The sequence below is a fragment of the Erpetoichthys calabaricus genome, chromosome 2, assembly GCF_900747795.2.
Source record: "Erpetoichthys calabaricus chromosome 2, fErpCal1.3, whole genome shotgun sequence".
Taxonomy (NCBI): Eukaryota; Metazoa; Chordata; class Cladistia; order Polypteriformes; family Polypteridae; genus Erpetoichthys; species Erpetoichthys calabaricus.
Window position 1 is genome coordinate 67339267 of NC_041395.2, and position 72089 is coordinate 67411355.

At 36.8% G+C, this 72089-nt stretch overlaps 1 protein-coding gene across 2 annotated transcripts; it reads right to left on the minus strand.

The window, feature by feature from the left end:
- Positions 1–13199: 13199 nt before the first annotated feature.
- wt1b (WT1 transcription factor b) lies at positions 13200–51224 on the minus strand. Of its 2 annotated transcripts, none has more exons than XM_028793875.2 (9): positions 50537–51224; positions 46038–46160; positions 45458–45560; positions 38663–38743; positions 29333–29432; positions 27641–27791; positions 20787–20876; positions 18617–18700; positions 13200–14286 (listed from the first exon to the last, which is right to left on the minus strand). In XM_028793875.2, the coding sequence occupies exons 1-9, from the start codon at positions 50922–50924 to the stop codon at positions 14165–14167; spliced, it is 1242 nt and encodes a 413-aa protein (XP_028649708.1). In that variant the 5' UTR covers positions 50925–51224; the 3' UTR covers positions 13200–14164. The 2 variants fall into 2 exon arrangements, with proteins under 2 accessions (XP_028649708.1, XP_028649707.1); XM_028793874.2 differs by having other exon boundaries at positions 18608–18700.
- Positions 51225–72089: the final 20865 nt, after the last annotated feature.

Sequence of the window (72089 nt, forward strand, 5' to 3'; positions counted from 1 at the left end):
ATAGTCAGTAGTCAAATAAAATAAGTGATTTGTTTTCAACACAGTTCCCTTACACAAGCCCAGCTTTATAATAAATTCAGTTTGGATTATTTTTGTATAGCACTTTTCATTAAGTTCAGGTGCATAGCGCTGTGACAAATCCACAGGTAAATTCAAGTACAAACTTTACAAATTGCTAATTCAATACTGCATACACATTGTGAAGGACAGCCGGGTCCCATGCCCGGCAGGGACGCCCCTGCTGCATCTGTTCCAGGGGAGCAGCCATGGTCACCTCAGTACCTCCCCCGGGACGCTTGGTGGCAGCCTCCCTGGCAGCCAATGATTCCCCAACCTGGCGCATGGCTCCTTGGGAGATGGATTCCTCCACAGCCTGGTTGGGGGCTCGGATGGCTGCCAGGGGGAGCTGCATGGAGTCAGCAGCCTGGTTGGTCATATCTTCAGCCCCACCCGGAAGGGTAATTAGGACCAGGTGGCCAAGCACCTGGAACGCTTCTGGGTGGGGTATAAAAAGGGCCAGCCACCATCACTCGAGAGAGCCAGAGTCAGGAGGAGGAGGACTAAGCCTGAGGAGGAGTGGTGGTGAAGAAGAGAAGAGAAGAGTGTAGTGGTAATATTTGTGAGTGTTTTGGGACTTTGTTGGGCCTGTGGGACACGGGGAAGGCGTGCCCCACGGCTGAAGAAAAATAAAAGTGTGCTTTGTTTAAGTACGTGCCTCTGCGTCAGTCTGTGCCGGGTCAAGCGCTATATAGCGTCTATATTACAACATAAAGACACAGATTTGATAAAACAGAAAGGAAGACGAAACAGTTCCAAACTCACTAACATACAGTATATGGACCCTAACAACATCTGTCCATTAGCATTGCTGTTGATCTATGGCCAGTTGACAATGGATGAAAGGAAAAAAAGCAGTCAGCAGCATCTCTGGAGAAAATAAACCTCTAGGGGGTCGACTCTCAGGTAGAACAGAGAGTGAGACACAGCCACTGTCCTGGAGACCTCAGCTGACTGATCGGCCACCCTCTCCTGGGCATTCTACTGTATACTGTATATGTCTGGGCTGAGCTACCTCATATGATGACCTGTATAACCCAGCCAGCCAGTAAGATATATTCCAAAAAAAACATATTCCATTTCATGTTGACGTTCATGTTGTAATGATTCGGTGGCTCATTGGTTAACACAGCAGCCTCTCATTGCAAGGAGACTTGGTTCAAAACCTGTCATGGTCTCTAAATCCTTTGCATGTTCTGTCAGTTTTTCTCCATATATTTATATTCTTCATTTAAGAATAAAAAAATAATCATGGCATTAAATCTAATTATTGGCCCTCCTCTAGTCTGTTTCTTTTTTTAGCATGCTGCTGTGGCACTTGGTGCAGCTGCTATACTGCTAAGATGTTATCCCTGCCCAAGAAAAAGACCCCAGAGATAAACGGAGCTTTGAAATCAAAGGTTGAAAGATTTACTTTTGTTATTTAACTGCCCAGCATAAATACTGCGGAATGCCCAGAAGAATTGGTGGCCAGATAGATGAGGTCACCAGAATTATGACTTTGTCCAACTTTTTCATTTTATTTCTTATAACGAACTGTGGACCTCACGAAGGCTTTTTTCTCCAGGAATGACTGGAGTTTTTTTTTTTCTTGCTTTTGTTGTCAATCAACATTATATCAGTTATAACACTAATGAAATTATCTTGTCACAATTTGATTATGTTTATCTATTTGTTGTTTTATTCAGTGTTTAACCTAAGTTATGTATCTGCAATATATCGTGAAGTCTGCTTTATAGCTGTAAGCTTGCTGCAGTATTTTGGGCCTGTACTCAATGAAGAAACTACAATAAACAAAAATAAAGTGAATTGAATTGAATCTCTTACATATGCTGTATACTGTCTCTATATGAACAGGTATGTCTGCAGGCCTAAATGTGCTGTGCAGCACATTGCCAAATGCAAGTGGGATAAACTGTAAAAAAAAACAAAACTGTGCATTCAGAAAGTGAATAGATTACATGAATGAATACATATGGTACATATATACTGTATGTCTATGTTGTAAAAGATATGAGACAACACAGATGAAGAGCTGTAGTACCAGCCAGTGATCTCTGTCTATTGCATAAATAAACTGCACAAGTTAAAGAAATTTGCAAGTAAAATAGAGTTTGTCTTTCCAGTCTCATGGACTGTATTAGACTGCCTATTCAGGTAGAATGGTGGCCTTTATAGGTCTGCTCTGGCATTAGAGGAACTTGTGCTGAAGTGGGTGTGTCTTCGGTTGTCTTTGACTCTTGCATCCTCTGTTCTGTAGATAAAACAGGAGAAGGTTTAAATCACAGCACCCTCTCAAGTCCTGGGGTAGTATTACAATCGATGTACCATCCCTGATACTGCCCACCACTCACATGACTGTGACAAATTTGTGTGTAGCTGCAAAAATATAAGGTGTCATCAGGCACGGGTAAGACGCATGTCAAAAGAATTCACAGAGTCCAAGAGTTCGTTTTAAAGGTTTTTAGTGAAAGTTAAAAGCGAATGATCCAAACAAGAATAAAAGAAAAAATATTTACACATGTAGAATAAAAGGCAAAAAAAGGGAAAAATGAATCTTCTATAAACTTAGCTTTTCTTGAAAGACTTTAGTATTTTTATACTTAAAGGTTCTTAATTTCTTCTGTCCTACTTAAAGGTTCTTAATTTCTTCTTTCCTACTTAAAGGTTCTTAACCCCTTAACCGCCCTCTGCCGGATATATCCGGCACCGTTGTTTTATTGCTAACGCCATACTGCCGGAATTATCCGGCACATTTGCCTGTGGTTATATGAATGCCTGGCAAGTAGTATAACTGACGGTTTGGCGTGGGTATTATTACTACGTTGTATTTCGACAAGTCTGTGGTTGTTTTGGCCGGTCATGTGACGTGATTCGCATGTAACAGCTGTGAATATGGCGAAATGTAAACTGACTTCAAGTGAGGCTTTGCAGGCGATTTTGGACAGTTCTGATCATGATTGTAGCAGTTCTGAAGAAGATTTTAGCGACAGTGATGAGCAGCAACGTGCGCTGCATGATACTGTGAATGAAGATGCATCGGATGACGGCGCTGAGTGGGTGTATCCCCAGCATCTCAGCTGCGCTGCTGCCCGTGGTGAACTACCTTTTCTGCATTCGTTTGAGGGAACGTGTGGCTTTATTGTTGATGTAAACAATTACACTGCTGAGCAGTTTTATGAGCTGTTTGTGTCACCTGATTTGATCAGACATTTTGTTCATCAGACAAATCTGTATGCAGCACAGTTTATTGAGAAAAATCCCAATTTACCTCCACATTCCCGTGTTCGTGCTTGGTTTGACACTGATGAAAACGAAATGAAAAAATTCATTGGGATTTTGATGTTGATGGGAATAATCAGAAAACCAGATATTGAGATGTACTGGTCTACAGATCCTATGTATGCAACACCTATTTTTGCAGCTGTCATGACACGTAACCGATTCTCTTTGCTGCTGAAATTCTTTCATTTGAATGACAACAGAAACGAGCCAGATAAGAAAGATCCAAACCGCGACCACTTGTTCAAGCTACGTCCTTTGATTGATCATTTATTTGAAGCATTTCAGTTGCCCTACATGCCAGGACCGTCAGTTGCAGTTGATGAAAGTTTATTGTCGTGGAAGGGCCGCTTACAGTTTCGACAGTATCTACCATTGAAAAGGGCACGGTTTGGTATCAAGATGTTTTGCTTAGCTGAGAATTCAGGTTACATTTATAGATTTCGTGTATACACTGGCAACTTGCACAACATTTAGTGGTCAATACTGCTTGAATAAATGTAAAAAATGTAAAAAAAATGTAAAAAAGTAAAAAAACGAAAATTGTTCAGATTTCGCCTGGCTTGGGGAATATTTAGGGAGTTGGCGGTTAAAGGGTTAATTTCTTCTATCCTACTTAAAGGTTCTTAATTTCTTCTTTCCTACTTAAAGGTTCTTAATTTCTTCTTTCCTACTTAAAGGTTCTTAATTTGTACGCTTTACGTACGGCACAACACATAAATTAAGTGCTGTTAGGTGCATATTTACTTCACGCACTCTAAAGGCTCGTAAGCCGGTTGGTACATAGGCAAGTGCACAGGCACGGTGACGTGCAATCACGGTTAAAAACCGTATGCTTCTACATCTTATACAAGGCAAGGCTGACACTAACTCACTGTAGAATAGTGTTTACTCCAAGCTATTAGAAATGGCAAGAACATACCAAAACGATTCTGTTCACGGGGGTTATAGGAACCTTCCATAGTTTATGCATTGTCATCTAATAAACATTCATGAATCTTATAGAACAAGGAAAATGGCTCTTACATTGTGTGTGTGGACATATATATGGTAGTAAAAAATAGGCAGCAGAGAGAAAAAGGTTTGGGGATGGCCATCCCATATACAGAAAATCAGAAAAATAAAGAAAACATATGGTTAGGGTTAGGGTTAAAAACTGAACTAACCAACAGGATGAGTCTAGGCTATAAATATGGTGGATTAGAGGAAGAGATGGAGTCAGGGAGGCTGGAACAGGAACTGACGTGGCAGGCAGATGGATTCTGGGTATCGGAAGTGATGTCATCAGTGGGCAGACTGGTGGTGATGTCACCGAGAGGCATGGCCTTAAGCAGGTTTGCAGAGGGACAAGAGGAGAAAGGATCAGATGACTTGACTTGACTTTATTACCCTTCTTTCAGTTTACCTGTATGTCAAGATGCTCATGTAACCTGTATGTGTGTGTGCTAGACCATCAATTATGTTGTCTGTTAGGCTTTTTCTCTGAATTTACTGTCTTAATCTTCTTTATTTATTTATCTGGTTTGTACAATGCTATATACTGTATACCCTGCCGTTCTTTCTTAAAGTCTGTTGAAGTGCCTTGAGCATGGGAAAGGTGCTATATAAATAAAATGTAGTATTATTATTATTATTATGATAGTGCCAACCCCTGGTCTGCCTGAGAAATAACATTAGTTGAGCCTGTAAACCATCTCTCATGTACACATGTGTGGCAATATATATACTGTATATATAAATTGAAAGTGGCTATAAGGTGACTGCTATAAAGTGCAGTTGAATATTCTGTACAAATAAGTTTACTAATATGAAAATCTGTAGTTTATATAAAAGTACATACATACATACTCTGTGTGTAGATATACACACTATCTATAAAGAGATTTACCTTCCATGGACTTTTTCCCATTTTATTTTTATGCTATCATTCAATTTTGGATTTATTTTGGCTTTTTTTTTGCATTAATTAACTGAAAAAGATTAATTTTAATTATAAAAATAAAACCCAAAATAATTGATGGTATTAATAATTCACCTGCTCAAGTCAATATTTAGTAGATGCACCTTTGGCATCCATGACAGCACTATGCATAGGACTCTATCAGCTTTGCACATCTGAGCACTGCATTTGCTTAATTTTTCTTTTAAAAAATGCTTGCACTCTGTTGGTTGTGTCATGGGAATCATGAGTGAGCAGCCATTTTCAAGTATAACCACAAATTCTTATTTGGACTGAGATCTGCACTCTGACTCAGCCACTCCAGGACATTAACATTGTTTGTTCAAAGCCATTTCTGTGTAGCTTTGGCTTTCTGCTTGGGACTGTTGTCTTGGTGAAAAACAAATCATCTTCCATGATACAGGTTACTTATTGACTGCATCAGGCTTTCCCCACAGGGTTTCCCCATATTTTGCTGCATTCATTTTACCCTCCAACTTCACAAATTTCCAGGGCCTGTTGCCACCTGATTCTTCTACCTCCAAGCTTTACGGTGTTCCTCTCAAACTATACAATATTCCTTCTAGCTGACTTCAGAGTCTTCCATTTGTCTCTCCTGTCTCATTCATTGTAGCTTGCTATTCCTTCAGAGTTCTTTTAGGTCTTGTGTTGATCTCCCTCACTAGTCATCTTCCTGCACGACCACTCAGGTTTGTGGATGGCCTGCTCTAGGCAGATTTACAGCTGTGTCATACTCTTTTCATTTCTTAATGATTGATTTATTGTAAAAAGGATTAGAACCAAAAGATTATAAACGATTGGGGAACCCAAAGGTGATGCCTGTGTAACTGAAGTTGAAAATAAGCAAAAAATATGCAATGAATGTGGCGACATCTTCTTCACATACGAGCTGCCTATGGACTGATTCCAAGATGGCGGTGTAGCCAGTTTTCAGAGCTGAAAAGTGGAAGAGGAGGGTTTAGGAGGTCAGGAATCAGAAGTGACGTTGCCAATGCTCCATCCATCAATCATTCAGCACAAGTTGGACCTTCCAAATAGGGTGCATTTATGTGACAATCCACTGAAACCCCAGACAGGTATCTCCATTGAACTAAGTCTGTGACTTGTAAAATCTATTAGCTGCATTGCTGATAATTTACGGTGTCATATTAAAGGATTGAATAGTTAAGCAATCAATTAGGTGTGTTTAAATTTTATAATTCATTTAGAACACTTTGCAGAGTTCTGTTTTCACATTGACATTAAAGAGTCGTTTCTGCTGATTAATGTCAAAAAAGCCAAATTAAATCCACTGTGATTCAATGTTGAATAATGTAAAAAAAATAAAAATATATAAAAAAAACCTTCAAGTAGATGAATTTGTTTATAGTCAGTGTATATATCCACACATAGAGTATGTATGTACTTTTATATAAACTACAGATTTTCATATCAGTTCTCACATATAGATAAAGCTCCCTGTGTGTGTTGCTGTCACCTTTACAGTACATTACTCTGTTAAAAGAAACTTGTTTTCTTCTGACTTTGATGAATGTCTTAGCTAAAAGCAAAATAATCTGAAATAATGCAGATGGCCCAACTACTCGAGAACTTTATCAGTTCTAAAATTCATACAGTGGTAGCCAGAGAAAACTTGCCTTCTGTTTGAGTGCCATGGTGCATTGTCATAATGAACTTGTGCGGCTTGCTGGATCCTGAATTATTATTGTGCTTATATAAATAGTTTCTTGGCAGCCTTAGACTTGGTGATACATGGCAATTGTGTAAATCAATTAGACAGAGGTATTTATTCATTCATTCGTTTTAAGCCCACTTTTTTCTGGTCAAGGTCACATAGGGAGCATATCCTGGCAGTGTTGGTTGCAAGGCTGTAATGTCAATCCATCAGTGGGTCATTCATGTATACTCTGCCAATCAACATGCCTTTGGACGTTGGGAGGAAACTAAACTGCCTACAGCAAATGCACAACAACACTGGCAGGCTCCCCAGCTGAGACATGAACAAGGATCTAAGTACAGCAGAGCACCAACACTGAATCAATGTGTGGCCGCTGCTCCAATATAAAGTAGTGAAAGCACAAAGATGGCCAGTAGAAAATGATTTAATGAATATTAAATTTCCTTTTTTGGGGGGCCTCAGTAGTTAGGATTGCAGCCTCACAACTTCAGAGTCCTCGTTCCAAATCCCAGCCTGATTACTGTCTGGGCTGATGTTGTATATTCTCTCTGTGTCTGCTGGATTTCCTCCCATATCCCAAAGACATACTGTATATGCTGAGTTAATTGGAGATTCTGAGATGGCAATGTTTGGATGAGCATAGGCATGTATTGCACATGAGATTTGTGGCAGATGACATTTAGTGTGAGTAATTGTAAGGTACTATGCATAGGAACATGATTATCCTTTCTCCTTTTCTGTACTTCTTTGTCATGTTGATAATTATGTGAGATTCATTTAAGCAACCACATTAATTCATTTGTACCATGGAGCTAAATGAATATGAATTACTCAGCAATCAATCCATTGTCTGAGCCCACATATATAAAGAGCTAGTTTACAGCAGCTAATAAATCAATCCACAGAAAACCAAACTTAAACACAATGGAGAAAATGCACACACTACACAGTGAGTATGCAAACTGAGATTGTAACTCAGGTCCTAGTAGTGAGAGGCTGTATTGACCAAACTAATGGGCTAAATAAAGTAGTTACCTTAAATCGGATCACTACTTCTAAGGCTCAAGAGGACAAGCCACAATCAATCAATCAAGTACCTGTACTTAATCCCTTTTTCATTTTCCTTTGTGGTAGCCACCCTAGGATACCAGAGAGGGCCTTAGCCTTTATCCAACCTGTCTTCATAAGCCAAGAGGGTTTTCCAGTATCTTTAAAGTTTAACCTCTCCTTTCACACTCAAACCAGTATAGGGTGTCACACACGTGCGATTGGGTGGCAGCTAAAGGACCTAAATAATGGTAGTTCCACACCGGACCAGGGGATGGCGAGGTGCACTGATTTTCTCTCTCAATCCTCTGCAGACCACCCACGGGGAATCCCACATAGTTTTGGCGCCAACGATAACATCACTTCCGTTTCCGGTGCCAGTGATGATGTCACCTCCAGTCCCAATGGCGCCACTTCCAGTTCTGACGCACGCTATGATGTCAATTCCGGTCCAGACGACATCACTTCCAGTTCTGGTCCAAATGACGTCATTTCCTGTCCCGGCCTTTAAAGCTGCCATCTTTACAGCCTTAAATCAGTTCTATTTTGGACTTGAACCTGAACACAACTCCTCTTAAAACAAACCCATTTTGCACCCAGGGCATAATATACGGGTGGCTGCCCCAAACCTTTATATGTCTTCTGTCTATTCTTGTGACAAGGGTTTTCTGAAATATTGAATCAAAATGTTTTTGTTTATGGCTCTTGTCAAATAGACACTTTTAGAGTACACAACATTCTACATGATCCACAATTTTTCTCTTTCATGAAAACCCTAACTTCGCCAAATGGTTTCAAAACAGACCAATGGAAGACATTTTCCATACTTTAAACAAAAATCAACATTTTTAAATAAAACTATATACTATGCAATCTGTCCTTTCTTTAGAAATCTTAAATAAGAGAACTTTAGAAATCTTACAGCTTTAGTACTTTAATCGAAATGGTGTATCCATTCTGTACTTGTAAAATAATTCAGCTTAAGCAAGAGAACGTGTACTGCACTTCAATAGCATTACGGGGTGTGTGTAGGGTGGTCTCTTTAATGAGTAAGCCCCAGTTCTCCTAATGCATACATCCCAGTGAACTGACATGGACTCTTCTTTGTGGGTGGATGACTCATGGCAGTGAGAGGAGCAATGGGTCAGCAAAGCAGTCAAGACCACTTGGTTAATAAAGCAAGTTGTGGAAAATTTCAACATAGCTGCACTGAAAATGTGCTCTTTTTCCAAAATGGTGCCTCATACAGTGTGTGTGTGGGGGTTAGGGGATGGCTGGTCTAGCAAGTGCAGCTTAACTTAGGGAGGAGAAATGCTGCGTGGAGTTCACTGATGCCTCCATCAGCTGCAGCACAGCTGGTCTGGGATTCTGTCAGGTTACTTGCTCAAGTTCACACAGTCAGTGATGAGGTGGGGACAAAACTGACACGTTTTTTGGGGGTGACAACACATGACCACTCGTAAATGTACACTATATGCCAGAAATATGTGCACACCCCTCCAAATTATTGATTTTAAGTGTTTCATTGTTAAAAGATGCAATAAAAGCAAAAACACAGCTGTATATTCTCCACTAGCAGTAGAATGGGTCATAAACAAGAGCTCAGTGACTTTAAACGTGGCACTGTCATGCCTTTGTGGCATGTGAAATTTCTGCTCTGCTAGATCAGCCCTGATCAACTATAAGTGTTATTATTATGAAGTTGAGGCATCAAGGAGTTACAACAGTTGAGCCATGAAATGGTTGTCACGTAATCTCACAAAGTGGGGCCACCAAGTGCTGAAGTGCATAGTGTGTTAAAATCACCTGTCCTCTGCATGTCTGCATCACTCACAATATTTCTGGAAGCAACATCAGCACAGGAACCATGTGTCTGGAGCTTCATTAAATGGTTTTCCTTGACCAAGCAGCTGCACGTAAGTGTAAAGTCACTACGCACAATGTCAAACTTTGGCTGGAGTGATGTAAAGCATGCCACCATTGGTTTCTGGACCAGTGGAAACATGTTCTCTGGAGTAATGACTCACGTTCCATTATCTGGCAATGTGATAGATGAATCTAGGTTGGGTGGATGCCAGGAGAATGTTATTTTCGGGATGTCATCGTATCTACTATAACATTTGGTGCAGGAGAGATAATGGGCTGGGGCTGTTTTTCAAGGTTTGGGCTAGACCCTTGTTCTGATGAAGGGCACAGTTAAAGCTTTAGCCTGTAAAGAAATTTCAGACAACTGTGCACTTCCAATTTTGTGAAAACAGTTTGGGAAAGGTCCTCTTCTGTTCCAGCATGACTGTACCCCTGTGCACAAAGACAAGTCCATAAATATATGGAGCAACTCTACTGTCCTGCACAGAACTCTGACCTCAACCCTATTAAATACCTTTGCAATGAATTGGAGCACCAACTACAAGCCAAGTGCCTTGTTTATAAAGGTTGCATACATTCAAAAAGAGGTTTGAAATGTGCTTATGCAACTGCCCACACAAACATCAGGATTTATAAAAGAAAACCTGACAGGGGAACGTGCACATATTTATGGTAACTCTGACCCATCTGTACACAGCATTTCGGAGAAGCTGGGAAATGGTAACACCTGTGATTAAGTAGTCAAATGGAGGCAAACTAACTAAATGACAAACTACATGTTTAATAATTCATATCACTGAGTCCTTATTATAATGTTCATTGATGTGGCAAACATATTAATATTTAAAAGTGATGAATATGATGTACAGACTATATTTTTGTTCCCTGTTAAAAAGGCCAGTGCTGTGTATTTGCACTGCAGAACATTTGCTTTTTGTCAGTTAATATTAGAAACCTATTGTCACAAGGAACTTACTCACAGATTAGGACTATCTCAGCCAAGCTTCACTCCTTCATGCCAGGCTGGAAGCCATTAACTGACCAGCAAGGCATTATGTCCAGTTTTCGTTTGGCATGGATTGACAAACATAAAACATAACATGTTTATGCCAACCTAAAAAGGTAATTTCTGCGGTGGGTTGGCACCCTGCCTGGGATTGGTTCCTGCCTTGTGCCCTGTGTTGGCTGGGATTGGCTCCAGCAGACCCCCGTGACCCTGTGTTTGGATTCAGCAGGTTGGAAAATGGATGGATGGAAAAAGGTAATTTGCAGCAGTGTCTGGTTCTCCAAACTTAATTGTAGCACTTTACTTCACTTGTATTGCAATAAGGACACCTAGCGAGAATGATGCTGCTTTTGTTAACCACGAGTACTGACATTCCATTAACACATAAGTCATCTGTGATGCATTTATTTTGAAGCAAAGTTGCTTTGGCGGACGTGATGCTGTTATACGAGGTCTCTGGCTTCTTGATTAGGTTGCTGGTTGCACCATCAGTTTTTCATTTGGCCTGTACCATTCATTATAACAGTAATCACGTCATTACACGTGCCATCTGCTACCTGCTCAGACGCTGACTCCTCACGCCTTTCCTTGTCATCCAGAAGGCAGAGGAGATGCGCTATAATGATGGTGTCTCTGTGCATTAGGTAGAAGACTGTTTTACCAGCCAATGAATTTCAGCAGTATCCTGATTGCATATGTATGAGGTTGATTTGCATGTTCCACATTCAAGTATAAATCTTTACAAGGTGGTTGTAAATATGCGTAGAAATGTGTATACAACATGTTTTATAAATCTGATTTTTTTTTTGGTTTTGTGTTTTTGCCGTGTACATAATTTAATGCTAGCATCTATGTAGTTTCATAAATAAGGCCCATTGGTCATCTTGTCCAACATCAGTATCTGATCTCAGAAATGCTCTTTTGGCTGAAATGGGCACAAATTCCCACAGATACACCCCAAAATCTTATGGAAAGCCTTCCCAGAAGAGTAGAAGCAATTATTGCCACAAGAGGGGGGCAACTCCATATTCATGCGCATGGTTTTGGAATGGGATGTCCAGCAAGCTCATACATGTGATAGTTAGGTGTAAATAAACCATATAGTGGCCATATACTGCGGTTCATATCATCAGAAGGTAGAAAAGCAAAAGATTTTAAGAAGGTTTTTTATTTAATGCACAATTTCAAGTGGTGCAGATAGCAAGGTATCTTTTAGTGTTTGAGATATGTTTGCTTTTTATTACATTGCTAGGTTATGATTAACATGTTCTGAAATTTTTCAGGATTGGAAAGCAGAGGTTGTGAAGAAACATTGTTGTTCTCACTAATCCTGGCACCAGAAGGTTGCAAAGAGTTTCATGTTGAATATCACATTCAACTTTGAATTTCACTGTGCTATGTAAACATGATAATAACGACCTTATAAACTTGTAATGATGGAGTCATTTTCATTTACTAAACCAATGGTTTTCAAATACACTATCTGCAATTTTTCAGTAGAGAATTAAGGAACTATAATGGCCAAGATTGCCTAATAAATCAAAGCCTGTCAAGGTTAGGAGAGCTTGTTAAAAGTTGTTTATTTAAACCTAGGGTGTGAAGCTCACTTAGATTTACAGCGGTTATTTACTGTTTGTACTCCTAAGCAGCTTCAACTGCAGAAATTTTCTTTCTTAGACTGCTAATGAAGTGTAAATAACAAGACAACCAAAAGCCAACTTGGTTCCTTAGGCAGCTATTTATTTACATTTGTTTCAAGAAAGGTTAATCAAAAATAATAGAAAGTACATAGTTAATCTGCATTGGTTCACAAAAAATTATATGTTGAGAGAAAAAAAAGGTATCAACAACATATGAAATGGAAGTACAAGCAGTCCAGTAAATTGCACAAAATAAAGGTTTCCAAGTAAGAGTCTGAGTAAATTCTGAGTTAGGCACAGTTAATAATCTGCCTGCCAAGTTAAAAAGGATTACCATGTCTCTTTCTTGTTTTTTGTGGTATGCAGCTCAATTTACTAACTATTTATGAAGCATCTCTCCCTTTTTAATGGCTAGTAGTCATCTTCAAATTTTAACCCGTACAGTTTTCAGGGAAATTAATAAATCAGTACTATTTTAAAGCACAACCTCAATGAACTTTTCAGTGGCTAAACTGTGATGGTGCCTCCAGTCAAATTAATTAACTTTGGTCAAGACCTGGACATGTTTAGTCATGGTCAAGAGAATTCCAATAAAACACAATTTAAACTTAATGAGACACACAACTCATTAATTGGGAAAAAAGTACTGCTGAAGACAGAGGATCTCTTTAAATATTTTTAATTCAGAGGGATGTGAAAAAAGTACAAGTTACATTCTTAGTGTTATCCATATATTTGAAGAACAACAACAGCAAACAACTCTGGTCGTACATCTATTCATTTATGTTCTCTATTTTTTAGACAGAACAATATTTTTCGTCAGATATATACACAATAATCCCAAGCAAAAGCAGTAAATAACAATTATCAAAAGGAACTAAAAACAATAAAACATTAGAGTTCTGAATTAAAGTATTCTTCATTACTATAGTTGAATATTTAAGTTATTTTAACAATAAAAATGATTAATGGAAACCGTGAACCAGCACTTTTTTTTTACCAATGTTAATAACCACAAAGTAGCCACATAGCCAGTGTGGCTGTTATTGTCATACATAGAAAACGATTTCCAGATACTCACAATGGCAATCAAACATAAAACAATGGTGAAAATGACACTTGCTTTAGTATTGCAAAGCTATTAACACATTTTGACACAGCTGTCACTGGTTTTTCCAGGTTTTAAAAGCTCTGCCTTCAAAAGTTGTGTGGAGAAAGATAAATACTCAGCAAACTCTACAATATACATTCTGGATCATATTTTACAGTGTCCAATTCATGAAAGGAATATTTAAATAAATAGAAACTCCATTCATCAACATCACCACCGATTTCTTACAAATAAATTGGAATTAAAAAAAAATCACATTTTTTAAAGATCACATTTTTTATTTAACAATAACATTTACAAGACAGAATGAATTTACTTTATAAAGTCATGCTTAACATTATGATAGTTTATAAAGAAAACAAGCAAATGATCAATAACACCTGTTTTATCATCCTGTGAAATTCTTTGGGAAGTGTGTGGTGTTATATACTTTTTAAAACAATATGTACTCATTGTTAAGTAATGTTTTCCCCGAAGATGATTTTGTCCAGTTCAAAGGAATAGTCCTGCATGACATTTAGAGGGACAGTTGAAGTTTGGTCATGTTTCTCTGGTGCATATTGTGATGTCGTACCAATTCATCTGATCTTGCAAACTTCTTCTGACAGTTGGGCCACCGACAGCTGAAAGGCTTCTCACCTGTTGAGTAAATACAAATACTACATGTTACAAAACCAGCCATTATTTTATTATTGGTATGTATGAAATGAAGAAGGAAATATATACTTAGATTTTTTTGTTTAATACAATTTAGAAATGCAAAAACTTAGTACTGATATGTTAACACACAATTTCAGCATACTGTAGGTGTCTTTTTTCAAACTTTTAATATGTAAAAATTATTCATCCATCTATTTAGGGACCCAGGGAATCAAAGCCCATCCCAGCAGGAGTGGGAGGTCAGTATTTCAACTCAAAGAATACTCCAACCAAAAATTATACTTTTTTATAGAAAATTTACCCCATGCCATTTGTAGTGATGGCCATGAAACATATTTTAATCTCATTTTTTTTGTGAAGAAAGGACAGTACAAAGTTTCTGATAGAACAGTACCCAGTAGTGACCAACACTTGACAACAGTAACAATGTAAAGCACATCCATTAAAAAAATTTCAAGTTACTCATGTCACATAATCCACATGTCAAATCATCCAGTTGTATGCTCACAACATGCAAAACACACACATTTTTAACTAAAATAGTCTTAAATAAGCAACTCTGGAAAATGAAAGCAGCGGCTCAGGAAGCCTCTTCACATAAAAACATGCTTCAGAAATATTTTGGCATTTCAAAACTTCATCAATTTTTACTTTGTATGCCTAAATTCATAATTAATACAATCCTAAAACACATTATATTTGCATTACAATACAGCTAATCGTATTCAAGAAACCATCACATGATAGGCTACAATATGAACCTACTTTCAAATAACTAAATTAGCCACAAGAACACACTGATAATAACACTGACTTTCAGTGGTGGAAGAATATCCTTATTTTTGTCCAGTTTTATTTAAGAGTTTAAGGCAACATCTAATATTTAATGAACAGCAGAGAAAGGTAATATCTACCTATTCGACTTGGCTACCACCACACTGAATCCCTAGTAAAACTAATTGAAAGTGTGGAAGCAGGAATGTAATATAGTAAGGCACACATTACACTGACTAGCCTGATTGGCATCATGTATTTTATTAAAGTAAACTGCTTGCATTTATGGATACAAGCATGCATATTTGCACTTTTATACTGTTTTCAGGCTATTCTTCTTTAAATTAGGCATACATTAATGGGCATTTGATCATGATTTCACTTAAATTAAATGAAAAATTATAAATATTTAATATGCTAAGAGTACTCTGTACATAAAGATGTGCTATTTTACCAGCCCTGTGTTCTGGGATAGACAAGAATCTTAACAAATAAATCTAATAAGACATTTAATTCATTTTTGTACAAATATCAATAATGTAAATAAAGTTTGACTTGCATAAATGTTATATTGCTAAGAGGAACTTTCTTTTATTATACCGGTAATTGTATTTGCTGTTCCATTCTTTGGTATTTCTTTTAATACACAGTATGTGCTCTATGGCATGTAACCCGGCCATGGGGGATGATGCACAAACCAGTGTGTTTCTTCATGCTGTTCCCAAGCCTGGATAAATTGGGAGGGTTATGTCAGGAAGGGCATCCAGTGTAAAATTTTGCCAGATCTATATGCGGACAACCATACAGATTTTCATACTGGATCAGTCAAGGCCCGGTTTAACAACAGCCACCACCCATTAGCCAAATGGGCTACTGTTGGCTGAAGGAGAAGAAAGAGGGAGGGAGGTAGAGGATGAAGGGTAGAAGTGAGGTTGGCAGTATGCCTGGTAAAGGGAGAGAGTTAGCTGATATTATGGAGGGAAGGAAGGTTGATATATTGTGCATGCAAGAGACCAGATGGAAGGGAAATAATGCCAGGTGTATCAGAGGAAGGTTCAAATTATTTTACCATGGTGTGGATGGAAGGATAAATGGGGTAGGGGTTATCTTGAAGTAACAGTATGTCAAGGGTGTTTTGGAGGTGAAAAGAGTGTCGGACAGAGTGATGGTTATGAAACTGGAAACTGAAGATGTGATGATGAATGTTGTTAGTGCATAGCCCTGCAAGTTGGGTGTTCAATGAATGAGAAAGAAGATTTCTGTCGTGAGCTGGATGAAGTGGTGGAGAGTATACCCAAGGGAGAGCGAGTGGTGATTGGAGTGGATTTCAATGGATGTGTTGGAGACCTGGTAGAATGAGGAAGTACAGGAGAGTATACAGAGGAAGACATTGACAAAGAAGAAGTGGGATAATCAGAGAGATGAAGAACATAGACAGGAATACAAGGAGATAAGGCTTAAGTTGAATAGGGAGGTTGCAAAGGCTAAAGATAAGGTGTAAGATGGGTTGTATAAGAAGATGGACAATAAAGAGGGAGAAAAAGACCTATATCTATTGGATAGGCAGAGAGCCCGAGCTGGGAAAGATGAGCAGCAGGTTAGGGTGATAAAGGATAACGATGGAAACATACTCACAAGCGAGGAGAGTGTGTTGAATAAATGGAAAGAGTACTTTGAGAGGCTGATGAATGAAAAGAATGACAGAGAGAGAGAGAGAGAAGGTTGGATGATGTGGAGATACTGAATCAGGAACTGCAACAGATCAGCAATGAGGAAGTAAGGACAGCTACAAAGAGGATGAAGAATGGGAAGGCTGTTGGTCCAGATGACATACCTGTGGAAGTATGGAAGTGTTTAGGAGACATGGCAGTGGATTTTTTAACAAGATTGTTTAATTCAATCTTGAAAAGGGAGAGGATGACTGAGGAGTGGAGAAGTGTACTGGTACAGATTTTTAAGAATAAGAAATGTGCAGAGTTGTTGTAACTACAGAGGGATAAAATTGATCAGCCAAAACATGAAGTTATGGGAAAGAGAAGTGGAACCTAGGTTAAAAAAGGAGGTGACAATTAGTGAGCAGCAGTATGGTTCAATGCTGTGAAAGAGCACTTTAGATGTGATGTTTGCTCTGAGGCTGTTGATAGAGAAGTATAGAGAAGGCCAGAAGGAGTTGCATGTGCCATTATGGACTTGGAGAAAACATATGACAGGTTGCCTAGACAGGAGTTGTGGTATTGTATGAGGAAGTCGGGAGTGGCAGAGAAATATGTAAGAGTTGTACAGGATATGTACGAGGGAAGTGTGACTGTGGTGAGGTCTGCAGTAGGAATGACGGATGCATTTAAGGTGGAGATCGGATTACATCGGGGATTGGCTCTGAGCCCTTTCCTATTCACAACGGTGATGGACAGGTTGACAGACGAGATTAGACAGGAGTCCCCATGGTCTATGATGTTTGCTTAGGACATTGTGCTCTGTAAAGAGAATAGGGAGTGGGTTCAAGAGACCGTGGAGATATGCTCTAGAGGTGGAGATATACCCTAGAGAGGAGAGGAATGAACATCAGTAGGAACAAGACAGAATACATGTTTGTGAATGAAAGGGAGGTCAGAGGAATGGTGACGATGCAAGGAGTAGAGTTGGTGAAGTTGGATGCGTTTATATAATTTGGATCATCAGTACAGGACAACAGGGAGTATGGAAGAGAGGTAAAAATTGAGTGCAGGCAGGATGGAGTGGGCGGAGAAGAGAGTCAGGAGTGATTTGTGACTGATTAGTACTGGCAAGAGTGAAAGGGAGGGTTTATAGGACGGTAGTGAGACCAGCTATGTTATATGGGTTGGAGATGGTAGCACTTACCAAAAAGCAGGAAACAGAGCTGGAGGTGGCAGAGTTAAAGATGTTAATATTGCATTGGGTGTGACAAGTTGGGACAGGATCAGAAATGAGTACATTAGAGGGTCAACTCAGGTTGGATGGTTTGGAGATAAATCCAGAGAGGCAAGATTGCATTGGTTTGGACATGTACAGAGGAGAGATGCTGGGTATATTGGGAGAAGGATGCTTGGGGTGCAGCTGCCAGAAATGGGGAAAAGAGGAAGGCCTAAGAGGAGGTTTATGGATGTGGTGAGAGAGGACATGCAGGTGATGGGTGTAACAGAGCAAGATGCAGAGGACAGAAAAATATGGAAACAGATGATCTGCTGTGGTGACCCCTAATGGGAGCAGCTGAAAGACAAAGAAGAAATTGTGCTGTATGGCATGTGGTGAAGCAAAATGTGGACACTTTGAAGTATGAGGAGAGTCTTATTCCCTTTCCTGCATTCATATATTTACCTTTGTGTTTTGCATTCTTACTTGTAAACTATGAATGAAATTTTGATTTTTTTATATACCATGAAAGAAGAAAAACTGCCAGGTTCTTTTCAGGTCAAAGTATGGAACAGTATGAAACAACTGCCTTTAAATAGTGTAAAACAGACAACATTTTTTACAAAGAAAAAATGTGAAAAAAATGTTTACGCACTTGTTTTACCTGTATGAGTCCTGGTGTGAGTCTTAAGATGGTCAGATCGAGAGAATTTTCGCTGACAGGTTTTACACTGGAATGGTTTTACTCCTATACCAAAACAAAAAAGGATGACAGACATAGGCGATTGCAGGAAAGCATGTTTAAAATTGAAGATCCGAAAAACTGTACATGAAAAAGCTCTAGAATGTTCATTTACAAAGGCATTGGCCTAGATTGGGTATGACATTTTTAGAACTCACTGTGGCATTTTTGAAACATATACAGTTAGGTCCATAAATATTTGGACAGAGACAACTTTTTTCTAATTTTGGTTCTGTACATTACCACAATGAATTTTAAATGAAACAACTCCAATGCAGTTGAAGTGCAGACTTTCAGCTTTAATTCAGTGGGGTGAACAAAACGATTGCATAAAAATGTGAGGCAACTAAAGCATTTCTTTAACACAATCCCTTCATTTCAGGGGCTCAAAAGTAATTGGACAATTGACTCAAAGGCTATTTCATGGTCAGGTGTGGGCAAGTCCGTCGTTATGTCATTATCAATTAAGCAGATAAAAGGCCTGGAGTTGATTTGAGGTGTGGTGCTTACATGTGGAAGATTTTGCTGTGAACAGACAACATGCGGTCAAAGGAGCTCTCCATGCAGGTGAAAGAAGCCATCCTTAAGCAGCGAAAACAGAAAAAACTCATCCGAGAAATTGCTACAATATTACAAGTGGCAGAATCTACAGTTTGGTACATCCTGAGAAAGAAAGCAAGCACTGGTGAACTCAGCAACGCAAAAAGACCTGGACGTCCACGGAAAACAACAGTGGTGGATGATCGCAGAATCATTTCCATGGTGAAGAGAAACCCCTTCACAACAGCCAACCAAGTGAACAACACTCTCCATGGGGTAGGCGTATCGATATCCAAGTCTACCATAAAGAGAACACTGCATGAAAGTAAATACAGAGGGTGCACTGCAAGGTGCAAGCCACTCATAAGCCTCAAGAATAGAAAGGCTAGATTGGACTTTGCTAAAGAACATCTAAAAAAGCCAGCACAGTTCTGGAAAAACATTCTTTGGACAGATGAAACCAAGATCAACCTCTACCAGAATGATGGCAAGAAAAAAGTATGGAGAAGGCGTGGAACAGCTCATTATCCAAAACATACCACATCATCTGTAAAACATGGTGGAGGCAGTGTGATGGCTTGGGCGTGCGTGGCTGCCAGTGGCACTGGGACACTAGTGTTTATTGATGATGTGACACAGGACAGAAGCAGCCGAATGAATTCTGAGGTGTTCAGAGACATACTCTCTGCTCAAATCCAGCTAAATGCAGTCAAATTGATTGGGCGGCGTTTCATGATACAGACGGACAATGACCCAAAACATACAGCCAAAGCAACCCAGTAGTTTATTAAAGCAAAGAAGTGGAAAATTCTTGATTGGCCAAGTCAGTCACCTGATCTTAACCCAATTGAGCATGCATTTCACTTGAAGACTAAACTTCAGACAGAAAGGCCCACAAACAAACAGCATCTGAAAGCCGCTGCAGTAAAGGCCTGGCAGAGCATTAAAAAGGAGGAAACCCAGCATCTGGTGATGTCCATGAGTTCAAGACTTCAGGCTGTCATTGCCAGCAAAGGGTTTTCAACCAAGTATTAGAAATGAACATCTTATTTCCAGTTATTTAATTTGTCCAAATACTTTTGAGCCCCTGAAATGAAGGGATTGTGTTAAAAAATGCTTTAGTTGCCTCATATTTTTATGCAATCGTTTTGTTCACCCCACTGAATTAAAGCTGAAAGTCTGCACTTCAACTGCATCTGAGTTGTTTCATTTAAAATTCATTGTGGTAATGTACAGAAACAAAATTAGAAAAAAGTTGTCTCTGTCCAAATATTTATGGACCTAACTATACATGGAGTTAACCAAGCCAATTCAAATCAAATAAAATACCGAAAAGAGGAAACACATAATTTTGGCTGAATAATCTAAACAGGGTAAAATTTAAATTTGATAGAGTAAATAAATAACAGCTACCATAGTTGCCACAGTTTTCTAGCATTAGGTAGATAAAAAATAGTAAATGTTCTGGTGAAGTATCTAAAAGGTACACAACATACAGCATTACTGGAACTTCTAACTCTGTGCCTTTGTTTTCTCTTCTAAATCTAATTACCTGTGTGTCTCCGCTGGTGTCTTTTGAGCTGGTCAGATCGTGAAAATCTTCTACCACAGTCTTTAAAGTCACACAGATATGGTTTTTCACCTACATAAATAGAAGGAGATAAATAAGTTAATTTAAGAAGCAATATTTCTGTAGCAACTCTCCATGACTTTTAAACTAATGAAATTGATGGAAAGTTTATTGTGGTAATTTTTATATATATATATATATACATAGTATATCATGTAAAGCTTCATGTCCCTGTTTGACTCATTGGTGACAGACAAGAAATTTTTGGATAGTTGTAGACATCCTAAAAGAAAATGTCATTCACTAATGATTCAATCCCATAGCCCTGAGGCACAGAAACAATACAGTTTCACTATAAAAATGATCTGTGAAAAACTGAAAGAAAACTAAGTAGACAGCTTTGCTAATGTTTAGGGCTAATTTTGTTTGATTTTAGTAACCTTTTTCTTTCAAACTAAATCTATTTCAATACTTGCATATATTCTAATCTTTTGACGTTTGTAATGTCATAGCTCTCTGTGATGTAATTATTGAAACCTTAAATATTTCTCAAACCTTACATCAAAAAAAAGAAATGTATGTGCCTTCTAAAGAAAAGTAATTAGTTTAAAACATTTCAGGTTTTGACCTTTGGTTGATTTCAAGTCTGAACTTTGCTTTATACCTAAAACACAATATTAGTCTGATTGTGTCGATCCTTGTCTTATTAACATTTCATGACTCCCGATATTGTTAAATTTCTAAAAGTTGTTCTTTACTCTTCCCTTTCAATATAATATTTCAAATAGCTCAATTAAAAAAGGTCATTTTTAAGAGTCCATTAACTGTGTATCATATTAAATAATCTTGTGGTTGCAAGAATGTTACAAAAAAGTGAGTAGCTTTAAAGTAGTTAGATTAGAAAAGAATTTTTAGCTAAATCAGAATTGTTACAGTAAGGTTATTTAACCCAAATGTAGGAAACATAATTCATATAAAAATGCTCAGATTTCTGTAGAAGTCATTTTTAAAATACCTTTAAGCTTAGGGTGCTTCAGTGGTAGATCTCTGATAGTACTATAAAAGCATGCAAACCTGACAATTATTATTTTATTTTATCTATTCATTATTTATTCATTTTTAACCCCTTCAAACCCTGATAATATAAATACAAATTTATTTAAAGGTCAATTAATCAATTAATTCAATCACATACATATACTTAATGCAACAGATCCTGAATACAGAGTGATTTTTTTGTGCATTTATATATATTTTATTCATGTTATATAATTAATGATTTAAGACTTAATTATTTTGGAAGTGCACTGCAAACCAAGGTGTGTGTGTCACTTTATTATTCAATTTCTCAAAGGAAACAAGTCAAACAGCTAACTGAACCTTGCTTTCATACATCATTTCCAAATCCATTTTCCATAATTGATTTTATGTAGTTCACTGAATTTCTCCAGTGCTATAAAGGATGGTCAATTAAATTCTGAATGTGAGAACTCCCCCAGGAGCAGAAGTGGAATAACTGAAGGGGGAGTTTGTCAGTAACAAATGGAACTGGCCTACGTATAGTACGATTAAGTGTAAACCATCATAGCCTGGTGTGTCTATTGCAGCAGATCACACATATTTAGGATAAATAAATAACAATGACTATACGATGATCTCAAATCAGAAACCTGGAGTGAAGGGAGAGGAAAAGGTTGTACATGGGCACAGTTTTCTTTCCCAGAGAATATTTTTTTCATTTTTCTGTTGCAAGGAAATGTATTTTTGTTTACGTTCAATTGAGACAAAGCAAAAGTTCTATATCAGCAATTTCACAAAAATAATACATTCCGTTTAACCATAGCAATTCTGTTAAAAATAGCCAATTTGTCTGAAATTTATCACTTTTATAATCTGTTGTTCAAGTTCATCATTTTATTTTTCCACTTTCTCAGAAAAGAAGAAGGAATTCGCAATTTTGCTGTATTATTTAAATTTCTCTCCGTTGTTTGGCTGGCATGTCAGCATCTTCAAAAATGATGATTTCATCTTGTAGGAATTAGAGAACAGCAAAGATTCCCGTTACTTCGGCATCTGGAATGTCTCATAGAATTTACTGGTCTGTGGAATACATTGAAGCATTGCTTCTAATAAGCCAACTCCCCACCCACCAGTGGGTCACAGGCAGGTTTGCGGATCTGCTGGGTGGGGTTTTCTGGGCCTATAGTTTGGTTGTGGTGAATTAATCATGACAGGAAACATAAATAATGTACCACAAACACCATACTGCAACCTTCCAGGAAATATTCGTAATTCACTAAGCAAACACTTGCTTAAATGTAAACTGTGTTTTGTACTGCAACTTCTAAAATAAAAATTATGAGGTTTTTCAAATGAATTTGTTTTACTTTTAGAAAATACTGACTCTCTGGTTAATGCTGGATGTGATGTAATAACATTTAAGGGGAAACTTTATAACTATCAAATGAGCTTTTGGGTTAAATGTTTGAAAACTGAAATAGATTCCTGCTGTGTTATTATTTGTACTTACAGTAAGTTATTTTACACGCAATATTGGGATATATATGCTGATCTGAAACTAAGCATTTAAATTTCATACAACCAGTGGAATGTATAAATACTTAGAAATCATTGGAGGTTTAGGCAAGTAATTTATTTACAGCTGCCCTTAATGAGTGTTTCTTTGCTTTGCAGCAGAAAGGCTGATATATATCATGAGCTATATACTTCCGTAAGCAACACGATGATGTAGCTGTTAGCATTGCTGCCTGACAGCTCCAGAATACTGAGGATGAATCTTGGCCCAGGCAATGTGGATTTGGCTTATCTAAGTGGGTTTCCCTGATGGTATTCTGAGTTTCCTATCACACCTCGAAACTGTTCACATTATGTTAAATGCCAGTTGTAAAGTGGCCTAGTTTGAGTATGCATATCCCATGATGATTTACTGCCCTGTCAAGGGATGCTTCCTGTCCTATGCCTAGTGCTTCTAGGATAGGGACAGTGGATATGACTGGGCTACTTGAACGTATGTATATTTACATTTATAGCCAGAAAGACTTCTTTCAGAAAATGGACTTAGATATACAACAAACTCATTCCTTTGATTTACTTTATTGGAACGTTATCCTCAGTGAAATTGGTAAACAGTTTAAAGTTACTTATTTCTTTTTAAATTATTTTTTAAAACAGCAACATGTCTAATTGCTAATCTGAATGGTTTAAATTATCAGGAAGAGTTGACCAAATTAACAGCACTGCTCCAGAGCTGGGGTGAAGGGTTACTACATAGGGCTTGTTAGAGATAACATTGACATTTTTTGACCATCCTTTTTGTATTATGTCTTGTGTGTGCGTGTGTGTGCGTGTAGTTTTCCAACAAAAATAATGAGGCAATGGACACTGTCTGGGGAATTTTTCCAACACCGCAATAAAGGCAAACGAGCCACACGCATTAGAGGGTTAGTTTAGATTAAAAATAGAAAAGAAAAAAATAATGTAGTAAAGTACAAAATCCTTAAGTAAAACAAGAAAATAATTCCTTCTGGACTCCCTAGAGAGGTTTGAACCCTTCTACCTCTGGAGTCGTGTTGGCACTCTTGCCTTCCACAATCCACTCCCACATTTCACCTTTCATCTCTCTCCCTCATGTGATCTTGGTGTCTTCTTGTTGCTCGTAAGATTTTGCCTTAACTCTCCACCCAAGTCTAGTCTCAATAACCTCTCTGACAAGAGGTGGCTTTAAACCCCTTTCCAGAGTTGGGGGCAGCCCTTTACCTAAAGGGACACCTGATTAGATTTCCTTTCTGCAACAGTCCCAGTGGTCCTGTTGGCTATTTTTTCTGAAATCATTTCAATTGCATACTTTAAAAGGGAAATATGGTCATACTGTTTATACTGTTGGTCTCCCCTCTGTGCCTGGACCTTTACTGAAACATCTGTGGTCTCCTTCTCTTTCTTATTGACAGGTCAAACTCAATTGGCATCAACTGGTATTTGTACCACCCAGTATCATCAGGGAATGTCTCTTGAATCTTTTTACAATGCAGCCCTCACTCCTTCACTTTAAATTACTTCTGTGAGTCTTGTACAATACATTATGAGCTAAAATTAATTTTGGACCTGTTCAAAATGCTTCTGGTCAGCACACTAGGAACCTGAATTTGGTATCAGTATAACTCAAGTGGCTCACAAACACAGTTATATGCATGCTCACACTGGGCTACTCTAGAAACAACACTAATTTGTCTGAAACTGAACAAGGGTGTTGGCTATTTAAGACAGAACTCCTTCAAACAATTATTTTAACACATGATAAAGAATGAACGTATCTTTTAGGAGACAGATGAACAATATCTCACTATTGATTATTATAGGTCAAGCCTAATTAGGATTAATGACTGTGAATTTGTGGTTTATGTCAGATACAAGAAAGAACGTCCTGTAAACTTGGGCTCACTTCGTTTTATCCTGTCAGAAAGCATGCGAATGTATTAATTTTTTGTGTTTCTTTTTTCTACAGTGCTATAAATCTATCTAATCAGGTCAAATGAGAACAGAGTATAACTAAGTGAATTTACATGGGCCAAATGGTTTCTCTCACCTTTGTCTTTACTATCTACTGCAAATGATCTTCTCTCACCTTTGCCTTTATTATCTGTTAAGTACTAACACACCTATTAGTTTACTTTCGCTCACACTAAGGGTACTTTAAAGCAATATGTCATAAGGCTGGACATAACAACTAAGCACTTCACTAATAAGGAATTGCTCCCACTAGGAGCTGAACTTATTGCTACAACTCCCTTTCTGGATTCATACACTTTATGCAGACTGAGCTAATCTCTGCCAAACACAAAAGAAATGGATCAAATGAGAGAAAATGTGGAAAAAGACACATAAGAAGATTTTACTCTTAGCACTGTAGACAGGATTGTAATTCATCTTCTTCCAACCTGGGCTTAAAATCCATGTAGTGTGAAATTGCCTGCTAAGGTTGGAAGAGGGTCAATCTAGGTGGGAGTCAACCCATCAAGTGACATGAGTCAACTACAGCAAAAAGAAACATAAAGTCATGAGGAGGAGATCATGTGACCTACAGAGCCACCCTGCATAACTGTCTATATAGAAGTACAATTCAGACTACATTTATTGTGTAAACTAAGTATGTACTATGTTAGTTTGAATATTAAAATATTTCAGCTTAAATATTTAATAGTTTTAAATATGACATTGACATTAACAATCTGTCAAACTTCAGTTAATGGTAATACAAGAAATACATTGTGGTGAAGAGAATACCACAGCAGCTATCTTTCACTCTGACAGCTGTTTATTTATAAAGTGCATACTGGGCGCAATACATTCGTCCAGCTTTCGTTAAGTTTTAGAACCTGTGCAATAGGTATTCCAGCAAGTGCCTGCTTCTGTAAAGCAGGGTGTGAAATGAAACACCAGCCTAGGTTAATATTTTAGTAAAAATATAGGCAATTTACAACCAAAGTTGGAATGGTATTGTGAAACAACCATACTGTAGCCCAGGCAGGCTAAAATCAGCTAACAGTAAAATGAAATAGGAAAAAAATGAGAATTCAAGATGTGGCACAATAATATGTGTAAAATCACATAAACCAACACAGAACACACAAGTTAATACACAAAATGAGAAAGATAACCACAGTTAAATCTGTTTGTGACCAATGCCCTTCTAAGCTGTAGATGACATCAGAAAAGGAACTAGACCAGCCTTAAATTACATTATCAGAAAAGCCTGCTCCATCACAAGTCAAACCCTGGACACACTGGAAACTGATGTGGCAAAGAGGATGGAAGCAAAATTGGATGCCATCATGAAAAATAACCTCCATCCGCTCCAGGGGGTGCTCTCTTGGAGCACTTCTAGCCACAGGCTCATTCCACCATAGTGCTAAGAAGCACCTCTGGGGGTCTTTTCTGCTCACTGCTATCAGGCAATTCGATGCTTCCTCCCAATATACTCATTAAGTTCATTTTAAAATATCTGCACAATATACATTTATTTATCGATCGATTCATTGATTGATTGGCTGTATTATTTGTCCTGTGAGACTCTATCCCTGTTTTTTATGTTTCTGCTGCTGTACGCATCTGAATTTCCCCTTGGGAGTAATAAAGTTTATCTAAACACAATGTGATATTAGGGTATAAAAGAATAAGACAACTTTTGGAAGACAATAAAATGAAGATTATAGTACAGTACTTGCAAAAAATGATAAAGTTAAATCAGCTGCCTTTAAAAAGTAGGTAGCTGAAGTAATTTCCTTGATAGGTTGTCTTTCATTTCAACATTTTCTGTACCCAATTTTAAGGTAATGTGGAGTCAGAGCCTATTCTAGCAGCATAAAGTACAATTTACGAACCCATCCTAAACAGAATGCCAGTCCATCTCAGGTACTAGCCTTTCATCTGGTCTTTTTCTAAAGCCTTAGAATATTGTTCAGGAAAGTACAGTATGTAAATATATCATGACAGATCTTCTCACCAAACATGATCTATCTATCTATCTATCTATCTATCTATCTATCTATCTATCTATCTATCTATCTATCTATCTATCTATCTATCTATCTATCTATCTATCTATCTATCTATCTATCTATCTCTAAGTAGCAGAATCTTACTACCTTCATAAACAAATTTATTGGTGCTCATCTAGGTACTAACAAGAAAGCCATGTCAGTCCAGAATGTCAATTAGGCCTAGTAATTTCCACCCCTAGGCACCATCTACAGTACACTGTAGAGATAATATGGTAACGGTAGATGCTATTTGAAGCAGAGTAAGGTAGAAACACGTACCTGTATGTTTCCTGCTGTGCATCTGTAAATGAGACAGTTTGAAATATCTCTTATTACATCCAGGATATGCACACATGAATGGTCGCTTTTCATTGGTTTCTGCAGATGACCTCATAATAGTGGGAGTTACCCCTGGCACTCTCCGAACATCCTGTTAAAAAATTGGATAAGGAAGCTTACAGCACCTAACATAATCAATTATGATATATTAACTAGAAAGAATTTACATGTTCACTCTGTAATGACTGTATATGTTTATAAGGATCACACAAGCTCGAAGGACTGATGGATTTTAAACACTTTAGGAACTTTTCAAAGTAAGACTTTGTCATGCTTTAAAAACAAATTAACATTACATGCAGTTTTCTCATTGTTGGCTTTTAAAAGCATTGTGGCCAGTCTTTGGTTACTTTTTCCACCATCACTTTCTTTTGTCTGATAATAATTTATTGTATTGCTGAGCCTGTCCTTTTGCTCATTACCCTTTAATTAACCATTCTAGTAATACTATTTTAAAAATAATTTGTAACTGAAAGATCTATTAATACAGACACATAAAAACCAATTAGTCATCAGATGTGTTGCTATATTTAAATGTAATAAAACTTTTTTACTTGTATAATTCACAAAGACATCTGTTTTCAATGAGTATCAACCTTGTGTAATGGGTTTTTTATTCGTAAGAAGTGTAATTAATGCCAGCTAGAAGTTATTGATTGGTAAATGATAAACCAAGTGAGAAAGCTATAAACCATTTTTATCTGTTGACCTCACCGAGAATCTTCCCACCCAAGCTGGGGGGTGGGCGTCAGCTCTGACTAAATTGGAACCAGATGCCTCAGGTATCCAGATTCAATCCCCAAAAAAGTGGTCCGAAAGGGGACTGTTTGTTTCTTTTTTTGTGGTTTACCCTGACAGACAGTATAAACTAATAGAATTAAAGTGTTCATGTACACTGTTTTACTGTATATTCCTAACTTTTAAGATGTAGCATGAGTTTAACTCAGTATTAACTGTAGTCAGACAAAAGCCATTTCCTTGCAGCATCATAGGAAATAAAGCCCCGGATGAAACATTTCTTTCAATGTATATTTCTTTTCTGATGTGTATTTTATTTTACAGGACTTCCCACTCTGTTAAATTATGTACTTTAGATCAGTTAAGTTAAAACAAGAAGTGGTAGGATGAAGGAGGGGAGTAAAAAAGTACATTTAAGTCTAAAATATATCCAGACATCCTCTCTGGAGAATCTCTGCCTTCAAAATGTTGATGGCTTAAATTAAGTTTTAATGATTTATTAATTTTGGCAAAGGAAGGAGAAACTCTATCTTTATTGCTATTGGATCTTCAGAAGCAATTATTCTTCTTTGTTGTTGTTATATACAGTTTTTAGTTGCTCCATAAACTGCTTTGCCGGTTCAACCGTAAACATTTTTTTTGTTTTAATTCCCTTTGTTGTAATATTTACTCAAACTAAGTTAATGCAAAAAAATAATGATGAAAAAGGCAAGATGTCTTTATGATATAAAATATATACTCGGCATACTTGTGGGACTGGATTCATTTTTTGGACTGACCTTGGAGTCAGTATCTGACAACTCTGTTCAGGTTAACAAAACAGAAGAGAAATGCCATTGAAAACAAGCCCATAACCTTTAGATGAACTCTGAAACACTTGGCAGAGCTACTAACCTGGATGCCTCTGAAAACACCATGTGTGTGTATTCTGTACTGGGTACTGCAACTGTACACCATCGGACTGTTGTGATCACTTTCATAACCTGTTGCATGGCTGTAAGCAGAAAAATGATCAGTTGTACACTTCTCTACAGAAAGGGATTTCTTAAAGCAGGAATCACAATGAAACACAATGAAAAAGCAGAGGTGAGGAGTAAGACACTGAAATTCCTAAGAGCAGACATATTAGCCTTTCTCTTGTCTCTTGAATAATACAAGGAATCCAAGGCACTCATTTCATGAAAATATGGTAACATATTGCATATTGTACTACTGTAAATCTAGAACATTTTGCATAGTGATTTCCAATGGTTGTCTCTGTGAAGGGTGTTGTAATTTAGGTTGTGTTATGTTATCTATCTATACATCCACTTGGGTATCCATTTCTAAAGCCATTTAGATTATTACTACTGAATACACTTAATTCAAATATAAGATAATATAATATAATAGTTTAGATCATTTAACAATGTTTTTTATACTGTGTTTAATAATGCTTTCTCATAGCTCCAAGGACTTAGGCTTGATTCTCAACCCAGCTACTTATCTATTGCACATTTTTCCATTGTCTACATGGATTTCCTCCGTGTTACTTCTAAATTCTTCACATACTGTCTGTGTGACATCTCAAATAAGAACATGAATTCTGCCAGTATATATGAAAAAATATTAATTTGAAAGATTTTTCAGGTCTCAGCATGAAAGCTTGCATATTGTAATCTTTTTTAGTTAGCCAATAAAAGGTGTCATTTTGCTTGGCTTTTCTCTACATTCATAATGGCTAACATGGTACAACACCCTAGTACTACAAATATTGAGAAAATATTCACAAATAATGAGTTTAAATAAGTGTGCCCTGTGATGGCCTGACATCTTTAATTCACACTGCCTTATAGATTCAGCTAAAGGATATTATTGTGTTTACAGTTTTTTGAGTAGTTTGATAATTAGTCATTTAGGAAAAGGAATACCCTGTTTATTTACCACAAATTAAAGTAATTTCACTGGCTTTAGAAAATAATTTTTTTTTTTCCCTTTAAGAACATTGTTTCTGTTAAGTGTGCTTCTCATGTAAAAGGGATCAATTTTGGTTATAGCTGGAAACAAGATCAATTTTTTTCATTTAAATACATTGACATCAAAGAAAGTCAAAACAGGACATGACAGGTATGGTGTTGAAGAAAAATAATGTTTTTAGCTCCATTCTAACACATGGAGAGACTGAACTTTCACTCCATTTCTTGCGTGCATACTGTTATGTCTCGACTTGCTCACACCCATTGTTTGACCCCCTTAAGTCTTTGACAGCACTCATCATGTGTGACTCGCAATTGGCCCTGCGTGTCTTTAACAGGTACATCATGCAATCATTTTAGGCAGTCATGACTCTTGTTGAAGCGGTAATTACGAACTACCTACATGTCCCCTTATCTCACTTTTTAATTCTCTTAACATCCTATGAGTACTAAAATATATACAGCACTTCCATGTTTTGTCTTCCTGCCCTGTGTTTTTTGGAAGTTTGACCTTGCTTCTGTTTATCCGCTATGCCCCGGTTACTTTATTAGGATCTGACCATTATCACATTTTCTGACAGCTGCTCCTTTTGTTGTTTCTGTCCACACCTGACTTGGATTTGAACTTCTGCATGCTTTTTACATGGATCTTTGTTATGTTGTCCATATAACTGACTTTTGCTATTAAGGCAATGGCACAAGCAGTAGGAATCACAAAGCTAAGACCATTCTACAGTGTTATTGTCCACTGCTCTCACCCCTTTAAAATCTGGTTTGCCTGTCTGTCCTCTTAGAAAATTTTATAGACAATGTGCAGCCAAATGTAACAGCAGGACAGGAGAAGGAGGATAATGGAGATGCATGAGGTGTTGAAACAGCAGCAGTGTGACACCTATTTTTTTGCACTAAATTTATTGAACATACATGGCAGGAGCCCTGTTAAGGGAAATTTATGAATGGAGTTTAAACACAGAAGTTTAGCATAATTCCACCTGATAGTACAACTCGAAAGTCAATGTGCTTATTCTCAAAAATAATACAATTTATGGACAACGATACATTTTCAGCTATAGGATGAGTGCTTAGTTAAGTGTTTTCAGCTTGTTTTTTATTAATAACTATAGATAGATAGATAGATAGATAGATAGATAGATAGATAGATAGATAGATAGATAGATAGATAGATAGATAGATAGATAGATAGATAGATAGATAGATAGATAGATTTGTCCCCAGACGGAAAGTTGGCTTTGCACAAAAGCCATTTAAATAAATAAATACATAAACAAGTAGATAAATAAATTAAAAAATAAATAAATAAATATACACACTCATTTCGGTCCAAACACATACCAAAATGACTATAAAGCAATAAAATTAAAAAGAAAGACAATATTTCACTTGGCAGCCCCAGTCCCAATGAGGCATTATGCAGGCTTATTGCTGTTGGCATAAAGGAGCCCCCGTAGTGTTTATTGACACAATTTTACTGAATAATTCTTTGGCTAAAAGGCCTCAGTGTTGAACTAATAGGAGACTAGTTTCCCTCAAAAGCACAAGGATGCTTGTTCTTTTAAAGGCTGTTTCTTTGGCTCTACATTGAAAAACATACAGTTTTAGGTACGTCACCTGTGTTTTTTATTTCTTGTTTTTGTATTTTCTTTTCTTGATCCATTGTTTTTATTTTGTTAGAATACATTAAGATTATAATTCATATAATTTGAAGGATATTTATGACAGACACATTTTTGAAATTGTATTTCTAACTTCATTTCTAATAAACTGTAACCACTGTGCATCTTGCATGAGTTGTGTTATAAACAGAAACCTGTATGCCAGGATAACAAGCAAACAGGGAGTACCAATTGATCCCAGATTTCCCATTGCAAGGCTCCTTTATGAAGAAGGTTCACAACACCTTTCAGAATGCTGCCAATGCAAATATGTCAGATCAAAGTAGAAAAAATAAGATAATGCAATTGCATGAAGAGAAAACCTTTTGTTTGCCACTGTAGTCAATCAAGTTTGTAAATGAATAAACTATTTGTCATGATGTTGTGTACTTGTTCACATTAATCTGAGGCCTTTTAACCTTATTAGATCATTTATCCAATTTTGGCGCATTTTGCAGTTTTTTTCTTGGTGTTGATCATTTTTACCATCGTCACATCACTTTTTTGCCATTTGAGAGGTTTGTTTTGATCGAGGACAACATTGTTTTGTTTTTTTCTGATTATCTGATGTGCTTTCTTACTTGGGGACATCATTATTTGTGGACTACTAAAGAAGTTATTATTTCAGGTGGAACATTCTAATCTTGACCTATTAAACAAAAACAAGCAAATGCCAGTCAACTGCTTAGCTTTGTTACGGGAAAGAAGGCTTAGATGACATTTGGATTTTAGCTTGTGCTTTTGAGCATGATTCTCAAGTATCTGGACTTTCTCTTTTGGCTTACTCTTTGTTTTCCTGGTATCTCAAACTCTCGTCTGTCTCTGACAATGCCTCAGCACATTCTCTACTTTTATTGTTTACCCCCTGGTAATTTTTCAGTCAGTGCACCTGATGCATGTAGGTTCATGACACTATTAGGAACAAGCAGAAGAATACTAGGTTTGTATGCAATATCGTTCAGTGAATCATCAGTCCTAAATGATTTGCCTGTCTCAAAATTGATTACCAGCAATCGACCCCAGTTTAGCTGTTGATTTATGGGGTTTATTCTAATGAGGATAGAACGGAGCCAAAACTCTGTGAGAAGTACAGATGGAGGACTGTGCATATACATTAATGATAAATTCTGCAACCCATCTCATATACTGTAAATAATAAAGCACAAAGCCTGAGCAAATGACACTGAAAAGTTAGCACTCAATGTATGGTAAGACCATGTTGTTTGTCCTGACAAATACATCAGGTCAGACTTTTTTTGTTAACAATGATCTACCTTCTGACATAAAACTAAATTATGGGAGATTTTAATTTCTGCACACTGAATGATCTTCCTGGCTTTACACAATACATCAAGATCAATACATGCAGTGAATCCTGTCTCAGTCTGAACTATAAAAACTGGTATGATAGGGAATTGATAGGTCCTGGACACTTACATAACAATATAACCCAGCTTCTACAAAACTATCAGTCATAGCTAATACTAATAAACATGAAAGGCAGGTCACTATGATGCTGTTACAAACAGAACAGCGGCCATTAGTAAGTCAGCTATTTCTAGATATATATGTTTCAGTAAAGATAGAAATCAAAATATACCCAAACATCCATCCATCCATTATCCAACCCTCTATATCCTAACTACAGGATCACAGGAGTCTGCTGGAGCCAATCCCAGCCAACACAGGGCGCAAGACAGGAAACAAACCCTGGGCAGGACGCCAGCCCACCGCAGGGCACACACACACGCACACCCACACACCAAGCACACACTAGGGCCAATTTAAGAACTCCAATCCACCTAACCTGCATGTCTTTGGACTGTGGGAGGAAACCGGAGCACCTGGAGGAAAACCACGCAGACACGGGGAGAACATGCAAACTCCACACAGTGAGGACCCGGGAAGCAAACCCAGGTCTCCTTACTGCGAGGCAGCAGTGCTACCACTGTGCCACCCTATACCCAGACAATAAACCCTAAATTAAAGAAGTATAAAAACAGAAACAAAATTTATTTCAATTTGGAGCCAACAGAGAATAGAAGAAAATTGCATAGAAGAAGACTGAATAAATGAAGGCAATATATAAACACAGGCGATGGAATAGCCCTAACATATGGGGAGGCTTAGAGTTATTGACTGCAGGCTCTAAAAACACTGTAACTATTGACTATCTTCTTATTTCAAATGATTTTAGTAATTTCTACTTTAGGTTTGATTCCATCAAATTTATTTTGGAGCAAGTGAGAGTCTTCAATTAAGTAACTGATTTACTAGCTAAGCTAATGTAGATATTGAAGTAACTGTTGATGCCAGTTTAAACAGTATATCCAAACAAGCTCACTGCCCATATGGCATATGTTATTCAGCCTTACAAGCGGGCAAAAACTAGATGGCTCCAATAATTTTTAATCTGTTTCAATGGTTAATAGATATTGAAGTAGTTACTGTCTTTGGTAAGAAAATAAAAGATAATTAATTTTTTTATATCCAGTTGTTTCAGCTTCAGTAATAAGGATTTGTTTTAAACAGCTCATATTAAATCTCAATCTTCTTGAGGGTACACTGCTCTTGGACATGAACAAATATGCCTATCAAACAACAAGGGTTGTCAATAATGTAGCTTTAAGCAGGCCATAGCCTTAAATGGCCTAATCATATCCTTAATCATCCTGCTCATTCTGTACACTAAAAATTCAGTTTTAGCAATGTAATAAGACTTATAATCGCCCAGTGTTAAACAAATTGAATGCAGAAAAAGATATTTTTTTTAGCATTTTCATAATTTAGGTTTGAACTTTACATTGCATGCAAATGTCCATTTTTCTCTTTTTATCTTACTATACACTTTGTCTTTTGTTAATATTTTGTGCCCTTTAGTTGTAATATACAAAATCAATTGAATTCCTCTTTCTAGGATAATAAAACTCGATTTGACCCTGTCCTTGACCATACATACTCTGAAGTATGACCTAAAAGGAGCTTGAAGGTGGCACATGGGTCCTAGTCAATTTGAGAGACCTTTTCTTTAGTTTTCACATTTAATCCCAAGCTAAAAAAATGAGTGAACTGCAAATTAAGGAGGGTCACCTATAGCCCATAGGAAAGGCAATATAGGGGTATTTGCTATATTTATCTTCTCATCTATATTTCTGTTGGCTTTAAAAGTTCCATTTACTAAGAGTGAGCAAAAATGAGTTAAAAAGTATTTGCTTTAGGAGTCTGATTTTTGTATTATTTCTGTATAACAGCTGTCTTCTTTATTTTACATCTTTAAGATTTGAGAAGACACCATAATACCCAGAGAAAATCTATACATTAAAGTTAAGAGTAAGCAATGACAACATGGACAATGCGCAGGAAAATACCTGAACCAGGACCCTGGAGCTGTCAGGCAGCAGCACCAAACACTGCACTCTGGGGCTCCCCTTTGCATAATTTGTTAGTTATTGACTTTTAGTTCACAGTTAAACTGACAAGTTCAGTGCCATTTATACATGGGCTCTGGTGTACTCACAATAAAGTATGTAACTTTGATTTCCTGCACTTAAAAAAATTACATAACCATACAATTATAACTTGGAAGTCTATTTTTGTAAGACTGTGACTATATGGTAGACACTTGTGCAAAATATAAAGAATGTGTTTTAGTGCCTTGAGATTGTTTAAAGTCCCAACAATGTATAGTGTCAGGCCTTAGGAAAAATCTGTGTTTGCGTCACTGGAGTCAAACTGAGTACTCATTTTATGACTCAGCTGAAAACTCTCCGAGTCTGTTGTACAGTATGTGCAGTATGTGCATTGCAGCTCCATTGTTTTCTGGTTTTATTACAGTTATGCGTGGGTGACCTCCTCCTTGCTATTGCAGGTTGAACTTCAGTCAATACTGCCACATTACTAATTCCTGGTAGGCCATATCTCTTAAGATGAGAAATTCTATTGAATATAATACAGCATGGAGAGTACGGTTCCTTTTTTTAACCAATCCTAAACTTTGAAATAAAAATGATTGTAATATTGCAAAATATAATACTTAAATAACTAAAATTATGGTGGCCATTATCAACATGTATTAGTTTATAATTAAGTAATGTGAATTAATTATCATGCTTTAAAAAACCACATTAATTAGGAATTAATTAATTAGGAATGAACACTCAATAGATCAGTGTCACAACCATGCCTACCCAACATCCCCCTTAACCTCTTTAAGGTTGGAGTAAATAAGTGTAACAAATCTCAAGTGGAGAAAAGACACCCTTACAGCAGAAGACAGTTTAGACACTTGAGCCATTGGAGTTCTCCTTTGGCTCAACTGTCTAAAATGGCTGCTGTCTTATCTCCACGTGGGATGAGTACCCTTGTTTGTGTGTAAGTTTCCTAGTGGGTGCAGCTCATCACTGGAGCACTGCCTATATGAAGAGAACCCACGTATATTAGCAAGTGACCATCCATTCTAGGCACCCTCTCTCTTGAAGTTAAAATGATCTTTGGCTGCATCTCAATAGGAAACTAGACAGAGTTGTTGTAACATCCAGGTTATCAACTAATTAAAATTGTATTAAGCATCAATTCATCCATCCATGAATGAATCCACTTAATATAGTTCAGGGTCACGGAGTCCAGAGCCTATCATTACAGGATTATGAAGACAGAAGAAAAACCAGGGATGTGGAGACCAGTTTTATTAACCATAAACATTAATTTAAATAAATACCCGACAATTATGGTCGAATGATAAAAGTTCAATGTTCTCATACTAGTTTTGTAATATTACATAAAATAGAATATTTAGCATTTCATGTAGATACTTAAATATTTTAAATTAGGTTAAAATTAGATTTTAGTTAACTAGAGAATATATGTATAATAGTTGTATGTCAGACCCCTGTGACCCTGTAGTTAGGTTTATAGCGGGTTGGATAATGGATGGATGGATGGATAGTTGTATGTAAAGTGCAAAATTTTACACTTTAACAAAGAAATATCTAGATTATAAGGAAGAATTTCTTTATCTGAAAATGTCCGAATAAGCTTCGGTCCATTCTTGGATGTATTATTTGACTGAATAAATTTGAAACTAGATGGATCCTTTTAAAAAAAAAACAGTTAGAAACCATACCTGACAAATTATCAGACCAACTCAGAACACATTCGTGCACACATCTACTTTGGTCCATTTTACAGACCCCATGTTAACCTTACATGTGTTTGGAAGAAGTGGGAGGAAGAATACAGAACCCAGAAAAAAAGTCACTCTGATGCTGGGAGAACCTTACAACTCCATGCAGAAATTGACCAGGCTAGGACTGATGCCTAGACTCTCTGAAATGAAGGATCTGTGCTTACCACTGCTTGTTTTATTATGCATACATATTATTCGCAAACTTGCTTCTAATCAAGGATCACAGAGAAGTGGGACTTTTCTCAGCAGCTTCAGGCTTAAGATAGGGAAAAGCCCTGCATGGGATACTAGTCCCTCACAGGGCTCACTCTTGTGACTATTGGATGGGTACAGGTTTTGGGATGTGGAAGGAAAGCTCCAATATCCAAGGGAGAAATACATGTAGATATGGTAAAAATGTATTAGCCTAACACAGTGTCTAGGTAGAGAATTCAAAACTATGATGCTGGATTTGAGGCACCTGCACTATCCACTGCATGCAACGCTGTCCTTCATTTGATATTAATTATGTTGTATCTGTAGGTGTGCCTCATGCTCTATAAAAAGTGAGCTATTGAAAAATTAAAATGAACCAAACTCAATTAAAATGAGTTAGCATGGTAGCACAGCAGTCAGTGTTGTTTCCTTACATCTTCATGAACCCAGATATGGATCACTGTGTGCATGGATTTTGCACATTCTCTCCATGTCTGTGTACATTTTTCTCTGGGAACTGCAGGTTTCTTTTCACAAAAGCTAACAGGTAATTGAAAATTTGCCAGATATGACTGAGTGAGAGTGTATGCACTAGAGTGCCCTGCATTGGACTTGTGCCCTACCTAAGGTTGGTAACTGTCTTGTAATTAAATGTGCAAGATGCACAACGTTAAAATGGATCAGCTGAATTGGGGTAGTACAGCAGTTTCACACAACAAGGGACATGGGTCACTGTCCCTGCAGAGGTTTCACATCCTTGTCATGTCTATATGGATTTCCTCTGGGTCTCTTTACTGTCTACCCGTATCCCAGTGACGTGAGGGTTATATTAACTGGTGACTCTAAATTGAGACAAAAGTCTATTGGTGTGTACCCTGTGATGGTTTGTGATCCCCTTTGGGTTTGGATCTTGACTTGATTTGGTTCTGCCAGAATACGCTCCATCATATTTTAATTCTGTATTGCAGTCAGATAGATAGATAGATAGATAGATAGATAGATAGATAGATAGATAGATAGATAGATAGATAGATAGATAGATAGATAGATAGATAGATAGATAGATAGATAGATAGATAGATAGATAGATAGACTGAAAAAGATTATAAAATAGCAGTAAGCATCAATACAAGGTTTTAATATTTCAACAACTTATTAAAGAAAATACAGTGCCTAATTATTGCACATTAATAATAAAGGATTACAAGTTACTTACCCTTTTATTGTAGGGCCTAGAGTGCTTACAGGATTCCATCCCATGCACTCAAGTTGTGAAGCCATTTGGTATAAATTATCACTGTTGCAAAATAAGAAAAAAAATAAAAATAAACAAGAATTGTTGAAATGTTAAAATGTGTGCTTCAATTCAAATGTTTAAAGTCTAAATATTCTTGATTGTAACAGAAGATTAAAGCAAAAGTAACATTATATTCATAATCAATGACCTTGAAATTGTCTAAAATGGTACCCCACATGCTTATATCTGAAATTTGTCATTTTTAAGCTCCTGGTAATAGCTCTTAGAGAACTAGAACCACCAATAAATCATACTCATGATAAGCAACCTGAAAATCACATAAAATGACACTTCGCTTATCTATATTACCAATTTCAATTTTTTCAAATCATTTGTAAAAAGGATTAGCTTTGGCCCCTCATTTCCCAATAGGGGGTGAGACCTGGGGTCAATAGATGTGTCAAGCACAACTTCAAGTCCTTCTGATAATCTTTGCTGAAGATGCTTATTGGTTTACTCTTTATCATATGGCCCTAAAATGGTGTAGAAATTAGGGTTTTGCAGGTCTAGAGAGCCAAAAATAGAGGAAACCTCCCAAATAAAAACCACATCTTGCATCTTCCTGCACACTGGGGCCAAAGGACACTTAAAAAAAGGAAAGTTGTTTACTAAGTTGTACCCGTTTATCTGACATACAAAGAATGCTTGCAACACAAAGAAAAAAAGATGCAAAGGAGTGATAGATTGTTTTAATCCCACCACTATACAAATACTATACTACACATACATCACTACCATTATTAACTAACATACAGTAGCACTGATAATCATAAATGCCTCTGGGCTTTTCAGTCATTTGACCACGCAAATTTTATTGACCAGTTTCATGTAGGTTAAAGAATCCCACCACCTCAGCTGTTAACACCCGGAGGATTTTGTGTTCTTCCTCAGTATAATGCCTAATGTGAGAGATGAATTGCCATAGTAAGAAAATAGCCTGTCTCAGTGGAAAAATCTGTTGCAGCAGTGAATATCTCGTTTTACTATAAATCCACTCCTTTCTTAGGGATTGTCCTTTCTTTAACCTTCATGAAAGAAAGCAACTATTTAATAGATGAGACTGCTGATGTGTTTTGCCTAGTACTGCACCATACAAAGACAGCACAATGGAAAAAAGAGCTTCTCAAATTTGTTTCCAACGAATACTTTTAATCAGTTTTTAATTTGATTTCTTACTTGATAAAATTTGAAAGGTGTCACTTTTATTTTGCAGTTTAAATAAAAAAATATACACAATGCTTATGTATCAATCCATTCATTTTCAGATCTACTTAAATCTACTTCAGGGGGCTGAAATCCATCCTAAAAGACAGGACATCAGTCTATCATGGACTAATATATAGTGTACATAAACAAATGTAATGTGTGTGTGTGTGTCTATAGCATATTGCAATATACACAAAGGCATTATACAAGTCACAAGTGCATTATTTCTATCATAGGTCCATTTGCTGCTGTACACTGTGAGTCTGATCTTTGTGCAGTGCATTTTCAGAAAAAAATATTTTTACAGGGTGGACAATTATGTACACTACAAGCTTTTGCCTTCAGGTGGTGGATAATTTCTGATCCATCACTAATCTGCTGCTGGCTCTTTGTCTCTTTCTGAGTGGGTATCCAGAACCTACGTAGATGGTGGCAGGATGCAAAACCAGCATTGAATGCAAGGGTTTGATCATTTCTGAACAGAATTCCTGTCCACTGCAGTGAAAACTTACACGTGCTGACATTTCAGAATGAGTTTAGGGTTGCCAATGAACGAAAGAAAGTACAGGAAGACCTCGAAGACTTCATAAAGAGAGGTACCAACCTTGGTATCAATCTAACTTTTGAGTCTACAGCATTATCAACTACATCAGCATCCCACAAAGAAGAGAATCAATTCACTTTTATATAGCACACTTCCCATTGACAACCTCAATCCATCTTAAATACAATACAAGTAAAAGAGAATACAATATTCAATAAAATACAAAGACACAATGCAAATATACATATACTGAGGCATATACTAGAATATATACAGATTGTATTTTAATGATCTTGCTTTAATTAAGTTCTTAAAGTTACTGAAAGTCTAAGCCATGAACAGTAGCAAGATAAACAAAACTCCAATTTGCCCAGAGACTAGGCCAGAAAACAAAATGTCTTACTATACACAGTTCTTATTAAAAAACACAATCAAAGTCAAATACATCTGACTTAGGCCAGCTAGATCCCTTAGCGTTCTGCTTTAGACTAATGCCAACAACTTTGGTGAAATTCAATGGAGCTGAAACCATGACCAGAGCTAATATACCATAAATAACTGGTGATGCTAATATCACCTATGCATTCTGAGGTCCCACCATAAGCATGTGTACTGAGCCAGTCTACCTCAACGTAGATCATGTGGATAGACGCTTGTTCATCCATCTATGCACTCAAACCATACTGTGCTGATAATTTGTGATGAATTTCTGCACTCCTTACACCATCGCTCAACAAAAATTCAATTGCAACATACTGTACTGCTCTTTTTAAGATGCGTCATTTTGACTGCACTGCTGGTAAATGATATGGTGTCTCTCACTAGAGAAAACAAAAGTTTCTATTTTTATGTTTGCACACAAAAAAAAAACTCTGTGAGTTACATTTCTGACCTCATACTTGACCTCTTTGCATTATGCAAGTAATTATAAAATTTTAAAACATAGTATAAATTACATTAAATTGGTTATTTAACTTTTTATGGAATGATAATATTTAACAGAGGTCAACAAATACTTATCCTTTACACAAGAAAATCATATAGCATTGATTTCCCTGTAAGAAGGTTTAAAGTATTTAAATCACTGCATCTCTGACTTTTCATTGGAGAAAATAAAGAACATTAAATTTCTGCACAAACAAAATTCAAAGGTCATTCTCAAATAGCCTAATAACCTCTTCTTGGACAAACTCCTGTGTGTATTTGCATTTTTCAAGTTTAATTACATCAATTTAAAAAAACACACTCAATCTCATTTGTCACCGGCACAGGACACTGTTATCCATTATACTGCCTGAAGTGCTATTACCGCTGCTGTAGGACTGTGGATATCAGCTCTGAAATTATTAAGACTCTCCTGCCGTTTGACGATGCGCCATAGAAGCTCGTGCTGGTCGGTGCCACTGTGTTTTGCAATTCCACAAATTCTTCCTGTAACGCAGCTGTAATTAATTCCCGCAGTTCCCCAATTTTTATTAGACGAGTCAGCCTGATACTTCTTTTTTTATGGTAAGAGATTTTCTCAACTCTCTTTCTTTTGACACTTCATTTATAAGGGGGCCTCCTCCACAATCTCAACTGTTTTTTGTTCTGCTAAGCCTCTTCATCAAGCATTTCATTTATTCATCTTGTCACCCAAAATTTATCTTACTTTCCATCTATTTAACTGCTCTATGACTAAAATGTACTTATCAGAGGTTAACAAGCTCTGTTCTGTTTCATACACTTTACCTTGGGGGTTGGAGGGGTAAGAATTACACACCACAAAAACTGTTTTGTCAGAAGAGGTTTCTGGCTACAAAATATATTTGTAGTTGCAGTTTTATGAAATGCTGAGTCACAAGTTTTAATCAACAAGAATTTGTCATTCACAAGGTTTTATTATCTCTCCAAATACCATATTAATGTAAAAATATTTTTTATTTATGGACTATTTTGTAACTTTTAAAAAATTACAATTGAATTGAATGGGTGATAAATAGCTACTTAAAATAAAAAATTTGAAAAGAGATCAACATAAAAAAATAAGTGATGTTTATTTTGTCCCACCAAGAGTCTTTATGCAGCTCTTAACCCCAGCGTTGACTCAGCAATACACTGCAGGCTTGACAATGTGCCTGTCCTTCTTGTCACATGCATTAACTATTTATCTCATTGATTAAATGCTGGAAACACAACCTTGATTGTCTGTTCTTACTGAACACTTTACATGTAATATGTTCATTATAAAACATCATTTCTGTTTCCATTAAATCCATTTCAGGTTTGTAGGAGCTTGACCCTGTTCTGGTTTCAGTAGGTGCAAGGCATTAAACAACCATGGACTAGAGTCCTTTGAAAGACTCTAGTATGATGGCAGTTATTACTATTAATGATTACTTATTACTTCATTAAAGACGATACCTAATGGAGTACAGTATAAGGTATGCAGTCTCCAATTTAACTCTTCAAATATACTGACATATTTATCCCAATCTGCTGTTAACCAGTTTCACTTTAAGATATCACCTAACAGGTAGAAGTCTACATTGCTCCACATATATTTTTGAATAACATGCTTCAGTCTTTCAGTATTTGTGAAATAAATGAAAATGTAGGAAATGTAATAAGATGGAAAATATTACAAATTGTATAAGGTTTTTCATTAAAAGTTATCATTTCTCTCAATAGAACAGACTTGAAGAAACCCAGAAAATTGCTTAAATGTGTATTCTTTTGTTTCCTACTATAAGAGAGAATTGAACGTGATACTGTATATTCAACTTTTACCTGAAGTGTGGCCTTACTGTTTCTGACATTATTGACTTTTCAGGATGATTCATCATTCCTATTAGTATTCCACATTTTAGAGTAAAAGGTAACAATATTTTGCGAGAGAAACCTTTAAGAAGTATGTTTGTGGTGGACATAGTTTAGAGTCTACAGCATTATCAGGGATGAAGGAATTGCAAAACAGGACAGGTTTTTGATTCAGTTAGCCCCTTAATAAATGCCTTATTCGTGCCTTGTTTTGATGTAATCTGTTAATTATACATCAGAAAACTTCTTGGATAATAAAAAATGTGAATTTTTAATTACATCATTGGATTCAGTTTCTTTTGTTTCTTGCTTATAAATATTTACTAATTAGCCATTGATCAACTTTAATGATGATTGACAGGTTTGAACAAGAAGAAGATGATTGCTCCTCACAAGTGAGCATTGCTATTTACACCTGGATCTTATCCACATTAAAACTGAATTATAGAAGGAAACAGTAAAAGAAACATGTAGCTCTGTAATTAAAGCATTACATATTGACTTGTATTTTTAAAGATGACGATTCTCTCTGTCAGGTGCTATGAATGCAGAAATGGCCAAAGGCCCACAGTTTCAGTTTGCTGTTGGGTTCTTGTTTGCATGGATTGCTTTCAGTTCTCCCTGTGTCTGTGTATTTTAGTTTTCACCCCACACCAGGCTCTGCACCAGCTTTGAATGGGATTATGTGGATTTGAGAATGTTATGTTATGCTGTGCCATGCAATGCAATGCTATGTTATGCTATATTACAGTATGTGAAACCCAGCACACACTATGGACATTCAAGAATAAGCTTGTTTTAAAATGCTTACTCTGCATATTAGTTTATTTTAGGGTCAGAACAGGGGGTAGTCATGAACAAGTGTAATACAAAAGGGATCAGGTGTCCAAGAATAGTGTTGAAGGGGCAAAGGCAGGAGTTGAGCAGAAAGAGGGGGAAATGGTGACTGTGTACAACAGAAAAAACTGTTTTGTTTTGTTTTAAATCTACAGCTTCCAGAGCAAAGTAAAATGAGATTCATGTTTTGTACTATACAGTATATGCTGCCGAGGAGGAGGATACTGTGAATCACAGTGCACAAGAAGCTGAATACCACAGCTGAAAGAGCAATGTTATCAGAATTTGAGGCAAAACATCAATTACTAGCACAATTCTGAAGTTGTTTCTGGGAAATATATGTTCAAGGCTTTTTCTTTTGGTTTTGCATAACCAGGTGACCATTAACAGTTTATTTTTCCTCAACTACACATCACATTCAGACAAAAATAAAAACTATTGTGGGAGCGTGCCAGTTCTCATTATTTACCTATAAATAAGCTATCCTCAGCTCACATTTCATGATGCACTAAGTCATACCACTAGGCAGCGAACAGTAGATCCTGGACTTCACTCAATGAATATTTGCCATTATGGGCCTAGGGACACACAATCTGATCTGTTGATGGTTGAAAAAAACAATAAACAAAGATAAATGTGAGGTGTTATATTCCAGTGTTCTTCTTATTAAGGTCAGAATGTTTTCAATGTTTGAGGACATCGTAATTGTATTTGTAAAAAGTAACTCTATAATAAAAAAAGACCTTTACAAAGATATACATGAAAAAAGTGCTATTTTCACAGGAAAAAGCCAAAAATAATAATGCTTAAGATAAACTATTTTAATATTTAATGCATTTTCAATTTCATACATTGTAATAATTCAATCTGAATATAAATTTAATTTCTTCTAAAAAGGAAAACCATTAGAAACTGGAAACTTAATTACACTACAGAGTTTTTCTCAAGCACTGCGAATTCAACAGCAATGCAAAGCCAGACATTTTTATTTTATCCAGTCATTTCATAATGAACTCAGAATATGACCCAGCAAAGACCATAAAATTGCATAAATGTTTTTTTTCTGAAAGGTGAATAATCTGAGATTTTATAAAAGGAATAAAAGTCAAGCAGAATGGATCATTTTCATGTCTGCATAACACACAATATAGAAGAGTAAATATTGTGTCTAGCATCTCATTATATCAAGAAAGACAGTACAGTAATGTTAATTGGACAGGGGTTTGTCAGATTACTTTTTTCCATCAAGGGAATATACTTTCAAAAAATGTAAATAGAAAAAAACTAAAAAATCTTCAGTCATATTACAAGAAAGCTATAAAGCATACCTGTTGTACGGGTTTCTTAGCAGCAAGGCCTGACTTCCGGCACAGCTGTCAGTGGGGGTGTGGCAGCTGTAAACTGGAGGGGGCACTGGATATTGCTGGTCTCCTACAAAAATACGAAGCTATCAATCAAATCACCAGTCTTTCTTATGATACCACTAAATGTTTTATTGAGACATGGTTTTATATGTTACCTATTTTAAACATGCAAAAGTTTTATCACAAAAGCCTTTTTTAATAAACTGCATGTTGATGAAGCCTTTTACGTTATTTTTTATCTCCTTTGCTAGCATAAAGCATAAATATTACAAATAATAGTAAATTATTGTTAAAAAAAATTAAGCTTTTGCAGAATTAAATGTATCCATGTGTTATATGTAACTGTTGACTTAATGCCTACATTTTTATTCTGCATTGTATGTGTGAGTGTGAGTGTATATACACCCTATATAGAATATACATAAATAAACACACTATATAGAATATACCTATATATACTCAAACACACCCCTGTACACATACTGCATACTGTATATTTATATTTGTATACACACACAATATTTGGGTAAAAAGTAAACATTACCTATATTTGTCTGCTGATTTAGGGGCTCCTCATGTTTAAAAGAATGATTCGAGAACTGTGTTGTGTGATGAGAGGGAGTGTGGCCATAGCTGGGAGTCCCATCAAAGGTCATAGAGCTGTACCCTGTAAAGAAATACATATTAGATCAAGTTAGCCAAATGTTGTATACAGATATTCACTCATTTGTTTCAGATTGTGAAATACGTTTCTCGGTGGACAGATTTTTAAAAAAATGCAATCTAAAAATACTGAACCTTTTTAAATGAATAACTAAATAAAGCAAATGTGCACTGAATTATGGAGGAGGTCAATTTGCTAATAATATCCATCCATCTACATATCTAGATATCCATTTTCTTACTTCTTTTCCTGGTCACAATTGCAGGAAAAACAGAAGCTATGCCTGGCAGCAACAGGTGTAAGGCAGCAAGTAGAACGCCATGCTATTGCACAATGAGCATTAACACATTAAATAAAAACAAGGTTAACTTTCTGCATCCCTGCAAGGCAGGTTATTATTAACAAAATATATTTTACAGCATTCTACTTCAGTTAGAAAAAATCAAACAGCTGTAAGAAATTGTTAGTTGACAAATCCATCCGTAACCAATACATCTTAATTCATACATTGCCATTATCAACATTAACTGTCTGCTTTGCAAAGCAAAAAGAAAAAAATATAATCCTTTTCACATTGCAGTCTGTTCTATTTTGTACCTTCAGAACATTACAAAGGAACTTTTAAACCTTTTGTACTATATGCACAAGATTCAGCAATAAAGAAAGAAAACAAGATTGGGCTTAATGCTTGTTGATAAAGTTTGATATGTCATTGTTAACAATTAAGTATTTTAACTGGTTTGCAGCATAACCATAAATTTACACTTGTCAGTGTCTGTCTGCTTACATTAAAGTATTAAAGAGCATTCAATAAGTGTTCCAGTGGTAATATCACCTCCCACCAAAAAGGGAAAATTGCTTTTCCTAAAAACAAACAAACTACAGAATATAGGAAGGGTACTACAAGAGCCTAGTGAGTAATATCTTCCTCTGACCCCAAAGTGACTCTCTGTCATAAATCAGCCATTTCACCACTAGCTTCATTAATTACATGAAACCACTTTCACAACAGCCTCAGCAGAAAACTAATTAAAAGGTCATATTTTTGTAATGCGGGCTTGCAACTCATGAGCATCTGATGATTATCAACCAAAATAAATCCGTTCACTTAAGACTCTTTTTTTTTTTTTTCCCTGGATGGTGGAATAAATAGCACAATAAATTTTGGTTCTTCAACAACGATAAAAGAGACGTGTATCCCATATCACAATCAACTAAGAAATTCCTGCAAACTACTTGAACACTTTAAACAATGTTATGGTGTTTTAAATCAAATTCTTATTTTGAAGTTCTGCATAAATAAATAGCAGTACCACTTTGTCACTACCAATTTGATATACTACACTGTTATTACATTTCTGTTTAAATGTGAACAATATGCATACATTTTCATTTCCAAGATGCATAAACACTCATTAATGATACACATTGTCCACAGGAAATGCACACATTTATTTTACATATGCAGTCCATCCTTTTTCAACAATAACTTGAATACATTGGACACAGATATTTACAGAGGATGTATTACTTTGCTATCTTGGCTGACCTGAAGTTAAATATAAGAATGCGCCTTTTTTATCTGCTGACTCGAAAGCAAAGGGTCAGATCTGCTTTTTCTGCAGTGAATTGCTATCTTAACCATCCGACTGAACCCTGAGAAACCTTTATTTAACAGCTGCTTCTGCCTTTCTGTTATCATCGTCTGAAACTCGTAAAAGCTAACTTTTTTAGTGTGGAACATTCAAACAAATTCTTTATTCTTGGCTTGCTGGAGCAATTGATGACCTTCAACAGAATATTCCAAGCAAACTGAATTTTGGATACATTTTCCGGTGTTGCCTGACCCAAAACTTGAGCAATGAGATAAGAAGGTTGACGCTTTGAACAAACTGTTGATAACAAGGTCTCTTTAATTAGGATCTGACCAAAGACAGGACTGATTAGGATGTGCTGAAAATTATTGAGTAAGCCGTACGACTGTGACTCACTGTCATTAAAGAACATTTAGGCAATAAGGAGAACTCAGCACAAAGCGCAGGAGAAAGGCCTAAAAGGAGGAATGGACCAGGCAGACAAAGTTTTATTTTTCAAGAAAATCACTCCCACAGTGACATCTTTCCCACGGCAGGAGCACATCTAAGTGCAGAAATTTAACCTTGAATTAATTAATGGGAAACAGGAATTATTTTTTCTTTATGCATTTGTAGCTGTACTGAGTTTTCTTAGACTGACGATCCTATATGACAAATTATAAAATATAACACTTTCATTAAAAAAAAAAAAACCTCATTTATGTTACATTTAGTTTGAGTATATAGTTACATGGGAAGATAATTTACATAGAAGACCTCCGCATACAGTTTGTCACTTGACCCGAGATGCTCTTAAATATTGCATTTCAGCATTGGTTTTGTTTTCTAAGCAATTCCTTTGCAATGTTCCAAACGTATTGATTTTTACAAAAATGAATTAGATGTACATTGTTGGCAACTATACTTTTACACTTTTTGAAATGATAAAAATAAACTGTAAGAGGTACACCATCCATAAGAAATCATTTGCCACTTCCTACTGCACATTTTTTCTATTTATATATTATTTTTCAAACACCTTCAGTCATTAAAAAAGTAATGCTTAAAGGAAAAATGAGCAAACTATATGATTCAACCAATTCATTTATTTTTGTAATTACATTTAGGGATGCTACTTGATTTATATTTATATATCTTATTATCTCTATAATGAAACATAAGACCAAGTTTTTGAAAGTTGCCAAAAATGTTGCCTACAAAAAAACAGTCTATTTAATTTATTTTCAAAACAATTACATTTATTATACATTACATTCTTTAGTGTTTTAAGACATAATTTCTAGTGAGCAGATTGTAAGCCGGCTGTATTTATTATATTTCCATCTACACAGAAGTAGAACACAACTAACAATAGCTAGTGATTAATATTTAGAATGTTAGCGGCAGCACCCATATTTTAATACCACTAAATTTAACAATTTGTCATTTTTCAATTAACAAATTTAGTCTTTAAAAAAAAAAAAAGAATTCCGTAAACAATTTGTCAGCTTAATTGCTTAAGGTAATGAAACCAAAAGTTTTGATTAAATAAATCAATAATTCTAATTATTTTTTGAGAAAAGTATCATGCATTTTTTAATACTTATTGGATGTAAATGTAGATTATTTCCTTTCATTGGTGTGATTTTTAAGTAATAAGTAATGCAGATGTATAGATAGATAGATAGATAGATAGATAGATAGATAGATAGATAGATAGATAGATAGATAGATAGATAGATAGATAGATAGATAGATAGATAGATAGATAGATAGATGTAAAATATTAAAACATATTCTAGCAAAACTTTCAAGTTTTTACCTTTTTTATGTGTAAGTTTAATTAAAATCATTATTTACATGTACTTAAGAAATAAGCCATAAACTATTTTGTTATCATTTTTCTCTTAGAAATTTAAACTACCTTTACATATTGTGGGCAGCGCCATTAACAGAGTGTCAGGTAGCCTACTGACAGCTGCTGAGCCAGTGAAGATTCATCAGAATGCAACACACCTCAGGGTGACACAAAAAATATGTCATTACTCTACATATTGACTGTATTTAACTAAAATCAAAAGTCTAAGAATATTAAACATTGAAACAAACTCCAGTTTTCTGACAGATGCTGAACATGAATGTCAAATCCGTTCCACTGAACATTATTATTCCATTTCACACGAAATACAAAATTGTTTACCTTTTTGCAGTACATTATCAGTCTTATTTTAATGCATAAATTCCCTAGGTTATAATTATTACTGCCTTTTCATGGTAAATGTGTGAAGTGCTAATGCGAAATTTTATTTCCAGTACAACTGTCGAATTTAGATTTTGGTGAAACTGCAAAGGGGAAACATAAAACAAGTTAAGTCCAGTCAATTTTAATGTTCAATATTAAAGCCACCCCCATTTTAATTTAGAGGGAAAAAATATCAATAACAAGCGCTAAGGTTTATTCTGATAGCAAGTATTTAGTTCTTGCATTAGTTAACTATTTTTTATTAAACTTGGCTGTGCTGAAGTACTGCTATTATTTTTAAAGCACTTACTGTATTGTTTATGTATCTTGCATACTTATAAGCTACTGAAGCGATACTTGTAAAATTGTGGTAAGATTTACGCTTTGAATTGCCACGAAACTTTTACAAGTGCAAATTTAACGGAAAGTGTTGTAGAATGATGTATCCCACTCCTGCACGCTAATTTGCGCAGTTTTACAGTAACTAAAAAGTTTCAGCATCCACCTAAAAGTGACTCTTCCAGGCACTTGCCTTCGAGAGCATCTGCCGTAAACACGCTTACCTTGGCTTCTGTTCGCTGACTGGGTTTCCATACAGTTAGGCAGGTACGGTCCATTTGAAAACATGCGTGACTGGCTGGGAGGCGCCTGGCTTGGTGGTCCATAGGGTCCATATCTGCAGGCTCCAGTGCCTGTGAACTGCCCTGAAAAATGAACTGTAAATGCACTTAGGCCACAGTGATCTTCATGTTGGTCTGTGGAGTTCCAGGTGGGCTCCTGTTTAATAAACGAATGCGGGGCAATGGAACTATAAGGTGCACCTGGGTGAAAGTCCAGTACAGGAGCCCATTGAGGTGCATTGCTAACGGGCAAACTGCAGTTGCCATTACCGGCTGGAAGAGAGGACACTGAAGGTATCAAAGCATTCAAATCTCGCACATCTGAACCCATTTTTAGTAAGTGTTTTTCTTAAATAAATATTTAATATTAAGTAAAGTACAAATGTCCCGAAGTCTATTTCTTTACAGACAATCCTTGTCCCAACAGAAGAAAGGTCCGAGAGATGCCACTATTTCAAAAATACAGCTGCTCGTTTGTTTATTTTCCTCTCTCTTTTAAAGTTAAGCAATACACTGCTTGTCCATGTGTTTTACTATCCTCAAACACCAGCGTTTCGCCTGCTTCCTTCCAAACTGTCAATGAAGGGAAAAGGATCGGGGAGTTTCTTAAGTGCAGAAGCTGCCTTGGATTTAGCTCATGCGTCGTTGGCAAAGGAGTTTCTAAAGCTGAGGTTGACTCAGGTAGGAGGAGTTAGCGGCACTGATGATGAACACACCACTCCGTTCAGTGTCAAGAATCACCAGAGTTTAGCTTTTATTATTATCAGTTGGAAACAAAGGGCTGAAACAAGGATGGATGGTGGCTGGGGGGAATGGGTGGCGGTGATAAGGGAGGGAGTAATAATTCTTTTTTAACATTAACATCTTCACACTTAAGTCCAGTTCAGGTCATATCCTACACTTCCACTTATTGTATTTCACAACACTAGCATTTCATATCTATTATTCAATAAAACGTGTTATTTAGAAATGTGTGAGGCACTAGGCTTATTAAAGGCAGAGTAACTGGGACTAACATCAAGTCCGAGTTTGTTTACAGTGGTATTCTTTCTTTCTTCATCTGAGTAAGTACCGTTGCTTAAATGTCGTGTCACCGTGGCTGCTACTTTTAAACAAACCCCGAAGATTCGCCTACTAATATTTTATTTTATTTTCCATCTTATGGTGATCACCGCTTTTGAGTAACAATTATTTAACTCGGGGCAATTTAGTTTAAGGAGACTAAACCTAAGTTCTGCTTTCAAAGATTTTTCTTTTTTTTGTATTATGGGACTTGTTCAAATCCTGAAACAAAATAACTTACTAAATCTGGGTGCGGATGAAATTTCTTTTGCTGGCATTATTATTTTTTTGTAGCTGTTCGTTTTTGCGGATGTACTAGTACTGTATTTGGAATATTGTGCGCGCTTCTTCACGCAGAGATTCGACCACTGCAACATCTCCCCCCTTACACGATTAGTTATCAACCTAAAATTACAAAAGGATTTATACTTAACTTTTAAAATCTTAATCCGTGTATTGGACATTTTTCGACTTTAATTTATTGTTAAGACTACAAATATAGGGACAAGTGTTTTCTCTTAAATCATGGAGTGCACTTTAAGTTTGAGTCCAAATCATCGCATCATTGCTAACTTCATATCCGAGAGGAATACTATAGAAAATTAATATTTGTGACTTTTTTCAGATATTTTATTATATGAAAAATGCTTCTATTTTAGGTCTCCCTTTTTCTTACCACGCGTTTTCAGTAAAATATTTGTGAAGCTGCTATATAGGATTACAGGATCTCATGTAACAATTCCAAAGTTGCTTTGTGCCGCTTTTAACGGGAAGTGTTTGCTGGATTCAGGCACCACATCAAGAATGTTCAATCCAAACTAAAGTGTTCCAATTCTTTAAAAAGCATAGCTAACTTTTTGAAAACGAGTAAAAGAAAAACGGCGAATTGATGGAGGAAGCCGATAGTGAAAAATCTGCGCTTTCACTGTATTTTTCTACATATCGTTTATTTTTTATTTCTGAAAAAGCATAAAAAACATTAAGACATATCCGACAATTCAGATTTTTTAAACAAAAATCGATATGCCTTGCAGCATAATAAAAGTTCTCGTCATTAAATACTTATTCAATAAGCTCACAGTTTAAAATTACAAACATTTGCAGTCTTTTAAGCACATATTAGCAAAATGATAGATAGATAGATAGATAGATAGATAGATAGATAGATAGATAGATAGATAGATAGATAGATTTTATTGATTTTATTGATTTAATTTTGTAAATAACGAAGAACCAAAATATCTATCTATCTATCTATCTATCTATCTATCTATCTATCTATCTATCTATCTATCTATCTATCTATCTATTTTGGTTCTTCGTTATTTACAAAATTAAATCAATAGAAAATAATGGCTTACGTACACGTTTTCAGTACAAAATAAATGACTCGGCTGTAACAAATCAGATAATACAATTTTAAATTATAAGAAGGAGAATGGAGTTAAGCGAGTGTTTTCTAAAATACATTTTAAAAGTAACTTAGCTTTCGTGTAAAAAGAACGATAACGAAAATATAAAGGATTGTAAGTGTAAAAAATTTATGTAATTTTTTCAACATTTATTTAAATATAATTAATTGTCCATAACAAAGTAAGTGCCACAGCTACATTTAACAGTTAACACTTTCTTCTAGTCTGCAGTAATAAAAAAATAAATAAATAAATGAATGCATTTTTCGGGTGTACCTAAATAATTAAATTGCCTTAATATTTTTTCTGTATAAAAGCTACAATTTTTCATCATAAAAATGTACATTTTGATCATTAACATAAATGTCCCTACGTGTTTTAATAAATAAATCAAATTGCTACATTTTATTGCCAGATATTTATGATTTATTTAAAAAAATAACTTACAGTCGTTTTCGCAAGGAAGCGCGTTTTTAAAAAGTTTCCATTTTCCGCAGTATGAACATTAAAAATTGTGTGTTTCACTTTGAATGTTTATCACAAATAAATGTTTGCTCTTGTTTACTGCATCAAATATCGTATCCCTGGTCATTGAAATAAAATCACAATCTTGTGAGTTTCTAATCACGTTAGTTTAATGGCCAAATAATTTTCTGCAGGCAACTGTTTCGAAGGGGTTAATTCAACTAAGCTATGAAAATTCGACAGCGTTTATTGTCTCAAACTTGGCCGTGTATCATCTGTTCTGTAAATCTCTAAATAAGAGGAGAAAGGATTCTCAAAGTGTATAACATGAATGTTACCGCTATTGGGCTGTCAACTTTACGGGCTTTATATTCCCGAATGATTTCATTATTACCCACCTAGCAACTTTCAGCATCAACATTATACAAAATGTATGTATGAAAATAAAGTGCTCGATCCCAGGGATGAAAGCGCTACAACGGTCAATCAACCACATAACATTTAGATGTATTTATAAAATACTTTGATTTTTTTTCTTTTAATTTTTGTTTCTTCGTGTTGCTCACTGTTTTGTACGTGCATGCTGAAAATGTTGAACTGATTAAAATATTTCTGATCCAGTTACATTATATTCTGATATTATTAGAATTTGTTTAAATGCGCCTAGTAAGGTAGTGCATGTTGCTAGCCGGAGCGATGCAAAGACCTTCAGTATCGCCAGCGCGTGTAAGGCGAGCAATCAGGCAAAATAAACCCCGCATCTTCAGACATTCTCCCTCTTGCAGTTCAAAGCAGTAAGTAGATGGACTGGGAGTGAAAATCGGGTAATGCGCTTGCCGCTCCACGAGGCACTTAACACGAGAGCTACTGATGCTAATTAATTCATTATTGCTGCGAAAGCTCATGCATACTGAGTGCTGTAAACGGTCGCGTCCCGTTTAAAAAAGTTTATGGAAAATATCGCGTCAGTAAGAAGCTTTGCCCGCACATGAATTTGCCATCCGAGGAAGTGGAGACAAGTCAAGCAAAATGACACCTTTTATTGACTAATTAAACAGATTACAATATGCAAGCTTTCGAGGCAACTCAGGCCCCTTCTTCTGGCAAGATGGAGAAAGAAACACTTACTTCATTGTGGAAGTGCCTGTAATAAAATGCGCAAATATTGGACCGTTAAGATGACCAGAAATATTTTCGGAGAAAGGATACGAAATGTACTTAATAACCTAGTGGAAATACTTCTGTAAAGAGTGGACATCGCATTTCGGTGCGAGGTGACAGGAAAAGATTCCCAAAGTGGAATTCAAAAAGGAGCGCTTTGGCTTCCTTATTATTGAGAATGAGGAGAGCAAGGACTGTTAATGGACGGAACAATCAGCGACCGTTCTATTCATCCAGTTACTGATCCCGGTGATTTCTAAAATCTTGAAAGTTTTTACCCCTAAGTAGTTCACTGTGTCTCATCTTGTAAGCGTTAATAGTCAAATTCTTCTGATACAAAACGTATAGAAGCCATTTTGAAGGACAATCGGTATAACGTGCGGAAAAATAATGAATACATCAATTAGACAGATAGATGGTGTCATGCCTGTACCGTTCAGTGTACAGTCATCTAAGAAAATGGGTTCTGTCTTGCTTTATTACGTTATGCAGACAGAGCATTGTAATGTTTTTAATTAATGTAGTACAAATTAGCTTTGCAAAAAGGAGAAAGGTGAATATGCTGTAGCTGAGAAAACGTTTCAAGATTCATCCCGCTATATACGGCACTGCACTGTTAGTGTGATACCGTCATAAAAGAATAACACACTGCCATTTTCACATACTTTCTGATGAATTGTACATAAAGGTTACAGTACCAGACCCCGACTCTGAGCTGGCTTAAGTGGGTTTTTAACTGGTTGGACGTCTTATCTGTAGCCCATAATGGCAGATTCATCTGTTATTTATCTACTCTTAGTCCTGTAGGTGCAATGCAGTTAAGAGTACCTCCACTGCTTCCTATTATATATACACAGTACTATAATAATGGTTCTGGTCAGTTTTGTTGCCCATAGAAGGAACCATTTAATGCAAATATAGCAAGAATAATTGCCTGTGTATTTTATACTGTAAATGTGAAGCATTAAAATAGCATCAGTGTTATAAAAATGCTTGGAGAATAAGTTTAAAAGAAGCCAACAAGAAGCTGATTTGAGAATGAAATGGCAAATGCATAAATGAGAAATTAAATAAAGTAATAGTGGAGAAATTTGGAAGTGAATACTAGAAGTTGTCCAGGTTAGGCACCCTCCTACAGTCTGTGTGTTTGAGCTGCATAGTGTGAAGGTGCTCCAAGACTAGCCACAAAAGTGTTTCAGGTAGCCATAAGCGCTGCTGTGAGGCATTTATGATAAGGCTGTAACATGGAAGTAGCACACTAATGTGCTGCCATATGTTTGGATACTTCAGAGAAGAATGTGTATGCTAATGCTGAAGCATCCAGTATGCATGGTTGAAAGACACCACAGAAAGGTGAGCAAGGAGCTTAGTATGAAGTGGAGGACCGGTCCTTGAGGCACGTGGCCTGCTGAGTAAGGCATGCTGACCAAAGTTACAGAAACTGACCAAAGTTACAGAAACAGTGAGGTAGTGAGAGAAAAACACTACTGGAGAGTAACAAGAGTTGCTGTTGAAATGAATGATGTCAAGCTGTCTGCCAGATAAACATTGAATGAGATTAATTTAAGAGATACGGTATTCAAAAACTATTTTAACATCTGGGAACACATGTATGAAACGTCCCTGTAAAAATACAAGTTAAAGCTGTCATTCTACATGTAGAAAGGCATGCAAGAAATGTTCGTTGGAAACTGAAAGTGACACTTATGGCAAGTCTTGGGCATGACCTTCTAGTTAGAAGGCAGGTGACATTAAACTCAGATGCGAACGTAGAAGAAAACACAAATCCTCACTTGTTAAATTTGAATTTGGGCTTTCCCAAACGTGGTTGGTCTGTTTAGGAAAGGACTGGGAAGGAAAGTAAAGTTGGGGGCCATGTAATTTTATCATCATACTTTACTAAAAGTGCTCTTCCTCTTATTTTTTTATTGAAGAATTGTTATGCATAATCAGCACTTATAATAGGCTTATTGGGTGAATTAGCTGTCAAATCGTGTGGACAAACATCGTATTTATATGTCAGAATCCTTGTTCTACTCATTCGAAGCGGCGAGCACTCCTTCAGCAAAGTATCTACTAAATGGCTAGGAAGTGTAAAACTGTGATATGTGAATTACAATCAGAAAAATAAAGGAAAAAGAAAACTTAGAAGAACCTCAGGAGTGTGTAGCATAGTGGCATAGTTGTTAAGACTTTGGACTTCAAACCCTGCTGTTGAAGGTCCAGGTCCCACTGCTGACATCTGTGTGACCATGAGCAAGTCACTTCACCTGCCTGTGCTTCAATTTGAAAAAGCAACCAAAAAAAATGTAAGAAATTGTATCTCAAATGTTGTCACCTTGAATCAAGGCTACAGCCAAATAAAAAGCAGTAAGTAGAAGTCTGACAAATAAGAGGAGACCATTCAGTCCATCAAGCTTGTTTGTACCTTGTGTGCACAAAATCCATCCTTCACTCACTACTGCTTTTTGGAAATTTAACATTAGGCATTCTTGAAAAAACATGAATTAATCATACAGTTATGCCCGCAATATCAGTGGTTTTCAAAATCTTTTGTAGTGATTAAATAGGGAAAAACATTTTTTGTCCATGTCCACAGGGTTAGTGATGTTTTGTTAGGATTTGCCATTTAAAGAGATCATATGTTGTTCTTATATTAACATTAATATTAAAATACTTTACTTTTGTACAAGCTGAATCACCTTCTGGCTCCATAGCTAGGCTGGATATTTTGGTACTTACAAGAATTACAAGGTGACCAGTCTAACTCTGCTTAATATATTAACAAAATGGTGTTTTTATGTTTCTTACATAACGAGGTAAATGCAAGATGCAAGATACCTTTAATGTCACTGTACAATACAATGAAATATCGTTTGGAGCAAGCCTATAGATGCCTTAGATAAAAGTGTATTAAGAGTAGATGATAAACTCAGAAAACATTAAACTATGAGAAGCGCAGTTAATATTAATAGTTCCAAATATACACAGAGTAAAGGTAAACATGTAAGCATTAATAGAGAAATAATAAATGAAGTCACAGTGAAGATTACAGTCAATGCAGTGGTCATGAGTTCCACATGGGTCATGGACAGTATAAGTGTGCGACTATGTGTGGTTGATGCAGAAGTTCAATTCAATCATTTGGGGTTTCTGTATAGGAATGGCCAGGGCTCACTGTGCATTTAATAGGCTGATTGCTTTGGGGTAAAAGCTGTTCTTCAGGGTGGTACTGTGGGCATCCAGGGCTCTGAAGTGCCTGAAAGAGGGCAGAGGAGTAAAAATACTATGGCCAGGGAGGGTTGGATCTCTACAAATGTTCTTTGCTTTTCTGCTGCAACAGGTAGTGAAGATACAGTATATCTTAGGTCAGTCTGTCAGTCAGTCATTGTCCAAACCGCTATATTCTAACACAGGGTCACAGGGGTCTGCTGGAGCCAATCCCAGCCAACACAGGGTGCAAGGCAGGAACAAATCCCAGGCAGGGCACCAGCCCACCACAGGAGACACACACACCCACACACCAAACACACACTAGGGACAATTTAGGATCGCCAATGCACCTAACCTGCATGTCTTTGGACTGTGGGAGTAAACCGGAGCACCTGGAGGTACCCATGCAGACACGGGGAGAAACATGCAAACTCCACGCAGGGAGGATCCGGGAAGTGAACCCGGGTTTCCTTACTGCGAGGCAGCAGCACTGCCGTGCTGCCCTATATATTAGGTATACAGCATTTTAGATTTTCATTTAGGTTTAATGTATGAGAATACAACATGCATAGCAAACTTAAGATTCAGTTGGTTCTGTGCCTTTGCTTTTAATTGTACTAAAATAACCGTTCAGTGTCAAATGTGTATTTTGCTAAAAAAAAGGAAAAAGTAGCATGTTAATTGTACAGTGGACTCTATATCACAAAATGAGAAAATGTCAACAAGCTGACAAGTAAATGATTGTACCTGCTGGAATTTTCTTATCTGGCATCTGATGTTTATTTAATGTATGGTTTTATATTCATTGTCTGTTGTTAATATTATAATGAAGTCACTTGTCAGTGGGAAACATGCAAATAAAAATCTTATTGTAATGTGTATGCATGTGAATGAACTTGACTTTGAATGAATAAAGCATCTAAGCCTAAGTTAGTGCCTAATGACCTAAGAGGCCAGGAATGTTTTATCACGTACAGAACATATTTTGTTTAGCTATCTGAAAATAGTGCTGCCGGGATTGGTAGCAGCTTTAAGAAACCCTGCAATGAAGCAAAAGAGTTCAGACAATGGGTATATCTGGTAGCACTGCCATCTTATGTGTACAGATAACTGGGCTCTAATCCTACCTCAGTCATTTCTTATGTGACATTGATACGTTTTTGTTGTGTCTGCATGGTCTTTTCTCTCAGCACTTTATTTGCCCCCCCCCCCCCCCATGTCCCAAATTCATCCAAACTAGACTGACTGACAACTCTTGATCATCACAATATAACAGATTTCCATTGTGCATGTGAGTTTATCCAGTAATGCCCTGTTGCCCAGCCTGCGGGTAGTTCCTTCCATGATAGACCCTACAGTATACTCTCACAAACTGAAATTAGAATGGCTGAGATTAGAAATCAAAAAATATTGTGAATAAGACGGGCCAGCAAAAGAGTTGAGGCCACTCTGTACAGATATATTATCCATACTACTTTATCCAATCATGGCCAAGGGAATGGGTATTTTATTTCTTGAAATGTAATGGTCAGCTTAGTGACAGGGTTTCAGCCCATAAGACAATAACTCTGTAACACAGTCACCAAGGAAAGTAGTTTGACCTTCTCTTCTTGTGATTAATCCCAGTTTTCATGGTTATATGCCCCTTTGTTCTCAATATTGGGCAAGCTAAGGCAGAGTTACTCCTGTTATGTGTGCCTAAGAAGTGAACTGCCTGTGTCTGAGTGGCTCCTGTTTTTATGTTCCTTGAGGGCCACTTGATCAGACATTGTGTTGGGTCCAAAGAAGATCTCATGAGGCAGCACGTCTTTCTTTACTTTTCCAGTTCTATCTTGCAAGAAAGTGGACCAAGTTTTGACACATCTGGTGTCCATCTCTGTAACTCTATGCATTCCCCTTGTGTACCTATTCCTCAGAACCACACACTGTGACAATATATATTAGCCTAGCCAAGTTTTCTGCAAAGTAAAAATTTGATTGGCTCTTTGTTTGATATTTTCTTCACAATGTGATCCATCTGTCAAAGGTGTAGCACAAATGCTTAATGTTTTGTAAAAATTAGCAAGCAGGTTGTGCAGTTATTTTGCAAGTATATAAAATAAAGGCTTTTGTAATGTCAATAAAGCATAGCCTTGGTGCTACAAAATATGGAAACATATCAATTAGCAATGCACTCTATTATTAGTGTTGTTTGAAAACAATTATATACTGATTTAGGGAAACATAATCTCATTTATCCCAATAGTTTGTAATGTTAGGATTTGAGTTTACCCAAAACACTTCTGGACGTGAGTCACAATATGTTCATAAAATTTAGAGATTTGGACGTGTACTGTAAGCAGCTCATAATGAAGACCCCTTGAGCTGTTTTAAGCAAAATGGAACAATACAGTAATCTAACAGCACAATCAAATCATACTGATTAGAAAAAAATAGTGTCATGGACATGTGGATGGGCTGGCTTCTGCTGGGAGGATAACTGGTGGCACCTTCCCTGGTCAAAAGGCCAGAATAATGGAAGGACAGTGGGTACTGTCTTCTAGGGCCATATCTCACCCTAGTACATTGGGTGGCAGAAGAACTCTCAGTCTTGACTTTAAAGAGGTCCTCTTCTTCTCAGCTGGGTGACTTGGACTCAGGAGTGGAGTAAGAGCAAAACTCAGTTGGAGAGGAGTGGAGGAAGAAGAAAAAATACTATTGAGATTATAGTGTTGGAAATATCTACTGGTGTAGACTGGAATCTGTGTGAAGACTGGCAATGAATAAAAGTCTTTTTTAACCTTAACCTCTGTTGTCCACTATATATATATATTATAGAGTACCTGATAAATAATGCAAAGAGTACACATCACATCTTTCGCCCTAAATGGGGCTCATCAGGTGTATGCACCTTTGCTTCCCCTTGCAGAGATCGAACCTCGGATGTCAGTGCCTGAAGCAAAGCCTCAGACATTGCACCACGGTGGCTGGTTCACTTACTTGACGGGGTGTAGATCGGAGTATTATATCAATAGGTCTAAATCGCAATCTGATTATTTGGGTGGTCACCTACCAGGTAACACTTGTAGGTGGTCGGCCAGTCAGCAAACATCTGCCATGTCCTCTCAGTTCTGAGGAGCATATTAAAGCCCAGCATGTCATATTTCTATTACAACGAGAAAACACAGGTTCAACAAAGGAGTGTTGGGGAATCAGCCGACCTCCCAATTTAATAAGGTAAAAGAAAAAATTGAGTTACAGCAAATGAAAAAGCACTCTAGGGTGCAAAATACAGCAATGCTGCCAAAGTGTAAGAGCACCTAGAGGTCAGGTTGGTCTCCTGGTGTTAAGTGAACCCCTCAGTAGCAGTGATCCTTTTTAAACGGTTTATGGGGAAGGGAGATTGTGATAGAGGTGGAAATGATGTCATGGTTCTTCCAGTCTTGAAGCTTCTGGACTGTGGACAGAGAAGAAGGTGCATTAATGCTGGTGCCCCCTCTTGGTTCTGGGTTGTAGTGCTTACCTTTCCAGAGCTCTGAAGATAACTCAGAAGTACTTCTTCAAGACAGTGCATATAAACACCACCGTTCAAACTTACCATAAGTTCAGAAAGAACCAATGGGTAAGAGTTCTCACTTTTGACATCCAATCTAAAATGCTAGTGATAAAGTGATTGCATGTACTTAATTTCTTTTTGTTCTAAACCATAAATTCCAAATATAAAAGGTAACATGATCATATTTAAATATCATATTGTTTACAGTAATGTATCCTATATGTTTCGGTGATAAAATGTGGTGTGTGTGTATACTTTTGTAACTAGTGTGAGAAAGGTTTTGTCTAACAGATGTGATATACTAACACCTTGGTAAGTTATCCATTATTGAGGGATGCAATAAATAAAAATAAATGCTGTTTATGTGTACTTGCACTTAAGGTGATTAAAATTATCCTCAGTGGGAAGAAAATGCATGAAAATATTGCCAATAAGCTCTGGGATTTTTTCAGTAAGTGTCTATGGAATGTTTTAATTGGGCAAATTTAGATAACTGTTAAATAAACAGAATAAAAACTGAAGGCAAACCAAAACCTAACCTGGTATACTGTACTATTAATATGCTGTACTGGGGGACATAGATACTAGTAATGATTCTGACATGGATGGATAGAAGTTTTTTTTCTGGAAATTCGTAAAAATTATCCAACGATTTGGATGGCCAGGTCCTCCATGGAAAACAAGGTTCGAACAAACTCTGCTCAGAGCAATTTCAGATTACAGTTATGCATACATACATACATACATACATACATACATACATACATACATACATACATACATACATACATACATACATACATACATACATTCTCAGACATCCTAATCCAGCCATCCTAGCATTAATTAGAACAAAGAGAGACAAAGCATTGAACTTGGCATGTATATATGCTATAATAACTAACAACAGGGCCAGTTGGAAGATACAGTACCAATTAACCTAGAATGCATGTCTTTGTGGATGTTAGTAGACTACCAGGGAAGCTGGAGCATACCCCACACTAACAAAGACTGAGTGCAGAACTACAATTCAGAACACTTGAACCTTGAAGATACAATGCTAATTATTGCATCACTGTGCTAACCATATTATTATTATTATTATTATTATTATTATTATTATTATTATTATTATTTTCTCCATGCATTTTCTGAACATAGTATTTTAAATGATGGGCTGCAGGAAGCTGGAGTTTATCCAATCATTATTAAGCAAAAGGCAATGTCTAATTCTACAAAGGGCAATTGCAGAATATATAATAATAATAATAATAATAATAATAATAATAATAATAATAATAATAATAATAATAATAATAATAATACAGTTATTGTTGTTGTTGTTGTTTTTCTTAATATTTGATTCGCTTCTCATTTCAGTTTAACTTTATTACATTATAGTAATGCAGAGGTTCTGTCAACATAATGCAAGCCCCAGTTCCTGGAAGAGTCAATTCCAGATTCCATTTACTATCATTTTTACTAAGTTGTTTAATAAACGCTGGCACCATTGAACTTTCAGACATCTATTTCTTGGGGTATAAACCACCTCTGACCAAGTACAATATCTTAGCAGTCAAGTGACACCAATGTTTGCTGTAATTTTGTACAGGATTTATATACATCACTTGTATAGCAATTTTAATTAAAATGAAAAATCTAAAACTCTGATGCCTGGTGTCTGAAGGTTTCATCCTGAAACAGCAGGAATCTGTGAGACTCAACAGTTGTGGGTGCCAAGAATCAGCACTCTGTTCATTTTCTCTTTGTAAACCACCTATTTAATCCAAGAAAGCATCTTGTCAGATATTCATGTTGTGCTTTTATTGTTAATAGCAAAATGTGTTATTTTAATTGGACATACTTTACATTTTAAGACTCAGAGGCTATAATTCTGGATTTAGGTCTTACCTTTTAACTAAGCTGTTTAGGCAATACATTCATTTTAGTCATTTTATTCTTTTTTTTCTTAACGGCAGTAATTGCTTTAACCATTTTCTAATGCATTTTACCATTGTTTGATTTTCTTACAAAGACAACACTTTACAGTTATTAAAGTGGGCTTAACTTGCTATGGATTTATCTAACTTTTAGTCTGGTAGTACAAGTTTGTTAGCTTCACACCATTGTTAAGCAACCCTACTTACAGGTATATGTCTATTGACCTGATTTTACATTATTTTAGTTTCTCTAGCTCTGTCAAAGATATTGACATGGATAGGACAAAACCATCTATTAATTTGAAAGTGACTCTGTCTATCAGAATTATTATATTTTTAAGCCAATTATCACTCAACTTACATATTTTAATGCAAACTGCATAACTCATTCTGTATGTTTTTCTCTTCTTCAACAAATGTTTAAGTGAGCTGCCAAAAATATTGATTATGATACAGTATATCCTTTATAACCTGCTATTCTGTCACTTTTCTATTGAATATGCTTTGTGAGGGAATACTCATTTGACAAGGTGTTACCAGGGCAGGGGTGTCACCAGACACTTGGTCTAATAGCAGATATTTAGGCAGGTTGAGAGAGAGACTAGCATGTCTGTGTGGAAGCATAGCAGTGCCTAGGTAGCAGCATGCCATGTATGTGTTCTTAGTTAGCTGCCCACTAACATTCTAAAGAACATTATCCAGTCCAGCCATGACTCCCTCTTTCTCCCTAACCAACCTTCCACCCTTTCTCTCTCTGTCTCATGCCAGTAACTCTGCCTAATGCTTGAGGAGCATGTACCACACATACAGGGCATACAGTATGTCTCCTTAGTGGTCTGTGCCTTTTTAATACTGGCCTATGCAGGACCTTTTCTGCTGGCCATGTGACTCTGCCTTCGGCCTAGCCTTTTCCTGTTCTATCTTGTTGGCATCCTTACTATTAGTAACCACTAGCCTGCTAATAAACCTTTCATTGTTTATGTATTTATCCATGAGTTTTCTCAGCAGTCTTATTCCATTTCAGGATAGCAGGAAGTCAAAGATGATCTCAACAGCATTAGGTGTAGGTAGGGATGCACTGCTGATGTGCCTTTGGTCTATGTAAATTCCTGGACACACTCATACTCATACATACAGGAGCTTGCAACTAACCTAAAATACATTACTTTGGGGTGTAAGAGGAATATACAGAAATGCTAAAGCTGACAACTTACCAGTGCCACATATAGTGGTGAAACCTTTCAGTACCAGACTTCTGGCCTCCAATATACTGTAAGCTAGGTGAAGTTTTCTCCTTTTATCCAAGACTAGCTGTAAGGCCGATTTCCCCAATGAGTTATGTAGAAGTACTGTATGTCCGTGCTTTACTGTGCCTTATAGTAGACTGAGCTGCTGTCACATCCTGGGATGTTTTGTGCAAACAATACAGACCTCAATAAGAAGACATGTTCATTGGACAGATGGACAAATGAATGGATTGATAGAAACCTGAAATGATGGCTGATTATAAAATTGTAAGGTAAATGGGGGCACTAAGCTAACAGAAGTTTGATTGCTCACTGGTATGATAGCTCATTTCACCTTATTGCCTGGACCACATTAAGGAACATGTGCATGAAAGTCTTGGGAGTCTCTTGAATAAACAGGAGGATAGGCATCCCTATGTCTGTTTTTAGTATCGACGTTTTTAAATACAGTCCAGGATTGGAGATGCCTTTAAATGATACAATATCTTTTTGCTATATGCTGCCCGATGCAGATAGCACATGAAGATAGTTACGAGAGTTGTAATAAAAGTTCACTGGCAGGAAGGTAGTGAAGCCAGAGTAGAGCTAATGGGAAAAAGACAGAGAGAGGACGAGGAGAAGGAAATGAGAGAAGTGTTTGAGCTTTTGAGGTGGAGAAGTAGACAAGACATCCAACAAGTTTATGTGGGTATTAACCTACTGTATATCTGGGTATGTTGAGTGAGACAGCTATGTTTAATTCTGTTTATGTTTGTTGTTAGTGTATTTTATTAGTAAAGCCATGTTGGACTCATTTTTGCTATTTTGTTTCATGTCAGAGTGGCACCCACCCACAGATTTCTGTTGTTTTTACATTGATATGGCAGACATAGCAGCACACTAATGTTTCATAGATCAAGCATGCTGGTTTTAAAGTTATCAGTGTGGAGTTTGCAATTTTTTTCCCACATGTCTTTATGGGTTTCAATCAAGGTTCTTGGGTTATCTTCCCATAGCCACAAGATATGATGGTTAAAATAACTGGTGATTATAAATTGACACTTGTGTGAACATCTGTGTGTGTGTGAATGGGCTCTGAGATAAACTGGTCTCTTGTCTCTTGCTTCTCGTAAAGGCCAATGCTCCTCTCTGAAATGGAGTGAGCAGATTTGAAAATGTTATGCTTTTCTACCCATTCACTTTCTGAATACACACTCTCATTATAACAAAGAAAAATGAGACAGGAACCAACCCAGGATGAGATACAATTGCATTGCAGGATACAACCACATACACATACATGGCCATCAGCACAGGATCAGTTCTAAATCAATAATTAATTTCATGTAAAGGTCTTTGTGATAACAGAAATCTACACAGACAAAGATACAACAGGACACAGCCATGTAGTTAGAACCTAAATCCCTGAATGTGCAAGATGATAGTGTTAGCCACTTTGCCACATTAAGAATTGCATTCTTAATGAATTGCGATTCATTTTCCCAGCTTTTCTTGACATGTGAAATTATTTTTGACTTTGGGAACCAGCAGTATATAAAATATGAATACCATGTCTTCTTTCAATTTTTACAAACTATACTGACTCTGACATCAAGGGTAAGATCCAACACTGATAAAGGTAGATTTTGCAGAACTGAAAAAAAGAAAAAAAATGTCATGCCATCAGAAATGTCACGAGTGTCATAATATATTCAAACAATGATATAGTACAGTATATTATTCAATAATCCAACTGAAACAGGGGATCAAAGGAGGTCCTTAGTTACAGCATTACTCAGAGAACAGAACTGCCCTGTTAACTAACAGATACACACTGATATACAATGCCTTCCATCAATATTCTTCCCCTTTAATCCTACTTCAATTCATAGGGCTGGAGCCTAACTTGGCAGCAGGAAGAGCAACACAAGAGCGACTGTAGATAAGCTGTCAATTGATCACAGAGCACACAAAACACTGGAACAATGTAGAGTCAACAGTTAAATTAACCTGCATGTCTTTGGGATGGAGACAAAAAACTGGAGTACCTGATTGGAAAAACCATGCAGACACAGACAGAATATGAAATTTCCATAGAAGCAGGGTTCAGACCAAGATTTAAATAAAGAATTCTGAAACTGAGAAACATTAATAATAACCAAAATGCCTCAATGCCAAAAAATTCTCATGCCACAGATGGCATTTTATTTTATTTTCGTGATGGCAACAACAACAACAATATTTATTTATATAGTACATTTTCATACAAATGATGTAGCTCAAAGTGCTTTACAGGATGAAGAAAGAGAAAAAAGACAAAATATAAAAAATAAAATTAGGCAATACTAATTAACATAAAAAAAAGTAAGGTCCGATGGCCAGGGAGGACAGAAAAAAAAAAATCCAGACAGCTGGAGAAAAAAAATAAAATTTGCAGGGGTTCAGAGGCCACAAGACCGCCCATCCCCTTCTAGGCATTCTACCTAACATAAATGACCTCAATCAGTCCTCATGGTTTTCAGGCTTCACATGGAAGAACTTGATGATGATGGTCACCTCTGGCCTTCAGTCCATCAATGTAGGGACATCATGGTGCTTTGATCAGGTGGTGGTGGTGGTGGCGGCGGCACAGATTGCCACCACAGAAAACTGAGGTTAGTACGGTTTTCAGAGCCACCATGAATGATAATGATAATTAAATGCATATACAGAATATCAGGGTTACACTAAAATGAAGCTATGAGAAAGCCATGTTAAAATAATGTGTTCTTAGCAGTTTCTTAATGTGCTCCACTGCATTAGCCTGGCGGCTTTCTATTGGTAAGCTATTCTATATTTTTGGTGCATAACAGCAGAAGGCTTCCTCACCACTTCTTTTAAGTTTAGCTCTTGGAATTACAAGCAGACACTCATTTGAAAATCTAAGGTTACAATTTGGAGTGTAAGATGAAAGGCATTCTGAAATATAGGACAGAGTGAGATTATTTAAGGCTTTGTAAACCATAAGCAGTATTTTAAAGACAATTCTAATTGACACAGGTAACCAATGTAGTGACATCAAAACTGGACAGATGTTCTTGGATTTTCTTTTCCTAGTTAAGATTCTAGCAGCTGCATTCTGCACTAATTGCAATCAATTGATGTCTTTTTTGGGTAGTCTTGTGAGGAGTGCGTTACAGTAATCTAGCCAACTGAAAACAAAAGCATGAACTAATTTCTCAGCATCTTGCAATCTTATAAGTGGCCTAACTATTGCTATATATCTTAAGTGAATAAATTCTGTCCTAGTAATCTGATTAATATGTGATTTAAAATTCAGGTCAGAGTCAATAGTTACCCTTAAATTCTTTACCTCCTTCCATTTTCCAACCCGCTGAATTCAAACACAGGGTCACGGGGGTCTGCTGGAGCCAATCCCTGCCAACACAAGGCAAGAACCAATCCTGGGCAGGGTGCCAACCCACTGCAGGACACACACAAACAAACCCACACACCAAGCACACACTAGGGCCAATTTAGAATCGCCAATCCACCTAACCTGCATGTCTTTGGACTGTGGGAGGAAACCGGAGCGCCCGGAGGAAACGCACGCAGACACGGGGAGAACATGCAAACTCCACGCAGGGAGGACCTGGGAAGTGAACCCAGGTCCCCAGGTCTCCCAACTGCAAGGCAGCAGCGCTACCCACTGCGCCACCATGCCTGCCCTCTTTATCTCCATTTTGACTTTTAATCCTAATGGATCAAGTTTATTTGTAATACCCTGATTATATCCATTTTTGCCAATCATTAAAATGTCTGTTTTCTCCTTATTTAGTTTGAGAAAATTACTACTCATCCATTCAGAAATACTAGTAAGACATTGGTTCAGTGAACCAAGAGAGTCGGGGTCATCAGGCGCTATTGATAAATACAGTTGTGTGTTATCAGCATAGCTGTGGTAGCTCACCTTATACCCCAAGATAATCTGACCTAACGGAAGCATGTAGATCGAAAAGAGCAGTGCACCCAGAATAGGCAAGAACAGTAATAACACTGCACAACAATTTTTTTGTCCCAGTATTATGTGAAGAGGAGGCAAAAATGTCTTTGCCGGGTTGACAAGCGATTCATGTGCCACATTTTTCTGTCCTGGAACTAACGTTTTATGGAGTGGCCAGTTCTGTTGAGAATAGTGTGACTCTTTGGCACGGCTGTCCCATTCACAGATGAAACAACTACTTTGTATAGCCGAGCTGCAGTCCTAGTAACAGAGCAACGACTTTAAGATCTCCACAGATATTCCAGTTGTACCTGCTATACTGGACGTGCTTCAGCAACAGTTCCATATTTTCATACGTTTCTTTCATGTGTGCTGCATAGCCAACAGGTACTGAAGGATAAACGTTGCCATTGTGTAGCAGAACTGCTTTCAGGCTTAACATTGACAAATCAATGAAGAGACGCCACTCTTCCGGGTTGTGATCACAACCCAAGACCGAGAACAATCCTTCAATGTCACAACAGAAACAGAGACTGTCGACTTGAAAAAAATTTGGCTATATCATGATGTCAGCCTTGAAACACAGAAATTTTCGTACCTGGTGACAGCAAACACCATTCCTGCAGTCTTGAACCCAACAGCTCTGCTTTTGCTTTTGACAAACCCAAATCTCTGACGAAATCATTCAATTCGGACTGTGTTATCAGATGTGGATCGCCTGATGAGCATGGTTCAAAATCCAGGTCAATGTCACTGTCAGTACCCTGCATTGCAGTTTCTTCATCTGGTTCATCTAAGGTCCAATCCTCTGGTGGTTTCGGAATTGGAAGACTGTCGTCATGTGGCACGTGTCTTATTGCTGAAGGCAGATTAGGATATTCAATTGACTTCTTGTTTTTGGCAGAGAAACCAGACACATAGTCAAACAGAAGTAACAGTCTATCGCATGGTCTTTCTGTTCTCGCCATATCATCGGAACTGCAAACGGCATCGTCTTTCGAGTGCCTCTGAGCCAGGCTCTCAGACTGACAGCACATGTAGCACAGCACATGTGAGGCACCCATTCCTTGTCTTGATCACCAATTTTGCAGTTGAAATACAGATGATAAGCTTTCTTCACAAGAGCAGTCATCCATTGTCTCTGAGGCACAAGTGTATATTCGCCACAGATATAGCAGAATGTATCGCGGCTGTTACAACATTGACGAGACATATCGCCTGACACCAAAACGTCTATAGCATCAAGCTTACTTACTGTTATATTGCTACAGATACTATACTTTACTATACTGATACTATAAATACACACTGACTATCTATATTAACCAAATGAGCAGAATCGGTGTATGCAAGCCACCTTTATAGCATGCTGAGACAGCATCAAGCTCGTTCAGACCTGCCCAGGATGTCAGCTTCCACAGAACAGCTTCCAACCTGGCCTGATTCCATGCCTGGACATGCCCAGGCTGCACAAACCGTTGTTGATAAGTCACTTACGGGAGCGAAAATGTTTGGATACAAATATAAGAAAAAATCATGACATAACTGAAATAGTACGTGATGGGTAAATTTTGATGTGATATTCGTGATCAACACCCAAAAATCTATAAGAAATACCCAACAGTGTTCAAGAAGCAAAAACTTTGTTGTGCAGTGCGGGCAATTTTAATGCTTTGTGGTGGATGGCAGAGGATGTAGAGTTTGGTTCATTTTTCTTGTAGTAAAGCTGACAATTTGAGAAATACATGTAAGATAGTCTTTGAATATACTGAAAGTGTGTGAAAGTATTAATGTTTGTCTCACTTTTATGATTATTATGTTGTGAAAATGTTTAAACAATAGATAATCCAAAAGCCATCAGACAAGTGGTGTTAATAATGTCTGGGATCCTCTGTATCAATTATTTTACAAGCTGAATATACTAATAGAAAATAAAATGGAAATAAAAATCATTAGACATATATAAACGAAAGACCTGTGTGTGTGTGTGTGTGCGCGGAGCAGCCTGCTCTGCTCTCTCTCACCAACAGCCACGGGAGTTGGTGTGAATTCTTTGGAAGATGTGTAAGCTTATACAAGTGTGAATTGCACTTGGTGAGATGGCACACACATGCACTTTTACATTTTTTCAATGCTTGCATACACCACACTTTTCATTCAACCCAAGCAGGCAAACTCAGCTTTGTGGTACATGAACGTTCACACAATGACCTGAAACATGTTTTCCTGAGATGGGTTCCAGCCTGTTCTGTTCAATTTGTGCCACAGCTGCAGTCGACTACACGTCTCTCTTGGACCAGACACAACTGTCCTGGCCCACTTAGCTGTCACCTCTGCAAGTTCACCAATATAGTAAAACTGCTAGGGAGTCTTCGGCTTGTTTTTTGTCCCAAAGACCACACGCAGCTAGTTATTAATAAAGAGGAAATTCAGAAATAAATTACATTGTTTGTACCCCACTGGTTTTTGCTTTGCTCCAGTGCTGGTGAAATAGGTGTGAGAAGCTCACAACCCTGTAAATAAATAAGTGTATTCAGAAAATGGATGTGTGGATCACATTTTTATTCATTCTGTTTTTTCAGGAGATATAATGTTTTGAAATCTCTGTTCTGTATCTATTTCTTGATTCTTGACAAAAATGCTTTCTCTGGTTTCTTGTTAGCCTTAATTTTTTATGATTAATTTACTTTCACCTAGATATGCTTTACAGATAGGTGGGTAGTGTAGTCCAGTCATAAAAGCCCTGAACCTTAAACTAAAAGTTCCAGTTCAGTACCTGCCCCAAGGTGACTCTGATCTGCAACTAGTGCTGTAGTTTTATTGCAATGTATTGTAGATAGATAGATAGATAGATAGATAGATAGATAGATAGATAGATAGATAGATAGATAGATAGATAGATAGATAGATAGATAGATAGATAGATAGATAGATAGATAGATAGATAGATAGATAGATACTTTATTAATCCCAAGGGGAAATTCACATATATGCTTACTAGAAGAACAGGGCACATAAAATTGGGTGTTTGTTGTTTATTATATTTAGATTTAGTGGCAACTCTAAACTGGTCTCATATGAATTAATGTGCCCTGTAATGGACTGGCACGCTGCCTATGCTTGGACCCCAACTGTGTCCAGTGTTTCCAGATTAGGCATTGATAGTTCCAAATTGGATTAAAAGGTTTGAGAAATAGACAGATGAATTTTTGCATCTTTTTTGCACGACCTATATGTATTTCCACTGTTTACTAGACTTTCAATGCAGCCTTACAAGCAGTTGCACATCTATAGGCTATCTAATCGTTTTTTCATACTTTTCATTTTTGTTAAGATTATTAAATAAGTCATTAGCAAGACTGCTTAATCCAGTTCAGGGTCATGGTGGCCAAAGTTTAACATGGCAGCATTATGTGCAAGGCAGGAAAAATTCCTGCATGGGATGCCAGCCCATTATAAGTTACACTCACATACCCAAACTCACTCATACAGTAACAATT

What these genes read in the sequence shown, in the direction of transcription:
- wt1b (XM_028793874.2), bottom strand. Translation starts at nt 50,924, where the DNA reads ATGGGTTCAGATGTGCGAGATTTGAATGCTTTGATACCTTCAGTGTCC. An exon ending in GTCAGCGAACAGAAGCCAAG is followed by an intron (nt 46,161 to 50,536) that starts GTAAGCGTGTTT and finishes ATTTCTTTACAG; the next exon opens with GGTACAGCTCTATGACCTTT. An exon ending in ACACCAGCGGAGACACACAG is followed by an intron (nt 18,701 to 20,786) that starts GTAATTAGATTT and finishes GTTTTGGTATAG; the next exon opens with GAGTAAAACCATTCCAGTGT.